General features: G+C 44.6%; 3 protein-coding genes across 3 annotated transcripts in view; all 3 read right to left on the bottom strand.

Annotated features, from left to right (window-relative positions):
- The window catches only part of S100A16 (S100 calcium binding protein A16), a 12,058-nt gene extending 2,771 nt beyond the window's left edge, over positions 1 to 9,287 (bottom strand). The window contains exon 1 of the mRNA XM_042440186.1: positions 8,752 to 9,287. The gene's annotated coding sequence lies outside the window, so the exon portion shown is untranslated. The remainder of the gene's footprint in view (positions 1 to 8,751) is intronic.
- Positions 9,288 to 33,471: 24,184 nt separating this feature from the next.
- LOC121915819 (protein S100-A14-like) lies at positions 33,472 to 52,618 on the bottom strand. Its single transcript, XM_042440357.1, has 4 exons — positions 52,565 to 52,618; positions 44,518 to 44,681; positions 36,472 to 36,618; positions 33,472 to 35,628 (listed from the first exon to the last, which is right to left on the bottom strand). Exons 1-4 carry the CDS (start codon positions 52,590 to 52,592, stop codon positions 35,497 to 35,499), a joined length of 471 nt encoding a protein of 156 aa, XP_042296291.1. The 5' UTR covers positions 52,593 to 52,618; the 3' UTR covers positions 33,472 to 35,496.
- Positions 52,619 to 53,836: 1,218 nt separating this feature from the next.
- S100A13 (S100 calcium binding protein A13) lies at positions 53,837 to 60,583 on the bottom strand. Its single transcript, XM_042438911.1, has 3 exons — positions 60,289 to 60,583; positions 58,343 to 58,639; positions 53,837 to 54,149 (listed from the first exon to the last, which is right to left on the bottom strand). The coding sequence occupies exons 2-3, from the start codon at positions 58,493 to 58,495 to the stop codon at positions 54,012 to 54,014; spliced, it is 291 nt and encodes a 96-aa protein (XP_042294845.1). The 5' UTR covers positions 58,496 to 58,639; positions 60,289 to 60,583; the 3' UTR covers positions 53,837 to 54,011.
- Between the last annotated feature and the right edge of the window lie 365 nt (positions 60,584 to 60,948).

Genomic DNA, 60,948 nt, shown 5'->3' on the forward strand with positions numbered 1-60,948 from the left:
TTAATATAGGTTCAATATGACATCCCTTCAAATATTTAAACAGGGCTATCATATCACCTCTTAACCTTCTTTTCTCCAGGCTAAACATCCCCAGCTCCCTAAGTCTCTCCTCATAGGGCTTTATGGTTTTCAGACCCTTCACCATTTCCATGACCCTTCTCTGGACATGCTCCAGCTTCTCAACATCCTTTTTGAATTGTGGTGTCCAGAACTGCACATAATATTCCAGGTGAGGCCTGACCAAAGCAGAATACAGTGGCACTATTACTTCCCTTTATCTATATATAGATTTTATGATGCCTTTAAGACTAACTGAAAGAAAGTAAGAAGTTGTCAGCACTCCCTTGGTCTAGACACTATACTTCTGTTGATGCAGCATGGAATCGTATGGAATAATTCTAGGAAATGTAATCTGGGGAAAAATGAAACTTCCAGACCCTGGTTTCCATTGAATTGTTCTTTTTTTGTTCAGTGCCTCGACCTTCCTCCAATGCGGTTGGTGCAGGAGGAACGTACCCCAGCGTCTTTGCGGGGTGTTTCTTTCGGCGCTCTTCTGCAATCCGTCCCTCCTTCCTTCTTTACTGGATCAGCCGAACGCCCCCGCAAGCGCAGAAAATGAACATTAATTATGCCATCGGAAGGTGCTCCGCCTAGACTCAGCTAAACAGGTACTGGGAAGAAACCGTCCAACCTGTCGCGGGACGTTCCTCGTCGGAAAGGAATGTGCCGCCCTCCTGGCAAAGGTGTGGCACCAAGCCAATGCCAAGGCCGTAATTATACACCGTCTCATTCCTCTTGCCACACAATGTGTTGGATCATTTGTAAAAGAAATGCTAGCATATCAAAAGCCTCCCCTTCCTAGCCCACGTTCCTCTTTGTCCTGGTGAACCGAGACTTGGGTGCGGAAAGTGGTGGGAGGCCTGGGAAAAGCGAGGAGCCACATGGCGGACTGGAAACAAAGCGGCAGCATGCTTCTGAAGCTGCCCAGATGGGCAATGTCATTACTATTACTATTACTATTACTATTACTATTATTTATTTATTTATATCCCGCCCTTTCCCCAAAACAGGGACTCAGGGTGGCTCACAACATTAAAAAAACAACAGTACCATTAAAAGCGTACAAAAATAGTACATTAAAATAGAATTGAATTATTACAATGGTCCGTTCCATTACATGGGGGATCCGTTCTGGACCCCCCTTGCTTAAGAGAAATTCCACATATGCTTGAGTCCCATTAAAAGACAATGGGGCTCAGGCTCATACCTGAGGCAGTGCGCAGTGGCGTGCGGCGCTGCTTCTTCCGGTGCAGCTTTCAGCATATGCTAAAAGTAGTGGATATTGTGTCTGCATATATTGTGCCTGCATATGTCGCGGGCGCACTGTACAATATTAAAACATTTCCTGGACATGCCTTCTTGGGAAGACGTGAACTATCACTCTAAATTCAGAAATGGCTCTTTATTTTTGTTTGTTTGTTACATACTGTAGATACTGTACAATAGCTATTGCTATCAGTGGTTCCCAACCATTGGTCTTCCAGATGTTTTGGACTCCAGCGCCCATCATTCTCGACTGTCGGCTAACTTGGCTGGGATGTGAAGTCCAAAAGAATGGGAAGACCAAAGCAACAGCGATAGCATTTGCATTTCTATACCATTTAATAGCAAACTCAGCACTCTCAAAGCGGTTTACAATCCATAAGCCAAAGGTTGGAAACCACTGTTGTAGATCAGTGGTTCCCAAACTTTGCTCCTCCAGTTGTTCTGGACTTCAGCTCCCAGAATTCCCAACTGTTGGTCAAGCTGGCTAGGGCTTCTGGGAAATGAAGTCCAAAACTCTTGGAGGATCAAATTTGGGGATCACTGCTGTGAATGGTCAGCTTCATGTGCAAAATTTTGTTAGAAACCAACCCAAATCCAGAAATAGTGGTCCAGGGATATATTTTAACCAGGCCTGAGTGAAATCACTTTTACAACATCCAGGACTTTCGGAAAGTTACTTTTTTTCAGTTACTGGGGGTGCACTTGACAAAATGAAGGCATTACCCCCTTCTAGGCATTTTCCCTTCAATCCCCAGATATCGAACATTGCAGTAATTTAAAATTTCAGCGGAGGTATCCAATAATAAAGGGCAGTTGTTTAATGGGTTTTGACATTTTATATTTATATCTTTTAATATTGTTGTACTGTTTTTAAATTGTGTTGTTTTATACTTGTTGTTTGCCGCCTTGAGTCCCTATATTGGGAGAAAGGCGGGATATAAGAAAATAATAATAATAATAATAATAATAATAATAATAATAATAATGTGGCCTCAGGGAATGCAAACATGGGAGATTATCACCCCTGGCCAATTCATCACAAGTGCGCTTTTGGATGGTAGCGCAACAGTAGCGTTATAGCAATAGTATTTTCACATGGTGGTGGAGTTGCGCAAACAACACAGAACCTAATTAATTGCATGATTGCATTTCGCACACATACATGAATGAATCGCTTTTTACATCTGGGTGATCATTTTGGGAATGCGCTGTTTCATGCTATGACGCCGTCTGACATTATGTTTCCATCAAGCACGAATAAATTAAGAAACATTAAAAAAAAAAAACTTGCCACATTAATTCTATCCGGTGCAAACAAAACCATGCCCAATGTCACAACAAGACCGAAATTCCCACTCTCAAAAGGATTGTAGCAATTCCCCTTCCATATCCAAATTCCTAGCATTGCGGAAAAAGCAATATTGAAAATTCACACTCTTCTATTGTTTGTGGAGGTTTTCAGATGACGGGAAAAACAGCGAGTAAAAGGGATTATCCTAGGAAAATCACGCCAAGTCTTTTCGGATGATGTTGCATGCATCCCGGACTGCTCCCATGAAGAACCCGACATGCGCCGGCAACAACTAATTCATGAGTAACTGGCATGAATGAATTTCCAATAGCACAACTGAAGCATGGTTACGCAAGTCATTTATCAATGACTTGGATGACAGAATTGGGGGTATACTTATCAAATCTGCAGATGTCACCAAACTAGGAGGAGTATCTTACACCCCAGAGGACAGGATCAAAATTCAAAATGACCTTAATAGATTAGAAAGCTGGGCCAAAGCTAACAAAATGAAATTCAACATGGAGAACTGTAAGGTACTGCACTTAGGGCGGAAAAATGAAATGCACAGGATGGGGGACACCTGACTGAATGAAGCTACAGTATGCGTGAAAGGGATCTAGGAGTCCAAATAGACCACAAATTGAACATGAGCCAACAGTGTGATGCGGCAGCTTAAAATGCCAATGCAATTTTAGGCTGCATCAATAGAAGTATAGTGTCTAGATCAAGGGAAGTAATAGTGCCACTATATTCTGCTCTGGTCAGGCCCCACCTGGAATATTGTATCCAGTTCTGGGCACCACAATGTAAAAAGGACTTTGAGAAACTGGAGCGTGTCCAAAGGAGGGCGACTAAAATGGTGAAGGGTATGGAAACCATGCCCTACAAGGAACGACTGAGGGAGCTGGGGATGTTTAGCTTGGAGAAGGTTAAGAGGTGATATGATAGCCCTGTTTAAATATTTGAAGGGGTGTCATACTGAGGTGGGAGCAAGCTCGTTTTCTGCTGCTGCAGAGACTAGAACACAGAACAATGGATGTAAGCTCCAGAAAAAGAGATTCCACCTGAACATGGATTCGAACCCTGATCTTCAGTCCTAGTCATATGGTTGAGCCACTATATAGTGATTTCCAAACTCTGGCCTTCCAGACGTTTTGGATTTTGGCTCCCAGAACCCCAGACTGTTAGTCAAGATGGCTGTGGCTTCTGGGATCTGAAGTCCAAAAATACATGGAAAACCAGTGTTTGGGAATCACTGCACTATACCATGATGGCTCTCATCTTTTAAACGGTTTTAAGTTTGCGTGATTGTTTAATTGCCTTCCAGTTTTTGTGCTCTCCATTGTCTAAACTGTATCTGATTTATTTTACATTGGCTTAAATTCTATTGTTTTTTGTGGGTATTTTGGGCTCTGTGGCCCTGTTCTAGAAGAGTTGATTCCTGATGTTTCTCCAGCATCTGTGGCTTTGGCATCTTCAGGGAATGCTGGCATGGAAGCGTATATATACCCCACTCTCTTCCATGCCAGCATCCTCTGAAGATGCCAGTCACAGATGCTGGCAAAACGTCAGGAATAAACTCTTCTAGAACATGGCCACAGAGCCTGAAAACCCCACAAAGTACTATGGATGCCAGCCATGAAAGCCTTCAACTTCATATAAAAAGGAGAGTTTGGAAATATACCCAGTTTGACAATAACCCCCAGAATCCCTCCCCAGAAAAAGGACTTCTTCTCTGCAGCAAGGCTGCAGTTACAAACTGGCAGTCTTTCTGTGCAACCAGGTCTGGACACAAAGGGATCCCACTTTCTTGGGATCTCAGTTTTCGTTTTCAAAACTGGACATTTCTGGTCCTTAAAAGGCTGTGACAGAGCTAGGCTTTCACAGGCATGGAAAAGTCTGGAAGCTGGAAGGAAAGGGGGAGGTTGGCTGGATTCCCGGCGCTCAGGGTGTGGAGCCTTGAGCACAGCGCCTGGCTGATGGGTTGCCCTTGTCAACCGTAGAAGTGAATGAACAAATAAACAAGTGTGTGTGTGTGTGTGTGTGTGTGTGTGTTCCATGCAGAATAAGCAAAGGTGCACATGCTGTGTCTGTTTGTGCATTTTAAAATCCAGGGCACATAATGTAAGAACAGAAAAGGAAGAGCTTTTCTGGATGCAATGAAAGGAGCATCAGTTTCATATCTTGCCACAATGGAACTGTTGCTATGAAGCCAGTGCACAGGATGCAAGCAAAGCCCTTTCTACAGTGTTTTTGTGGGGTTTTCGGGCTCTATGGCCGTGTTCTGGAAGAGTTTATTCCTGATGTTTCGCCAGCATCTGTGGCTGGCATCTTCAGAGAATGCTGGCATGGAAGAGAGTGGGGTCGCACAATATATATACCCCACTCTCTTCCATGCCAGCCACAGAAGCTGGCAAAACATCAGGAATAAACTCTTCTAGAGCATGGCCACGTAGCCCACAAAACCCACAAAAAAACTATGGATGCTGGCCATGAAAGCCTTCAACTAGACAAAGCCCTTTCTCTTTTGCATGCCCACATTTTCAGAGGCATCTTGTCTTTGCGTGAGAGCCTTCCATACGCTCCAGCTTTTCCATCTGGGAAAGGACAGTCTCATTTAGTCCCACTTTCTCAACTGTCTTTGAAATGTCCTGGCTTCTCTGTCCTCCTCCTGCTTTCCCCCTTCATCCTCAAATGTACGTCAGTTACTGAAAGCTTGACTTCAAAATGGAAATGTAGCTTAAACGTATGGTCAGCGCGAGCATGTATGTGTAATCTGTGGCCTTTGGCCATACTGGTTAAGGGATTCTGTTGTAATACACACACACACACACAGTGGGTCCTTGTTATCTGCTGGGGTTTGGCCCCGGATCCCCCGTGGATAACAAAATCCGTGGATGCTCAAGTCCCATTAAATATAACAGCACAGCAAAATGGTGCCCCTTATATAAAATGAAAAATCAAGCTTTGCTATTTGGAATGTATACTTTTTTGGAATATTTTCAAGCCGTGGATACTTGAATCTGCGGACAAAAATCCATGGATAAGGAGGGCCAACTGTATATACACTCATCCCTCCATATTTGTGGCTTTGATATATGCAGGTTTGATTATTCATGGATTTGATTAATAAGTTCTCTCTAGGAATCTCTAGGTCCTCCTCCAGTGCAACTCTATGGTCAACTTTAACTAAAAGTTGCACTGAAAGATCTAGAGATTCCTGGAGAGAATACTGTTCTAGGCTTTTGTAGCTCCTCCAACACAGTTCTATGGTCAGTGTCTGTCGGATGTTGACCCAGAGAGTTGCCCTGGAGGACCTAGAGATTCCTAGAGAGGTGTCCTCTCAGGTAAAAACATGATGTTTTTGTTATTTGCAGTTTTTCCATATTCATGGAGGTCTTGTGCCCCTAACCCTAGCGAATATGGAGGGACAAGTGTGAGTGTGTGTGTGTATATATATATATTGAGAGAGGGAGGAATCTTGCCCTTTCCAGTGGGATCAGGCAAAAGCAAACTGCTGCAGCCTTCCTCATGAATAACTTTTACCATCTTAACCACTCTCTGATGCATCCCAGTTTACATCTGGAAATGTTGGACACTATGATCTTTTCCACTGGTCTCTCCCAACTAACAAGGACAGATCCTGTCGGATCCAAGACCGGCTCCAACATAAAGGCTATGAAGCAGTGGCCTCAGGCAGAAGATGTGGGGACATAGTGGCAACAAGGCATTGGGTGAGAGAGATATGCGCCTTGTGGCCCCAAAGCTAGCCTCCTGTTTTCAAGTCCCATGGAGCATGTTAAAGAAAATGGTGAAGACAGATTCATCCACCATTCTGGTCAACTATTATAGATCCAGAATGGAAGAAGAAAAAGGTGCCATCTTGGTGCTTGGATCAGGTTGCAAAGAGCCCATCTAGATCAGCATCAGTTTCCCCAAAGTAGGAAGCCATTTTACCTGCCGTTTGCCCCTAACACATCGGAGAAAATATTCCGCTAGTACACAAAATTGAACGATGTCTCAGCTTTTGTGATACTAATTGGCCATAAATCTTGCTTAAAATTAGAGAGCTCTTGTAGCACCTTTGAGACTAACTGAAAAAAAGAAGTTGGCAGCATGAGCTTTTGTAGACTCAAAGGTGCTCCAAGAGCTCTCTACATACTGACTCTACAGATTAACATGGCTATATCTTTGAATCTCGCCTACCATTGTTATTTCTGAAGTCTTCTAATCTGATGTTGTCGTCATATAAAAATGTTTTTCAAGGGGTATAGCTATGGGGTGGCAGTGGTGGCGGCATGGTCTCTACATATTAGAAATCTGTCCCCAATGAAATTCTCTTTCTGTCACCAGTTTCAACCAGTGCACTCATCATCATAAATACTTAAAATGCTTCTCTTTGCTTTCCCCCCGGGTCGCTTTGCCTGCTCCTTTTCCTTGGATGCCTAAATTGTACTTTTCTCAATGCTCAGTTGAAATTTTGAATTAAAGCAATGTTAAAATTGAGTGTAATTTATGGAGGAGGGGGAAATAATTCTTATTTGGGGGCAGTGCCCTTATTCTTACGTTTGTATTTGCACCCCCAGTATGCTCCATTTTTTATGAGACATCAATATCTTGATGTCTCATAAAAATGGAACATACTGGGGGTGCGAATACAAATGTAAGAATAAGGTCACATAACATTATATGTTTTATACACACACACACACACACAGTGCACCTGTGTTATACACAGGTGCACTTTATGCAGCTTCCAGCTTATGCTGGAAGCCCATGCCAGAAGAAGCTTCGGTGCGCCAGGAAGAAGTAATGGGGAGCGCACCTGTGGTGCACGCCCTGCGCCACACCATGGGCACCGAGCCCCATTACTTCTAATGGGACGCAAGCATATACATTTTTTCCCTTACGCAGGGGGGGGGTCTGGAACGGATTCCTTGCGTAAGGGAAAAGTGCACTATATATCTCAAATCCCAGAATCCTTTAGCCAGTATGGCTAATGGCCATAGATTATACACACACACACACACACACACACACACACACACAGACCATATGTTTGCCTGTTTTCAAAAGGATATTGAAAATACTGGAAAGTTCTGAGATTGTAGTCCAATAATATAAAAAATCCGTCTTTTCAAATTTGGCATGCCAAGTGGCTTCGTTTTTGTTTGTCTCACTGGCAAAAATCAGTCTATTGTGTCCAGAATCTGGGAAGCTGCTTTTCAGACTCATATGCGTTAATCCCACATAACACACAGTGTGACTTTTCCCGTAAAGGCTCCATTGTTTTTTTGTTGCTTGTTGTGTGCCTTGTTTGCTCTTTTAACCCCAAGGGGGGAAATCCGTCTACAAAAGGAAGGAAATGGTCGAAAATGGGGGAAATCCTCTCCAAAATGGCCCCAGAGATTTTTTTCAACCCCTTAAATAGTAAGATTCTTTGCAATGCATGATGTGCAAAAAATATTGTTGCAGCTTCTTTTGCAAAAGGGAGGTTGTTATTTCCCCCAAAGGTAAAATGTTACAGATCATGTTCTTACTCCTAATGCATTTGTTCCAAGCTCTAAATTTGGGTGTCTCCCTCTTTGGGCATTTTAAGTCTTCCTATTGTCCCTCGATTTAAAAACCTGTGATTTACAATCTTTTATAAACCAGTTTCATGTTCCCTTCCCTGTGGCATGGGTTTTCTTTCCTAAGATCTTCCCCACCGCTGTGCAAAAAAAAATGCTTTCAGCAACTCCGACTAACTTTTGGGCACCTAAAGCTTTCTCCTCCAGAAAAAACACAGCTGTTGCCTGAATTTCTCTCCTAAAAAGTCCGCCACATAAGATAATGTTCACCACCATCATGCCAAGACCATATAATAATCCATAGAGGAGCAATGCCACTGTCTGTCTATGTGGTCGGATTAGGTCTCTTGGAAACTCTTGGAACGGCTACGTGTCCCATCTCACCGATTTCTTTTCCTTCCACGGAAAGGAATTGAGGACTAGCAGATTAAGAAAACCCAATAACCCCTTGTTCCCTGCATTTACGACCAGCAAAGAAACCCACAACTCCAGCCACTTTCTGACATGCATTACTCCCAGGAGCTGAGACCTTTCTTGAAAATGAGAATGACAGCGATTTACCTGACGCTGGTTCTTCCCTGGTGGAGACCCTCTTTGCTGGAAAGAAGTTTAAAACAATGTTTAAAAAATAGTTCAAGAGACAGATCCAGCTGCACAGAGGAGTAAGGTTATCCCAAAATGGTGGTTCTGGAAAGCAACCTTCAGTCCTTTCGGGGCGGACTTAAAAATCACAGGATGCAACGCCATCCACAGGAAAAAAACACACGCCAGGAGAAGAGGTTGGGAGCTGGTTATATTGTTTTACTCAGCATTTTTGCAACCGACGGCCTTCCAGTTCTGGATCTGGAAAAAAAACAGCTCCACTCTTTCTCAATCCCTGTCTCTCTCTCTTTCTCTCTTTCTATCTCTCTTTCTCACTCAGTCTTTCTGGTCTCTTTTACATTCTGGGTGGACAACCAGACAATGATCCCACAGTGCCCTTAATTTGCCACAGTGCCGTGTGTGCAACAGGCGATGGCATCGTGCCACATGGACGGCCCATGAATGACCGGTTTCTTTGTGTTGGGTTGGCTCCTTTTCAGAGTTTCCTGACCCTATCCACAGACGGATGGACAGTTTTTAAAAAAGCATCCTGCAACACAATATACAATGCCCAACATACATGGATTTCGTTTTTTGCAGCTGCCCAGAAGGCATCACTTTTCCCCCCACTGAGCTATCCACTATAATTCCTCAGATTGAACCTGTCACCAGTAATATCTCTTGGCTCTCGTTCCAATGTGGCTGGAAGGCAATATGTATCTGTTATGGGTAGCAGCAACCAGTTGCTACTGTCTTTCACATTGATGCAACACAGAGTGCTAAACATACAGGGAACAAATGCAAGCGCCATTCTGGAAAGTCAGAGTTGACGTCCTCCTTGTAGGAGTTGACATTCCAACTCCTTGTCGGAGCCGACAGAGTTGACATTCTCCTTGTAGGAGAAGCCTCAAGCTAGTAGTACTATGGGCTTGCCTTCATGATTCAAACACTCCTTGTTCCATTTGAATGAAATGCAATCCTGCCACCTGCGATTCGGAGCAGCTTGGGAGTTTTGCTAGAGGTGTGCAAAAAACTCCACAAACTCTGTATTCACTTTGCAATTTTTCAAACCAGAGGATCCGCGTTATCGAGCGTGCGGCCGTCCACCTGCTTTCCGTGGATTTGAACGCCTGGGCATTTTTGGCAGAAGGAGGGCCAATAGATGTGAATATGCACAAGAAAGCGGAGACAATGAACCATCGATGAAAATGTACGAACATTTTCAGACTAGGTGTAGACTAGCCCAGAATATTTCTTTTTGCATTTGCTCCTTGTGGCAACCCAGGATGACCCCAATATTGTGTCCAGTTCTGGGCACCACATTTTAAAAAGGATGTGGAGAAACTGGAGCGTGTCCAAAGGAGACTAAAATGGTGAAGGGTCTGGAAACCATGCCCTATAAGAAACGCCTTAGGGAGCTAGGGATGTTTAGCTTGGAGAAGAGAAGGTTAAGGGGTGATATGATAGCTCTGTTTAAGTATTTAAAGGAATGTCATATTGAGGAGGGAGCAAGCTTGTTTTCTGCTGCTCCAGAGACTAGAACATGGAACAATGGATGCAAGCTCCAGGAAAAGGGATTCCACCTCAACATTAGAAGGAACCTCCTGACAGTAAGAGCTGTTCGACAGTGGAATAGACTCCTTCCTCGGAGTGTAGTGGAGTCCCCTTCCTTAGGGGTTTTTAAACAGAGGCTGGATGGCCATCTGTCGGGGATGCTTTGATTGAGAGTTTCTGCATGGCAGAATGGGTTGGACTGGATGGCCCTTGAGGTCTTTTCCAACTCTACTATTCTATGGAAGGAAGATAGATAACCACACTGTTTATCCTTTCTTGCATTAGTTGCATAGATCAGAGGCACCACATTTACTGACTCCATTGATGGCCTAGCTTCCAACGTTTCATAGATGAAAAGAAGGATGTGTGTGGCCCAACAACATCAGACCAAGGTCAAAATGGCAAAGGAAGGAAGAAAGGACAAGAAAAGGGAGGCTGTAGTATTTTCCTTTTGCCAGAAGGGCAAGAATCCCCTCTTTCCTCTTCCTGACAGTAAGAGCTGTTTGATAGTCGAACACACTCTCTTAGAATTTGGTGGAGTCTGCTTCCTTGGAGGTCTTTAAACAGAGGCTGGATGGCCATCTGTCAGGGATGCTTTGATTGAGAGTTCCTGCATGGCAGAATGGGGTTGGACTGGATGGCCCTTGGAGTCTCTTCCAATTCTACAAGTCTATTATTCTATGAAACCTATATCTGCTGTCATATCATTGTCTGTCAAGAGCCTCAGTCAATATGAAATTGACAGATGCTCCAAAGCTCAGTGTTGTTCCAGAAGAACCTGGGGAGGTTACCTTTTTGGATTATGGCATCTAGAACCCTCCAGCTACTATGGCCCCAGGAGGATGCTAGGAGTTGCTATTGCCATCCTAACAGCCAGCTCCACCCTGAGTAGGAATGCCTGCCCTTGCTTCAGTAGAGGGCTGACCTTAGATGCCCCTCTGGCAGGTAGGTGGGGGTTTGTGTGATGTGTCACAGGCATTGCATCCTTAACAGGTGACCAGCAGGAAAGCAGAGGTGGCTCCGATGCACCCGTCCTGATAGGGAACAGGGGTAGGTGCTGAAATGCTTGCCCAACCCTGGAAAATCTGGTCACACCAGACCGTTCTAACTTGACAGAGGAACATCTGCAAACCTCAGTACGCTGGAACATCCTGTGGCTTAGCAATGAGAGAGACAGCAAAAACACAGAAAGCTGGAACGCTCCTCTTAGAAGGGAATGAGAAATGAAGTTGAGGTGAAGTGGTAAGGGTCCAAAACTACGTAAGGAACCATAAGTTGAGAACTGAGTTTGGCCACAGCTTCTATTGGCTAGCCTTGGCACAGTACATACCGCCCCGAAATGGTGGGCTGGAGGCATCCAGTTTTCCTCTGGAGGAACGCCACAGCAGCCAAACTGCGCTGCATCCCTCCGTCCCCAAAAGTACCTGGAAAAAAACGAGGTTTTTTTTTACGACACCCGGTACACGTCATGAGTGTGCCATTGGTGCACTGATGATGTAAGCGATGCGCAGCGAAGTCTGTACAGTGCACATCACTTACGTCACCATGGCGGCTCCCGTGTGGACGGGACGCCACAATGCCACTGCTGTTACACGCTAGGGTTTGGGAGCATGCGGTTACTATGTGCTCCTGAACTCTAGTATTGGCAGCGCATCCTTTATTGTACTCAGTGTTCCCTACCCACAACATGGGTACATGTTGCATACTGTTGTGATGAACTCAAGATGAAGAAAGTTTTTTGTGGGTTTTCTGGACTATGTGGCCATGTTCTACAAGAGTTTATTCCTAACGTTTTGCCTGCATCCATGGCTGGCATCTTCAGAGAATGCTGGCATGGAAGAGAGTAGGGTGTGTGTGTGTGTGTGTGTGTGTGTACACACACACACACACACACACACACACACAGCAAATAAAACTGCAAATAAAAAACCAATATTCTTTTTACCTGTCTAGGGATCTCCAGATCCACCAGTTCAACTCTGTGGTCAACATCTGCCAGAATTTGACCACAGAATCATGCTGGAGGACCGACAAATGCCTAGATGAGTGTTATCTCTAAATCCTCCAGTGCAACTCTATGGTCAACTTCTAGCACAATTGCACTGGAAGACTTAGCGATTCCTAGAGAGAGGACATATTAATCAAAACTGCAAATAATCAAATCCGCAAAAGTCAAAGCCTCTCTGAGGCTGAGAGAGTGTGGCTTGCCCAGGGTCATCCAGTGGGTTGACATAACCAAGGTGGGATTTGAACCCTGGTCTCCAGAGTCATAGTCCGAGACTCAAACCATTGCACCACACTGGGTCTCCTAATATACACTTCTAATATATATATATATATATATATATATATATATATATATATATATAGTATATATATATATATATTCCTACAAAGGGAATGTCAACATCGGCCCAAAGGAAGAAACCTCTCCCAAATGGAGTCAAACCTGGTGGTCTCCCATCCAAATATGAACCATGGTCCCTTCCACACTATATTTATAGCACTATGATTCCACATTAACTGCCATGGTTGCATCCTGGGAATTACAGTTAAGGGAAGGGTATATATGATCAAGTTACAGCAGTTAAAGCAGTGTCATATTGCATTAATTCTGCAGTGCGGCAGCAACCATGGCGGTGCCAAGATGGAACGCAACTCCCAGGGGCTGCTGGGAGTCGCAGTCCAAGCAACAATTGTGGGGTATGTTTGTTTATTATGTTAATTTGCATCCCACTTTTCTCCCCGAATTGGGTATACATGATTTTTAAGGCAGGATTTACCGTAGTCCTACCTTGATTTCAGTCAATGGAAAGAGGGACCAAGGAATCATCCAAATGGACAAATAAGGTGAATTTGCAAAACTCAGGTGTGTGACTTTTGCAAGCGTCGGTAGACTGAACAGATCAGATTGAACAAGTGTGAGCTTGCTTGCCCCTTGTGGGATTTTTGTGGTATGGATTTCCCTCCCTTGCACCCGGCCTCCGGCACACACCTCAAACATGAATTTAATATGTTGGCTGCCTATGCTGTTCTTGTTCCCTATGAGAAATTACAATTTTATTTGGAGACAGCTTCGTTTCGACTCCAAGATCAGTGATAGAGGGTCTCAGCTTAGAGATATTGTGACATGTTGTGGGTTGTGACTCCCGGAATCCACCAGCCAGCACGGCCAACAGTGAGGGATGATGGTGACTGTAATCTAACGGCATCCACATACTCAGGCTTTGCAACTACAGCAACACAATATAAAGAAGGGTGGTTGGGAGAAGAATAAACTTAATGGGGGGTAGCATTGGTGGTAACAACAAAACAGAACCTCCATGTTCTAATATAGTCCACCCCAGAGCTTGGAGGTGTCAGTTTTTGGATTGCAATTCCCAGAACCCTCCAGCCAAAAATGTCTAGAAATGAATCATCTTCAAAGTTCGGGATGCTGTCCATGAAACGGTTTAGTGTTTAAGGTCAGAGCTGGGTAAAGGAATCCCTTCCCCATAGAACCATAGATTTATAAAGGGACCCATGGGTCATCTAGTTTAACCTCAGTGTAGCAACTCCAGCTACAACATCCTCACCAGGAAGATGTCCAGAGAAGGAGACCCCGCCACCTCTCTAGGACATTGGATCCGTTGTCAAATGCAGATGCATGAGCTTAAACCTCTGGGACTCATGGCCACAAGGGCTGGGGATGACCCCTCTCTTAGGTGGCTTCCTTTTGTCATTGCAAATTTTAGATTCATGGCCGACTTCAGAGAAACTACCTTTCCTTTGTTTCCAGTTTCGTAAAGGGCTGTGCTTATTTGTTGATAGGGACTTCCATGTTCGCTGACGTTGTACTGCTGTTCCCATCCTCCCCAGACAGCATGGCCAGTGATGCGGACAATGGGGATTATAGTGGAGATCCAAGCCACCATTACTATGTAGGGAAGGAAGATACATAATTTCATTGGGGAGAAAGGCCCAAGACAGATGGGTGGGAAGCGGCATGCCGGTGCCAATTCTAGGGATCGGGAGCGCACACCAGCCACATACTCCCAAACCCTAGCACATAACAGCAGCGCCATTATGGCGGCCTCCTGTCCACATGGGGTTGCCATCATGATGTAAGCGACATACAGTGTACAGGCATCACTGCACGTCGCTTACGTCACTGATGTGCCACAGTGCACCAATGGTGCACTCGTGACATCCGCCGCATAGACTTAAAAGAACCTGTTTTTTCTGGGTTCTTTTTGGTGTGGAGGGACGCCTCACAGTTTGGCTGCTGTGGTGTCCCTCGGGAACAAAAACGGGCAGCTCCAGCCCCAAACTGATCATTGGCCACGAAAAGGAGAAGGAACTTCCATGTTGCAACATGAATGAAATAAATAAATTAAATAAATACTACTTATGAAATGCGGAGGGGTCTCTGAATGCAAGGGACTAGACTAGCGATCCCCAAACTTTGATCCTCCAGATGTTATGGACTTCAACTCCCAGAAGCCCCAGACAGCTTGGCCAGCAGTCAGGAATTCTAGGAGCTGAAGTCCAAAACATCTGGAAAACCAAAGTTTGGGAACTATTGGACTAGATTAATCAAGTGAGGCTTCTCTTACATTGGGCTCAAAGGTGTATTATCTCTAGCCTGAAAGCTTCCCACTATCACTCTCAGAGATTACAGATGTGCTTTATTTTGGACTACAACTCCCAGAATATCCCAGAATACCACATGGCCATACTGACTGGAAGACTGTGGACTTGTAGTCCCCCAAAATAACATTTCCAAGATCTGGTAGATACCACCGTGACCACTCCAATCTTGGCCATAAGAAAATCCTTTTCTTGGAAAGGAAGCAATTACGGCACTCTGAACATACTTTAATGCACTTTTTATTTTCTCTTATGAACCTACATATCCCAAACCTGAGCTCCACTGTTGCAAAAAATACTCCCGATGAATCCTTGAGATGCTAGGCATCCTGCCTTATGTCTTTGCCCTCCTGTGAATCCACTGCCTTCCTCCATTTTGGTATTTAGGGCTTGCCAGTCCCTTTTCATTTTTAGCCAAGTGCATTGTGACCGACATTCCTTTGCGGCTTGCAATCCTTCAATTAGTGCTTCCAATTTGGTCTTTGCAATGCAGCCCCAGCTGGAAGCAAACCAGCTGCAGACTCCAAACATACACCTGATAATAGAATGAGACTTTGAAGGCAAAAAATGTATATTGTATTGTATTGTATTGTATTGTAACCTGTCTCAATCCGTAGGAAGAGGCGGGCTAGAAATAAATATTATTACTATTATTATTATAATTATTATATACTCTTAACTGCAAATCGTAGCTGTAAGGATTATTTGGAGGCTGAGTCAACACATTTCTATTTATACTACATTAAAAATATTATGAACTAAATATTATTATATTATTATAATATTATAATATTTAGTAGATTAATATTGTTATACTATATGATATTATTCAAAGATATAGCCGCATTAGTCTGTAGAGTCAGTATGTAGAGAGATCTTGTAGCACCTTTGAGACTAACTGCAAGAAAGAAGTTGGCAGCGTGAGCTTTCATAGACTTGAGTCTATTTCCTTAGATGTATTATATTATATTATAATCTTATAATAATAATCTTATCAGCGTTACGAATGCTATCTTAAACTACAGTTTTATGGATGGTGTCCATCTCATGGCCTGCGTTGTTGAAGCACAGAGGTGCAAACTTCATTTAAAGTTTCTCCTGCAATTTTGCAACACTTCTCTGATATTGTCATCTTTAATTTTTCATGTGCATATGACTTTGTGACATAAATTCTATTTTTAAGGAAACCCCCACACGAAGAAGCTGTTAAGGGTGCATATATGATTCCTTGGAAAAGAGAAGGCTGGGGTGTGTGTGTGTGTGTGTGTGTATTTGGGAAGCCCTGAATACATATGTGTCTGTGTGTGAGTATTAATCATTGGTGCTCACAACCACTTGTAAAATCCCAAACATGATGCAAACAGCAGGGCGTCAATGAATTAATGAGTCCAAAGCAGAAACCTTTTTCAAAAAGCACTTTAAAATCTATATATAGAGAACTGTAAAAGAAGGAAGGTGGTCATACTGGAACATGTTCCACTTGATCAACCAGATATAAACAGCATTAAAACAGAAAGCCCGAGCTAATAAAATTGTAGCCAATAGCCAGCACGGTGTGGTGGACTATGACTCTGGAGAGCGGGGTTTGAATCATGGAAACCCAATGGGTGGCCATGGGCAAGTCACACTCTCTCAGCCTCAGAGGATGGCAATGGCAAACCCCCTCAGAAGAAACTTGCCAAGAAAACCCTGCGAAAGGGTGCCATAAGTCAGAAATGACTTGAAGGCACACAACAACAACAACCCAATGGCACTAACACCTCTGAAGACAGGGTTAAAAAGACACAATGGTGGGATACAGACCGGCAAAATGTAGCGTGGCGGCAGCAGCAGTAGGATTAGGGAGCATGCACCATTCAGACACTCCCTAACCCTAGTACATACTAGGGTTATCCTAGTATGTACTGGCGGTGGCAAAATGCTGTTGCCCTGTCTACATGGGCGCCGCCATTTTGACGCGATGGCCGCTTAGCGTCCGCATGTCCCGGCATCATAAGGACGTCATGAACGTTTCAAAACTCAGGCCCAAATAGACACTAACATCTGTCTTCTTTCATTTACAGGGATTTGAAACCCACATTCTCAAAGTGGAACTGCATTGAGACTGGATTAATGCTCCTATTTTACAATGAGGGGCACCAAAGCTAATGGATAATAATAATAATAATAATAATAATAATAATAATTTATATCTCGCCTCTCCCTTTTTGAGGATCGAGGCTGGTAGCAACAAAGTGCAAGTACAATATATAATCAAGTAACAAACACAATAAGAGATTGGCACAAAGTCATCCATGTCAAAGTTTTATTATTTCAATTTTCCCATTTCGCTTGCTATTGTTAAACTAATGAGAGTCAGAAACACTTATACTGATCATTCTTACATTCAATCGCAATCAAACATCTGCTTGTTTGCAAACTTGTGTGAATTCAATTTTGTGATATAATTTTTGTCACCGACCGGAGACTAAAGGAGACTAAAGAAGCCTAAAGGAAGACGGATCCTTAGAATTAAAGAAGTTCAGTCCTGGGAACTGGGTAGAATGCACCGAAACCACTTCTAGTCATCCATCATTTTCTTAATTTGGGCATTACACAAACTTAGCGCAAGATAGGCGACATTGTGTAATGTCAGAACACCTTGCCAATTTCTTGCAAGTTTGCCCGACTGGGAGAACCAGATTGGTGTCCTGCCTGCCATTAGTACGGCAAACCAAGTTTTACACTCCGAAGATCCCAGTTTCAACCACTGGCATTCCATGCTAAATGATGCTCAGGAAGCAGATCTATGCGTCTCTTTTCTCTGCCCTTAGACCAGAGGTGGACATTTGTGGCCGGTCTGGGGTCCACTTTCATCCTCAGAAGAAGGCACAGTTTTTTGGGAGTGCTTTGGATCAGAAAAATATCCTTGTGGGGCCAAATCTGGTTCTAGATCTGGAGCTGGACCACCTCTGCCTTAGAGGCATTGGAAGGCAAGCCAGTGTCAGACCAGCAGTTAGACCAGCGGTTCCCAACTTGTGGGTTGCGACCCCTTTGGGAGTTGAATGACCCTTTTAATAGGGGTTGCCGAAGATCATTGGGAAACACATATTTCTGATGGTTGCAAGAACCGAAACCATCGGTTGGGGGTCACCACAACATGAGGAACTGTATTAAAGGGTTGCGGCATTAGGAAGGTTGAGAACCACTGGGTTAGACAATACAGAGCTAGAAGGACCTATCACCCTTTCCGAGGCTGATTTGTATGCCAGCTTGCCCAGAAAAGCCTTTGTGGTGGGTTGTGTTATCGTTGTGTGCCTTCACGTCATTTCCAACTTATGATGACCCTAAGGCGAAACCTATCATGGGGTTTTCTTGGCAAATTTGTTCAGAGGGGGTTTGCCTTTGCCTTCTACTGAGAAGGCATGACTTGCTGAAGGTTTCCATGGCCAAACTGGGATTTGAACCCAGGTCTCCGGAGCCGTAGTCCAATATTCAAACTACTACTCTACACTGGCTCAACATCCTTTATGCCCCCAATCCCTTTCTCTCTAGCTTCTTGGCATCTCAGATAGAGTTAATTTCATTTAATATAATTTAGCATTATTTTAATTTGTTGCCTGGAGGATACTAGGAGTTATAATCCACAAACAAACACTTCCCCCTCAATCTCTCTGAAGGTTTTCTATCCAGAATCTACAATAACCGAGCCAAATGGATTCACTAAGATCCCGAAGTAGCCCCAGCTTTTCAAGATCTTAGCCGACTTTGATGGGAAGGAAGAAACCCAGAGAAGATATTCCTCAGCAGCCTCCAGATGTCTTGGATTATAGCCTCCATCAACCCCAGCTGATCTCTATTTCCCATTCATTCTTGCCATCTCATCCCCAGTTCCTGGGAGTCAATGCCACTGTGCAAAGTAAGACTTAACCTCTGAGGAGATACTCTGAGGAGTACTGCAGAGTGTACTCGGTTGTGCCGCTGAGATATCCTTCTTTCACTTCGATGTGTGTTTATATCTCAACATATCCAATGGTCAGAACACAACAATTATAAAGGTTGCCTGTACTCTACCAGTTGGACCATTGTTGGCTTTCTCCTAGTTGGACTATTAGCCTACTTCTGACTGACCACTTGGACAAAGTATGCCTTTACATTATACAATTGCTGCATCCTATGCAATCCTGGGATGTGCAGTTCGAAGAAGCACTAGGGTGCAGCGGCTGAGCATTCTCAATCGTGAAACTACAGATCCCAGGATTCCCTAGCAGTTGAGGTGGAATCACACCACTACAGCTGAGCAGCATGAAAGGGCCTTGGGTGTGGTAGATCCTGACTTGATCTGGTACCCTGGGAAACTTCTTTTATTCTTATGCAAAAGTTGCACGCCTAGGAACCAACAGTAGGCCTTCGCCTTTAAGGCAGACAAATATGAGCCTCTTCTTGTGTGAGGATATTGCAACGGACGTTGATGGACCTTGAGAAGTCCATTTTGCCATTAGATAAATCACAGAAGGCTAGAATCAGTTCGCCTCTGGGATGGAAGAGAGTCAAGAGCCGGAATCGAGTGAAGGTCGTGGCATTTCATTCCTCAAATACCTTCTATTTTAACCTTACTTTTCTATTCTCTCCCCCATCATGCGCTTCTCTTGCACCCAGATTAGTTCTCTAGCGTGTCAGCTTTGCAAAATCCTTTTGCCCAAACTTGCAGGTACATGCCTTACATCTCAGAGGCTTCTACACGCCATCCAAACTCTCCCATGAAACAACTCCTGCTTCCCATCAAAGGGTCTGCTTAAGATTACCTTCTCCCACCCAGTTGGTAGTTCAACATTTATGCAGATGACATTATCATATACCTCCTCTCTCCCCTTACCGTGCATGGTTGTTGTTATTGTAGGGTGGGGTGTGGGTGACCTGTCCCGCCAAAGACTTTTGTTCCCGTCTGCCGGCTTCTTTCCTGCTTCTGCCTTTACAGGAATGGGGCTATATGAGAGTAGACACCTCCCACTTCTTGCATTTAGCCAGCACCTGTGTCACGAGGCTGGGTTTGACTTCCATTTAAAGAGAAATATTTTTCCCCCCCCTCTTTTAATGCTGGGGCGTTCCTTTGGGTAGGGCTTTGCAACTCACTGGCATCCTGGAGAAAGAGAGCGCGCATGAGCGCCATTGCAAAATCGGAGCATCCCGCCCAGTGTCTTTCTCAGTCTTCTGCTGGTGATACAGAATGAGACAAGAGTATCGCCCACGTGTTGCTCTGGTGCGTAAGGCCCAAAGTATGGACAGACAGAGCAGACAACATGGATTCGTCTTATGCTCTGGCTTAACCCAGTATCCTATCTCTGAGAGTGGGCAGTGGTACCCAACGAGACAGAGGAAGTACTCAATGGGACAAGATCTCAGTGGCTAACTACCGTATATACTTGACTATAAGTTGACCCCATGTATAAGTCGAGGGTTATTTTGGGGCCAAAATGATGGATTTTGATATGATCCATGGATAAGTCGAGGGTAAAGTTTAGGGGCATGTAACAAAGGATGTAACAAACGAAGTAAAGGAAAACAATGCAAAATATCAAAATTCCAACAGGCATAACAGTTTGTGCTCATACTAAAGGCTGGAGGGATGAGAGACTAGAGCAGGATCAGTGCTTCCAAGCCAGGTTACTCTGGCCTGAGACAGACAGGAGCTTTGTGGCATGGCAGAGGCGATTCTAGGGTTAGGGATGGCGCACCAACCACACGGCCCCTAACCCTAGAATGCCAGGGTGATGGTTTCATGGAGGCATCCCATCCACATGGGTGCCACCATGATGACGTCGCCGCCGCACAGCGTCCACACATCGCTGCACGTCAGTTACATCACAAGTGCGCCAATGGCCTTATGCCATTGCATACTTCCTTTGTCTCATTGGGTACTGCTGTCCACTCTCAGTGATGTAAGGTGGATGCTGCAAAAAGAACCCAGAAGAACCGGGTCCTTTTTACCGCGGAGGGATGCCACACTGTTTGGTGGTTGCTGTGTCCTTCCACAGGTAAAATGGGTGAGTGCAGGCCGCTGTTTCAGGGTGGTCTGTACTGCCCCACTCTTGCCTTTCACCAGGGGATAGTTCCTTTTTTAAAATTTGGTGTCATTTTCAAATTTGATAAGCATGCCCTCTGTTCCTTCATCCAAGCCATTGATAAAGATGTTGAATAGCACTGGGCCCAGGACAGAACCCTGTGGCACCTCAATGGTCACTTCTCTCCAGGATGAAGAAGAGGAGCCATTGGCTATGCTAGGATCCTAGACTTATGCACTCATGGCTGTTTCATTTCTACAATCTCTTGTTGTTGTTGTTGTATGCTATGAAATGGTTTCCCATTTATGGCAGCCCCAAGAAAAACTTTGAAAACTGCACAGGTTTTAAAGCTGATTCACAATTTGGGACTTATTCTGAGTAAAACTGGCACATGGTTGCTTTGCACAGAAAGAGAATCTGTGCAGCCAACAGGTTTTTTTATGTACAGAAAGTAGTATTTCCCCCCCCCCGGGTCCAAATCTACCATGTATGAATTGATTCAGAATAAATTCTGAATTACAGCATTTCTTGGTCAAGAAGTAGCACAGAAAATACTATTTTCTATACAAAACCAACACATGTGAATTTTGCACAAAATAATCCCCAAAGTCTGCAGATCCAGTCGATGCATAATATCTTCTGCACTAAAAGCAGCTCTCTCTGCAAGGAAAATGCTGGTTTGCGCAACATAATAACCGCATGTGAATTTTGCACAGAATAAGTCCCGAACTGTGAAAATTTGAGGGCATATTGGTCTGCATCCGTACGCAAAGGGATCTTGTAGCACCTTTGAGACTAAGGCTAGAAATAAAATGTTGTAGATGCTGTGGGGAACTGACAGAAAGTATCGACACTGAAAAATCGAGTGGATAAAGAGGGCCCTGCTGAGGTTTGGTTACAGGATACCCAAATTGATAAATGCTCAAGTCCCATTAAATACAATGGCGTAGTAAAATGGTGCCCCTTGTGCAAAATAGCCAAATGAAGGTTTGCTTTTTTGGAACTTATATATATATTTAAATATATATTTCAAGCCATGGATGCTCGACTCCATGGATAAAGAATCCGAAGTTACAAAGCCCTGACTGTGTTTTTAAAAACCGGAGAACTACAGCAACAGATACCGCAACTGTCTGAAAGCTTTGCGCCATCTGGCAGGGCTCTTCCTACTCTGAGGACAGTAATTGTGACAAATTGGTTTTTAAAATTAAATTTATCAGCTCTGTTCAATGTATCTTTGTAAGCAGCGCCTCAGTGAAACTCACAGTCACCGCACCAATTTGTCAATTGAACATGGCAGCGTTCTGTCACTCCAAGGAAAAGCACAGCCCCAGAATCATGATGGAGATGTGTGTCTCATCGCTCATTCCCTTCTGCTTAGTGTCATCACACTGAACTTTTGTGCCTTTGTGTGTGTTGCATTTTTACAAGGTGTGTCATATGGCAACCGGTCACCAGTGCAACAACTCTCTTTTGTAACCAAGATCCCCAGGCTTAATTAGATTTATGTTTGGGTGGCATGCGCACTGCAGAACTAATCCAGGTTGACACCACTTTAACCACTGTGGCTCAGTGCTATGGAACTCTGGAAATTGTGGTTTGTTGTGGCACCAGAGCTCTCTGACAGTGAAGGCTAATTGTCTCACAAAACTACAGTTCCCAGAATTCCATAGCCTTGAGCCATGGCAGTTAAAGTGGTGTCAACCTGGATTATTTTGCCTAAGACCATCAGAACCAAGAGGAAAATTATTTTATGGTTGGGGTCACCACAACATGAGGAACTGTATTAAAGGGTCATGGCATTAGGATTGTTGAGAACCACTGCCCCAGAACTTTCTTGAAAAACTGTTGGTTTTAAAAGCCTGTCTGAATAAAATGATTTTAGCTTGCCAACAGAAGGTCAACAAGGAGAGAGCCATTCTGGCCTCCCTGGGAAGGCAGTGATATAGAGTCTAGGGACAGCCACCAAGAAGCCTATCTCTTGCATCCCCACCAACAAGTGCTTGCAATGGTGGTGGGACTCTGGCCTTCTCTACATGGGTGTTGTAACCTGAATGTATTCCCCCTGAACTCACTGAGTCCTGTTTACACGATGCAGGGCCAAACCCCCAAATCAGGTCTAGACTTAGTTTTTTGTGGGTTTTTCGGTCTCTGTGGCCATGTTCTAGAAGAGTTTATTCCTGATGTTTCACCAGCATCTGTGGCTGGCATCTTCAGAGAATGCTGGCATGGAAGAGAGTGGGGTGTATGTGTATATATATATATGTGCGCACACACACACACACACACACACACACACTGTGTGACCCAGCTTATATATCCAGCTCTCTTCTAGGCCAGCATTCTCTAAAGATGCCAGCCACAGATGCTGGTGGAACGTCAGGATTAAACTCTTCTAGAATATAACTACAGAGTCCGAAAAACCCACAGAAAACTATGGATGCAGGCCATGAAAGCCTTCGACATCATAGGTCCAGACTGTCTTTACTGATGTGGTACCCAATACTCAATACCTGCACCTGATTCAGGGCTTCCTTTGCCTTGTCAGGAGTCCTGATGGCGCAGTGGATACATGCCATTACTGCAGCCAGTATTGCAGCCACAAGGTTGTGAGTTCAGTCCCTGCAGGGCTCCAGGGTGGACTCAGCCTTTCATCCTTTTGTACTAAAATGAGTACCCAACTTGCTAGGAGGAATTGTCTTACAGATTGTAAACCACTTAGAGACTACTGAGTTCTGTATGAAGCAGTATAGAAATGTAAATGCTATTGCTATAATGCTGTTACTGTGTATTTTAAAAACTCACCATTTGCTTTGAGTTTTCAGGGGTTTTCGGCAACAACGAGTGGCTGAGCATACAGAAATTTTGGTATCCATTGTGGGCACCAGTCACTCTGAGTTCAGAACGAAGTGCCCAGCATTGATAGCATGGCTAGGTGCTTTGTTCGGACCTCAGTAGTGGTGCTGGGTGATATATAGGGACCGCGCATGAGAAGGGAGCTGCCTGTCATCACTGGGAGAAGAGACCAAGGTAAGAGACGAATTCAAGGCCAGAATATTCTGGGGGCAGCCTGGAGTATGCTGGCAAGTGTAGACAAGCCCTAAGGGGCTTTCTGCACAGGCACAAAGACCCCTGTTGCCCTCAGCCAAGTGTCACCTAATTCAGACGATGCAGGCCAAATCCCTGGGTGCAAGATTGGACCTGATCCTACCCAACTGGGTGTGGATCTGGTGGATTTGACCTGTTACTCCGGGATAATTTGACCTTTGGGTTGCTGCGGAGTTTCCTGGAAACTCTGCAGCAAACTCCGGCTGTTCAAACAGTCCCTTGCATTCTTTACTTTGCCGCATCAGTGGTGGCACAGTGACTAAACACCAGCCCTGAAGCTACAAGGTTGTGAGTTCGATCCCCGCAGGGCTCCAAGGTTGACTCGGCCTTCCATCCTTTCATAGGTCGGTAAAATGAATACCCAGCTTGTTGGGGGCAGTTGGCTTACACATTGTAAACCGCTTGGAGAGTGCTGAGTTCACAAATAAGAGGTATAGAAATTGCTATTGCTAGTCTTACTCAGAAGCCCCCCGTTGTCCCATCTGATGTGGAAACGGGTGCCTGGCCAATGTGGGCGCAGCCAGGTGCCCTGTTTCCACATCTGATTTAGGGATGGGGGCCTTCTGTGTAAGAGCAATGACACGGCAAGGTAAGGAGCACATGGTAGTAGTGGGTCCCAGGTTGTCACAGGGACGGGTCTGTAAATACCCGTCTGTCCCCTTACAGATCTGGGAACCAACCTGAGTGAGTGCCAGGGCCAGAATACCATGCCCATGCCATCCTGGACCATCTGTTCAGCCCCTGAGAGAAGGGCCTTTCTTTGTGTACTGTACTGTGCTGTTTTGTTTGCCTTATCCATATCTTTATTAGGCTTCATACAAGTTAAAATAACCAACAACACATAGATATACAACATTGTACATTACAATACAATACAATTAACCAAAAAATTCTAATGGTTTTAACTTTGCAAATTGCCTGCCTTTTCAATAACTTTTGTATATATACTTTTTATTGACGTTTCCAGATAGCTGTTCATCGATATTGCTTTTGATAAGGTGTAAACCTTGCTCTGATAGTCTTTAGGGCTGAAGGGCGGGGTATAAATACCATAATAAAATTAAAAGATTTAGGAAAAGGCCAGGATATATAGGAGTCATAGCAAGAACACGAACAGGAGTAATAGTTTGCAATGACTGTGAATGGCCGACACCCAGCTAAAATCAAAGGAAATAAAATAGTAATAATAAAAAAATCTCTAACTCTCGTGAGGCGGAGATTAGCTGGAGGGCAGTATGGTGCAGTGGTTAGAGCACTAGCATTTGTTATTTGTTGTGTGGGTGAGGCATGTCACCTCTGAAGCACACAGTGGGTGGCCTTGGGTGGATCTCTGCTCTCTGCCAGCCTCATTTCACTGGATCCCAGCACAGATAAAGAGGCTTAGCATCATAAGAAAGATAAACAGCAACGAGTCTGTGTCTCGGACCCAGGATGCCTAGCATGCCACCTTGGAAAACATTCCTGGCCTGAGATATTTTTATTGCCCTTGTCACCGCTGACCTGTCAGACTGGCACTTATCCATTGGAAGGCTTGCCAATATTGGGCCCAACCTACATCCTGTGGCAGAGAGTTCCTCCGGATAATTGCCGCATTGTCCAGCTTAAAAAGCATGTGCTTTTCATCAGTCTGGAATGTTTCACTTCTGATCTTCTCATGCCATCTCGCCGTTCTTGGAAGACAATAGATAGCGTTGAGCCAACCAAGATGGAAATGTGGATTTGATTTTTAATTACGATGACGATGATAATGATGATGATGATGTTGAACCAGCTGGAATCCTACTAGCTAGAAAGTTAAAAAACAAAATGAGGATGGAGCCAGGCTTAGTTGCATGGTTACAGGGATCACACAAGTCATAGAATCCTATAGTTGGAAGAGACCCCAAGGGCCATCCAGTCCAATACCATTCTGTCATGCAGGAACTCTCAATCAAAGCATCCCGGACAGATGGCCATCCAGCCTCTGCTTAAAGACCTTAAGGGAGTGTGTTCCACTGTCGAACAGCCCTTACTGTCAGGAAGTTCTTCCTAATGTTGAGCTGGAGTCTCTTTTCCTGCAGCTTGCATCCATTGCTCCATTGGGTCCTGTTCTCTGGAGCAGCAGAAAACAAGCTTGCTCCCTCCTCAATATGACATCCCTTTAAATATTTAAACAAGGCTATCATATCATCTCTTACCTTTCTCTTTTCCAGGCTAAACACCCCCAGCTCCCTAAGTCGTTCCTCATAGGACATAGCTTCTAGACCCTTCACCATTTTGGTCACCCTCCTAGACCCTCCACCATTTTTGTTCCTCAAGTTTGTGCTGGAAATATCAGAAGAAGGAACTTGTGGTAGACTTGTGAAAGACAAACAAATGGGTCTTAGAATGGGCCAGGCCTGAGGTTTCCCTGGAAGCCAATATGACGAGGCAGCCATACTTTGGCCACATCATGAGAAGACATGACTCATTGGAAAAGACTATACAGTAATTCTAGGGAAGGTGGAGGGAAGGAAAATGAGAAGAAGATCAGATGTTAGCTGGATGGACTCCATTAAGGAGGTCATGAGTATGAATCTGAAAGAACTAAGAAAAGTAGTGGAGGATAGGGAGTCTTGGAGAAGTCGAGATTGACTCGAGGGTGTCTAACAAACAAACAAACAAACAAACAAGCAACCCCAGCTCTAGAACTCTCTTCCCAAGGAGACCACAATGCCCACCTTCTCACCATCCTATTGGCGTACAAACATTTTTATTCTGACAGTCTTTTCGAACTTAAAGAAAGGCTCTTAAGAGAGTGTTGTTGGCGTTGTGCGCCTTCAAGTCATTTCTGACTTATGGTGACCATAAGGCAAACCTATTCTAGCGTTTTCTTGGCAAGTTTTTTCAGAGGGAGTTTGCCATGGTCATCCTCTGTGGCTGAGAGTGTGTGACTTGCCCCAGTTCACCCAGTGGGTTTCCATGGATGAACTGGGATTCCAGCTGGTCTCCAAACTCTTAGTCCAATGCTCAAACCACTATGTCACACTGGCTCTCCAAGAGGATGCTATACTGTTTTTTAAACAGTTAAGTAATATTTATTACTTAGTTGTTTGTGGGTTTTTTGGGTTATGTGGCCATGTTCTAGAAGAGTTTATTCCTGATGTTTCGCCAGCATCTGTGGCTGGCATCTTCAGAGAATGCTGGCATGAGAGTGAGTGGGGTGTGTATTGTTACTTCCATGCCAGCATCCTCTGAAGATGCCAGCCAGAGATGCAGGCAAAACGTCAGGAATAAACTCTTCTAGAACATGGATGCATAGTCCAAAAATCCCACAAAACCATGGATGCCGGCCATGAAAGCCTTCGACTTCACAATATTTATTACATTTTCCCATACGCAGATTTGCAATCTTCGTATTCCAACATACTTAACATTTTTCACATTATTCCCCGGTCTTTACGCCGTCTTTAAGCTTAATTTCAGTATCCATTTGCGAATTTCTTTTAGCCTACCAAGGCCATACTGTTTGTTTGTTCATTCGTTTGAAAATTCACATTTTATCCCCCCCCCATATTTTTATTGAAAATCACACAGATAAAAACATAAAATTAATTCAAGAAACAACAGACATAACAAAACAAATGACCTTAGATACAGTTATACATATAATACTTCATCTCCTCTCTGTTAGTTCTTGAATGTGTGCGTATTGACTCTTATATAAACCTATCCTCCAAAGGAGTTCTTAAATAGTCTGTATATATGTGGCTTAATCAAATATTTTCTGTACATCCAAGTGCGTGTTTCCAAATTGTTGTTGTCCCTTTGTATATTCTTAGCTATGTTGTGCTTGTTCCAGTTTGGAAGCCAGCTTGAATCCCAGTTTTGGGGGAAAGGTAGGAATATAGATAAAGACAGTAACAACAACAGGAAGAAGAAGAAGGAAAAAGAGAAAGAGGAGGAAGTAGTAGCAGCATCATTGCGTAAATCATGGAAATGGGTTGAAGTTGTGACTAACGTAAGACCTGTTGATTTGAGTGGATCTCCCTAAGCATGACTAAATTTGAATCCATTTTTGTTGTTGCCCTAGTAAGTCAGACGTCATCCCCTTTCCATCCATCCTTACATCATGTCCCTCTTATGCAACGGGATGAGACACACGTTTGCCTTTTGCTTCTTAGAAATAATCTAGTCCCTGTGATATGCAACCAGAAACCAGGAGGAACCTTGCAACCTCTGGCACAATAAAGGAACCTCTGATTTATTATTACGCTTATTACGACATTGCACACGATTTCCCAACGCATCCCAAACTGGTTTCCCCCATCCGCGCACAGCCTCATTTTTTGTCGTTGGGTAAAAGAGAGGAAGAAATATTTTGGGAATGTTTAGAGAAGAGTCTTCCTGGACTGTGCGGAAGGACGGCCGATACAAATAAGGCAGGATGGTAATGAATCAATTTGTGTTTTCATTATGCACATACCAGAGGTTCGGGGGTGTCTCCTGACTGCTGTTGTCCTCCCACTTGATTATATTTGGATATTGGGGTGATCTCATCCCGGTGTTTTTGGAGAACGCCCGGAGGAAAAGCAGAGGTGATCCACAATGGATGCCTTTGGCCCTGCCTCCTCCCTCCTGTTGCCTCTTTCCTTGCTCTGAACATGGCGTTTGTCTTCCTTGATTAATCAATCAATCTTTATTTATGGTCAATAGACCCGTCAAGGGTCAATCAATCAGTCAATCAATCAATCAATCATTCTTTATTTACAGTCAATAGACCCGTCAAGGCATAAAATAACGTAGCTCACGTGAATGGAAAGCTTGCGTAACATATAAACCAATACAGTGTGCCCGTGTTATATGCAGCTTTGAGCTTATGCGCAAAGCTGTGTAGAGCCGCGTGGGGTGCAAGGGGCAGCGCATCCCATTCGAATGAATGGGGCGTGCACCACTGCGCTGCCGCATGCACGAGCCCCATTCATTTGAATGGAGCTCGAGCATACGCGGTATTTGGCTTACACAGGGGGGTCTGGAACAGATCCTCTGCATAAGCCAAGGGCGCATTGTACTAATTAGAGAGATTACGTTAAAATACATTAAAATACAAAAGGCTAACAATAAAATCAAGTGGGTCAGATTAGATTACAACAGTGGAGATCGTTTTGATTCTGAAATTATAGATCTAGGACAGTGATGGCAAACCTTTTAGGGATCGAGTGCCCAAACTGGAACCCAAAAACCACTTATTTATCGCAAAGTGTTGTGTCCCTCTGGCTTTCTAGTAACAAACTCTGGCAAATTCTGCCGCACGTGTTCACAGACAGGGCTCTGAGTGCCACCTTTGGCAAGCGTGCCATAGGTTCACCACCACTGATCTAAGGGATGTCGTGTTGAGGATGGAGCAAGCTTGTTTTCTGCTGCTCCAGAGAATGGGACCTGGAACAATGGATGCAAGGTCCAAGAACAGAGATTCCACCTCAGTCTTAGAAAGAGCCTCCCAAATGTAAGAGGTGTTTGACAGAGGAAAATGCTACCTCAGAGAGTGGTGGAGTCTCCTCCTTTGGAGGTCTTTAAACAGAGGCTGGATGGCCATCTGTCAGGGGTGCTTTGATTGTGTTATTCCTGTATGGCTGAAATGTTGGAGTGGATGGCCCTTGGGGTCTCTTCCAACTCTTCCAATTCTGTGGTCTCCTCTTTACTAGTAAATTGCAGCAGCAGCAAATCCTTCAAAGGGATTAACAGGTGGAGGGGGAGATGTGGAATAACAAAACCCAAGTGTAGATCTTGGTCAGTGTGTAAACCCTTCTGCAGACATGGGGGCCAGTGGCTGCCATTGGCCTAGGTCATTATAGACCAGTGGTTCTCAACCTTTCCAATGCCGCAACCTTTTAATGCAGTTTCTCATGTTGTGATGACCCCCAACCATATAATTATTTTCATTGCTGCATGCAAATAGATGTTTTCCGATGATCTTAGGTGACCCCTGTGAAAGGGTCATTCGACCCCCAAAGGGGTCCCAAACGACAGATTGGGGACCACTGTTATAGAGAGTGTGAAATGGTTGGCCAGAACAAACTTTCTACAGGCAAGAAGGAAGCTTGTCCACCATCTCTCTTAAAGACAAATCTCCACCCGTAAAACACAGATGGGACATTTCTCCTGCACTGGACTTTTTTGATGGTGTCCTCACTCACTCCATATCCTTGCCCCTACATAGGATGGAGAGTTTCAAGAAGCTCTTTGCCCACAACTGTAGAATAAAAACACCCAATATTCAGTAATGCATGTCTTCCTGAAACGTCCCATTTTTTTTTGTCCTACACAGATAGCCCCCCCCCCACCAATGACCTTGTCCTGAAAAATTTAGGGAAGACGAGAATCTGTTCCAAGTCCTAAACCGAATGTTAGCAAAACTATTCAAATGTCGGAGCCAGTTTTGGAACGATTTCAGCACCTTGGGCAGATGTTTTAAATTCTGGACTAAAATCCAGAGCCAGTTTGCTACAGCTCATTATGGAAGCTGCCAGCTGCCAGGACAAACAGAGGCTGGCACCGGGGCATCAACCCTGGGTATACTCATCTCCTCTCCTCTCATGGCATGTTCCTCGTCTGTCTAATTAAATCACACCACACCTTTGGATTGCGATATCTATTTACCTGTTTCCATAGTGGCTAAGGGGAGAAGGGAACCCCATTATGAAATCATTCCTCAAGGCAAGGGAAGGATCCAACCTAGCAGCCAAACTTGGGCCGTCCTGAATGGCTCTGTAGTTTCCCAACTTCTGGTGCCCTTTCGCTGCATGTTGGGGGAGCTATTTGATCAAGTCTCGTTCCTCTGAGATCGTATTGATTCCTGAATTCCTGCAAAGGTCCAAGGGACCAGTCCTCCCTCCCATCAGGCAGGATGAGTTGGCCGCTTCAGGCCACCAATTTTGAATGTCACGGCAGCATCTGAACTGGTTCTTTAATTTCTTTTAATTACCTTTTTCCTCCCAGAAAGAGAGGAAGGAGGAGAGAAAGAGACGGAGAGAATGGTACTGGTTGCATTTTTAATTCACTTTTTATGATTTGGATTTAGCTACCGAAATAAGTTGGCCTCCCGCGGGTATCGAAATTGGAGAATCTGCGGAGGAAGGCAGTGTTTGGGCCTGCAAGATATTGGTTAATCTCAACTAGAGTAGATGCATTGAATCAATTGTTGAAAGGTGAATCAACACGCAGAGAGTGGCAGAGAGGGATGCTTCCCATCACCTTGTTCTTATTTGTAATTGGAGATGTGGGGACTCGAACCTGAGACCTTCTGCGTGCAAAGAACACCTATGTGTGGCTCTTCCCTAGGAGAAATGTTGGAGGGAAGAGTGAAGTGCTCAGGCCACACACACTGTTGGAAAGAGGATACTGGGCCATGCAAACCTTCCTCTGGTCAGATCAGGCAATTATGATGCTCTTCAGTCTCTGAGAAAGTGCAGAGTGCCTTTCCCAATAGAAGAAGTTAGCTTTCGTTCTCAGAATGGCTCCACAAACATCCAGCCTTGAAGATGGATGTCTGACCACAGTTGACAGCAGAGCTGCCCAGGATATTTTTTCCACCTGAGGCAACAGACAAGCTCTCCCATTCTTTGCACACACAAAAAAACCCAAGCAGCATGGCAGTTGAGGCATGTGTCAACACTAATGAGGATGAGTACCTTTCACCACACCTAAAAGTAGCCAGCTAGCTATGTGCTACACAACTCTCTCTGGTTCTTGGCATCTGCCCATCCCTCACTAGTAATTGGTACCTGTAGTGACATCCCAGAAGTACATGCGTGTCTCCATTAACAAAGGCCCTGTCTGCATGGGCCAAATAAAATGGCCTCCCCCTATCCTCTTGGTGGGGGTTCTGGATGATGCATGGCCAAATGCCTGAGTCTTCTGCAAACATTCTGGATGCTGTCCAGCACCAAATCTGGTGTATAAAACTCTTAGCATGGATTTAAATACAACGTCCCTTGCTCTGGATCTTCCCAGATGATCTAGAACCATGGTGGCAAACCTATGGCACGCGTGCCCTCTCTGGCATGAGAAGCCATTTCTGGGGGCACATGGAGAGATGGGAGGGCAAAGGAAGAGTAGGGTCTTCAGCTATCTCCAAGGAAGTCCTGCTCCCAGAAGTCCCACCCTCAGAAGGTGAAAGTCCCACTCTTGGAAGTCCCCCCCCCAGCACCGGGTAACACCTGGCGCAGGAATGCCTTTGAGTTTGGGCACTTGGTCTCTAAAAGGTTCACCATCACTGATCTAGAGTCTTCTGATCCAGTGCTAGGCAGCTGTTTGCATACAATAGCAAGTATTTTTCTATACTACATATCAGTGAACCAGCACTCCCTAACAGTTTACAATGTGTAAGTCGCTTGCCCCCAGCAAGGTTGGTACTCATTTTGCCAACCTATGAAATGATGAAAGGCTGTGCGCACCTTGAAGCTCTCCTCTAGAATTGAACTTACAATGTTGTGGCTACAGTACAAATATTTAACCTGCTGTGCCATTTGGCATGGCTGCCGCTGCGGCAACTCATTCATTTGGAGGTCGGAACGAAGCACCCAGCAATGTGATCAAGGCTGGGTGTCTTGTTCTGACATCAGAAGCATGCAACTCTTACCAGTGATGGCTGCACCAGGCGGTGCATTGGAATGCATATGTGAACAATGCCTGGCATCAGAATGGAGAGCCAAGGTAATGGTGGGAGGTCAGGACAGCTCCAGGGCCAGAATATTTCAGGCTGCTCTAGAGTATTCTGGCCAGTGCAGATAGCACCCAAGCCTCTGACAAAGGAACCCTTTTTTACAAAGTGTTTTTACATCATCCCCCCTTTCCCCATGTCTTCTGTCTAGCTGGAAGTTTGTTCGGTTTTTAGCCACATCAGAATTGGGAGGATGGTGAAGGAAGGGTGGCAAAGCACAGATGTTCATTCAACACTGGATTGTAGCAATGTGTATTGAGAATACAGTGCAATAAAGCTTGAGCTGGGAAAGAAATTGCAAGAAAAGTGGAAGCTGGTAAATAAAAATATAATCCCTGGGTGCATTTTAGAAGACGATTTGAAGGTGTCTTTAGAAGGTTCAAAATATTTTTTGTTTACTGATGCGTGGCTCACCTCTCCAGGCTCTTTCATTTAACATGAGCCTATTGCTAGACGTTTGCAATAATTTGTTGAACTGCTCTTGTTTTTGGCGACATAGGAACCTCTCCCTACTGTTGCCATGTTATTTTTGGCTCTGGCGTCAAATTTTCCATTTAAGGAGCCATGCTCGGGCAAACATCGACTTAGTCAACTGAGCCATACCCGTAGATTGAACCTGTCCCCTATATCTTTTGCTTTAAACATAGAGCGAACAAGGGAAAAGACAATTTGATAATGAAACACAGATTTTTTCCTTGTTTTTCTTTCTTTTTTTATTCCATCAATTTTTACAACAACAAAAAATATAGGATGAAACATGAGAGGTCATAATGAAGGGTGCCACTCATCGGAGGACCGCTTGCTGAGTGGCTTCATGGAGACAGCAATGAACTTGAAAAAGTCACTTTTGCAACTACATAACTCCCAGAATCTCCCCAGCTTGGGAGGATCCTGGGACTTTGGGTCCTAAATGTCACTTTTCAAAGGGCATCATGTGGATCTATTTCAGAAAACATTAGGGTCTTTTCTCAAATGATGTGGCAGTTTGTTCAGAGCGAAGCCAATGTCAAAACTAAAGGCTCATTTGCTGCTCCTTCTCAGCCAAGGCATAGGCCAAAAGCGCCGTGCTCCCGCTGATATTAGGGTTCTGGAACACGCAGCAACCACACACTCCAGAACCCTACGACGTGTGGGCAGTGGCCTAATGGCGGCCTCCCGTCCACATGGGGGCTGCCATCTTGGCGTAAGCGACACGCAGCATATACATATCACTGAGCATTGCTTACATCACGAGTGCACCAATGGCACACTTGTAACGTGTGCGAACCGACCTAAAAAGAACCTGGTTTTTTTAGTTCTTTTGGGGGTGGAGGGACGCCGGGCACTTTGGCTCCTGCGGCGTCCCTCCATGGGAAAACCGGCCGCCACCAGCTGCCCTTTCCCGAAGGTATGTACTGGGCCTTAATACCTAGCCTCTGGTTCTTATCACTGGATGATGCTTCCCTCCCCAGGAGTGGAATGGAAACAGAAGTCCTGCTCTATGCAGCTACTGATGCCATTTCTTATATGTCTCTATTAAGGTCCCCAGTGAATCTTGCATAGACGAACTAGGGAGTTTCCACAGATTAGGATATCTTGCAGATCCACTACGCAAGGTCCCTTTGAGGGAATGGAGAAGTTTTCTCTTTGCCCTTCACATGCATCAGATTGTTGCATTTCGTGAATGAAAGAAAGAAAGGAAGACTCCATTCAACCATTGCTGAAGGTTGGCACAGAAAAGGCTTTGGGTAGCCTTCTAATTGTCATTGTCTGATGCATCTTTTTATTGTGGTAGTCCTATGAGTTTGGTGTGCTTACAACTTCTCTTATGGCCCTAGTCCTGATTCATGTGGTCAAATCTAATCTGATTTCGGAACGCTGTGGGTGACTAACTTTGCATTCCCTTTGATCCAAGAGACAAAATTCAGGATGGAGTCCTGATTTCTGTTGTTTAAACCCATAGCCCACAAACAAACTTGATGGAGGAAAGCATCATCAATGCTATGGAAAATGGGCAAATGGAGGGGGGGGGAATATCAATATCTCATTCAGGGCAACAAAACAAAACAAAAAAGTTGATGTGAGGAATCTTTTAAAAAAAGTAAATCAAAACTGAGGAAATAAAAAGTTTTGATGAATTTTATCATTCCCATTAAATATACATCAATATTATTTAACATTTTCAGAGCCTGCAGCATCCAGGTTCCAGAAGTAGAAAAAAGGAGAGAGACATCACATTGGAAAGCTCCTAGATCCAGAAGTCTCTAAGGTCTAATGGGTCTAGAACCAAACGTTTTAAACTTTTTAAGGTAAAGGTCGGAAGGGCTGAAGAGACAAAAGAAACTAATGTGCATTCTACAACCATTGGCCAAAATGATGCCTTATGGTTCCTGAGCCCATCCTACAAAACCCCACAGTTGAAAGGTTCTAGAGTTGAGCGGTCAGGAACCCAGAATGTCAAGATTCTGGCAGGCTAGCAACAGTGTTGTTCTGGAGCAACCCTATGACCAAGAAAAAACTGGGATAGGAATTGAAAGCTTCTTGACTGGAAGAAAGGAGATCAGCTCTAGAATTCGATATTCCAGAAGCAGAGAAAACCAGAGGGGAGAGGGAGCTGCTGCCCCAATTTCTTAACACTGAATTGAAAACCGATTGACGTCATGGTGGAGAGTCTCTTGTTCTTTCTGTGTAAATGGTCCAAGGCCTTGTGGTTCTGATCTTCCCCGGTGTGTGTTACTTCTTGCTTCCTGGAACTCGACAACCCTTAGCTGCATCCCCCATGATATCCCAGTATTCACCAAACTGGAGTCTGGCCTCTTCGTTGTCTCCAAGGCACTCGATCTTCTCCTCCAGCGCGCAAGCCCCCTGTTTTGAGAAAAGGGAGCGATTAACAAAACACACACAAATCATAAGCAGAGAGCAGAGGGTTCGTTCTGTGGCCTTTGGTATCACCACACAAGGGTGATACAGCCTATCATAACAGGGAATACAAGAGGTAGGGCTTGTTGGTGTTGGCTCCAAAATATACTCCTCCCAACCCAGGGCCACACAGTGTGTGTGTGTGTGTGTGTTTGTGTGTGTGTGTGTGTGTGTGTGTGGGTGTGTGTGTGGGTGTGGGTGTGTATCCCACTCACTTCTATGCCAGCATTCTTTGAAGATGCCAGCCATTTTAAAGGATTGGCTCCATCCACTTGCATTGACCAGGATGGGGTGGCCACCCAAAACAAAACAAAAATGGAGAGTGGGGAAGGACACGGTTGCCCTTTAATTTCCACCACAGTTGAGAGTCTTATATCAAGACGAAGGGTGGGGAATGGTCAAACCTCCAGATTTGTAATACTATGAATACCACAGTCCTTTCACATTCATCATTCTGGGTGGAGCTGATGGGCCTTGTAAGCCAAAACATTGGGCAAAGGAGTTTACACCTGGATAGGTAGAGCTTCTGCTGTCCTCCAGATGTTCTGGACCATAGCTCCCATCTACTCAGCCAGCAGGGCCAAGGATTTTGGGAGTTATGGTCCGAAATATCTGGAGGATACCAGACCAAATGACCTACATCTGTGTATAGATGAAGTGAGAACTTGGACCTCTGCTTGGGAGATCTTACAAGGTAGTTGTGAGCCAGCTCTGTCTGCCCAGTTGGAAACCTTGCATGGTCTTCTTTGGTTTGGGCCCTCTGCTCCCCAAATTGGCATCTCTCCTCACCTTTGCTAAATGTGGCAGCCTCTGTCCCACCAGTTCTTTCAGCTCATTGGGGGTGATGCACTCTTTGCGGCCCTTGACAGCATGACAGTGGAAGTTGTTGATGACGATTTCGATGGCCCTCTCAACGTCCGTGAGTTCTTGGCTGTCCTGAAGTAGCCAGAAGAGTCGGAGAAAGATTGAGAAGGAGACACAGGAGGAGAAAGGTGGAGATGGAATTATTGTGAGTTGCCAGACATCAGCAAAAGTCGGATCTCTTGACAAAGCCGTTGAACCAGCCCGTCTCCCTCCCACACAACTACACACTCCCTGAAACTCCAGCTACCAGCCTTTGAGACTCTCAAGATTGCATACCGGCTCCAATGAGCAATCTCCAGATGATATCCGTTCTACTTTCTACTCAATATCCATTCTCACCACCCCAAAAAGGGCGAGGCTCAAAGAGTCCAACCTCATTCCAGGGGCCCTTTTACGCCATACAATAATAGCATCAGGGATCTACTTGAACGGCTGTGGCAATATCCTGTGGAACTGTGGCACTTGCAGCTTACAGACGAGTTACAGTTGGACCACTGTACCTATGAATTCTGCATCCACAGATTCAATGTGGAAATATATTTTTGAATCTTTCCCCAAAAGCAAACCTTAATTTTGAGAAGTCGAAGGCTTTCCTGACCAGCATCCATAGTTTGTTGCGGGTTTTTTTGGGCTATGTGTCCATGTTCTAGAAGAGTGGCTAGCATCTTGAGAGAATGCTAGCATGGAAGAGGGTTGGATATATATATATATATATATATATATATATATATATATAGACACACACACACCAATATTCAGATTAAAACACCAATACTCAGATTAAACATGGAAATCACTCCTCCCTACCCAGGGTCACACAGTGTGTGTGTATATATCCAACTCTCTTCCATGCCAGCATTCTCTCAAGATGCCATCCACAGATGCTGGTGAAACGTCAGGAATAAACTCTTCTAGAACATGACCACATAGTCCAAAAAACCCACAACACACCTTCATTTTGCCATTTTATATACCGTAGTTACAGCCCAGTACCTATTAACCCTTGTTTGAGGCATCTCCAAGCTGTATTCCATTGTTTTGTATCTGTAGTGTATTGCTTGCATTGTTTTTTCTATTGATCACTGTATAATATTGTACCGCATTGTATTGTTTTGTGCTGGTCATTGACCATAATAAATTTCATTTCATTTTATGTACAATACACCATTTTGCTATCCCGCTGTATATAGTAAAATTCAAACATCTACAGACTTTGGTATCCACGAACCAAACCCCAGCAGATAACCAAGGGCTCACTGTATTTAGGATTCTGAGTCAAGGAACTATAGAATCTCCCCAGACTACAAAACCCAGGATTCCTCAGAATGCAGCCGTGGCAGTTAAAGTCAAACCATTGCGCTGTAACTATGTGGCATGAAAAAGGCTCAGATCAGGTGAGTAGATTATGAAGATGCACCTTCTCTTCCTCTCCATCTTTAGACCAGATATGAATATGGCCCCTCCATCTTTCCTCATTTCCACATCAAAACAGATCCATCTGTAACAAGGCTGTAGCTACCATTGGATGGGAGAGTGATTGTTCCTAGGCTTAATATTAATACATATTAAATGTTATTATTCAGATACCATCCACTTCATTCCCAACACTTGTCCTAACAAGACCTCAAAGAAACCAGACGTCTTGCCTATAGACCCATGGGCATGAAGCTATACTATATCTATACTATTCACTCTTCTATAGAGCAGAATTTGCCAAAACGTGGCTCCCGTTTTAATTTGCTTTAGTAAAAAATGATGGTGAACCCATTCCAGCTGGGGATGGATTGATGCAGATTGATGGACTGACTCCTTAAGGTTGGGAGAATCTTTCCTGTTTATCCAGGATCTTTCCCACATCCGCGATCCAGAATCCTGACTCCTCAAAAAGTCTTGTTCACAGCCCCAGATAAAAGGACATGGTGCTTCTTTTTAAGGTAACCAAGCATCCCTGTGGCTGGCATCTTCAGAGAATATTGGCATGGGAATGAGTGGGGCATATATATATTGTGTGACCTTACTCTCTTCCATGCCAGCATTCTCTGAAGATGCCAAAGCGACAGATGCCGGTGAAATGTCAGGAATAAACTCTTCTAGAACATGGCCACGTCACCCGACAAACCCACAAAAAACTATGGATGCTGGCCATGAAAGCCTTCAGCCTTTGATTAGTTTATCCTAACCAAGGATCAAAAAGACTTGGTGATGTCTCATCCAATTAACCCAAAGGAGAGTAGCATTTTTTCCAACCCGGTGCCCAGCTTGTCTGGTAATGATTGGGCACGAATGGCGTTTCAAAACATTGGGAAGGTTTTATGATCATCCAAGCCATTGCATTCTCCAGTATCTCCTGGAGGGTTAATCACAATGTACAGACGTGAGAGCCAGACTGTGTAGAAAGCTGATAGAAAGAAGAACAACTCAGCTGAGATGTGGCGCTGGAGAAGAGTGCTAAGAGTACCATGGAGAGCCAAATGAATTGGTCTGAGAGCAGATCAAACTGAATTCTCCCTGGAAACCAAGATGGATCAAGGCCGTATTACTTTGGCCACATCACGAGAAGGAAGGACTCATTAGAAAAGTGAATGATGCTAGGAAAAATAGAAGGCAGTAGAAAGAGAAGACTGCATGCCAGATGGTTAGACTCAGTCAAGGAGGCCATGGGCCTGAGCTTGAAGGACCGAGCAAAGCAGCTCAAGACATGGGGTCTTGGAGAAATCCCATAAACAATATAAGTCAGAGGTGACTCGAGGTCAGTGAACAACAACCAAGGCTGAAGAAGGCCTGAGAGTTTGTTCCAATAACCCGGGGTGGGAGGAAAGCTATGGTCCCTTAGCATGGCTGCAGTGTCCAGGTACGTTAGGTGCTGTGGCCCTGTAATGCCTGGTTTCCCATCGCTGTTGGAAGAGAAGCAGAACAAGGCAAAGGGACAAGAGGCATACTAGGTCTTTATGGCATCGATGGGCAATGTGTGGTCTCCAGAGCTCCTAGAAATGTTTTGTCCCCAATGCCCTCGGGAAGGAGTAGACATTTTTGCAACATTTTTGATGCCCAAGGCCATTGCAAGCCCAGGAGTGGAAGTGGACAGGAAAAGATCGTAGAATCATAGAATCCTAGAGTTGGAAGAGACCCCAAGGGCCATCCAGTCCAACCCCCTGCCATGCAGGAACTCACAATCAAAGCATTGTGATGGCTGGTCACTAGCTTTTGTTGCTATAGGAGGATCCTTCTGCGCATAAAATGCCATGTCAACATGGTGAACTTATCTCTCCAAGGTTCCTAAAAGATATTTAGGGGTATTTGGGTTTTTTTGTGGAGGTAGCGGAAAAGATGGGGGGGTGGCCCTGCAATACCTTCTGGGGGGTTAATGCAACCGCTTGCTCTAAGAGATGTTTGGGACCTAAGGTTAAGTTTCAGTGCATCATGCACAACATTATTGCTGTGGGAACCTTGTACTACTCGAGAAGAAAAATCCATCATCCTCCCCCTGAGGCAACTGTAGGACTGTGAGAGCATATTATGTTTTAATTTAGCAGCTACCCAATTTCAGACTGCCCATATATATATATATATATATATATATATATATATATATGCGCAATGCACCACTATTCCCTACAGGTACCATATACCAATCCGCTTTGATCCCGAACACTGCAGATCAGATTCATAGTCAAGCTGGCAAGGCCTGAACCCTTTTTGCACAACCCAATGTACCACCGCATCTGCTTTTTCTAGGAATGTGCCCCTCAAAAATGTGTTTGTAGGAATCCTAATTCCATACCGGGACCACGAGATGTCAATCCACAGGCCTGCTTTGCCATCTTTAAATGCAACACCTTGCCCTTTTATCTAGAACCTTAAGCTAAAGGTTTGCAAAATCCTCTGTCCTAAACTGAGAAATTGGGGTTACTTTCACCAGATTTCTCCAGAAGCGGAAACATTTCCCAATGATTTTCTAAGGCAAGGTGGAAATCCTTCACAAGACCCCAAACCTTTGTAGATACGGGGGAACGGAGCTTGGAAAAGTTACATTGCTGACCGGAGGAACTGTAAGGAACGGGGTCAAAAAAGGTAGCATTTCTCAGTAGGAGGATTTTTTTCCCCATGGGAAAAAGATAGTATGAGAGAAAATTCAGCAAATTAGGAAAGGTGGAGGATGAAAGGAACTCTCTGAAATCTTCTCTGTTATTCCAAACTAGGATGGCTTCCCACGGAATATGATTCATTTCGTTCTCTAGGATATGTCTAGGCTCCTAGGTTTTCTACATGCGAATAGAATCGCCATCCCTTTAATATAACAATGTGAAATTTTCAATCGCAATTCCATTTTATCCCTCCTCCAAAACAAAGACAACAACAGTAGGGTCTCCTGGTTTGCATTCATGAATCTTGTTTGTGAGCCCCAACTAGGATAGACTATCACACAAGGAAAGAAAACAGAAATCCAGTTGGATAGTAGCACTTTTCTATGGAGTTTATCACACTAGCGAGCTCCTGTGGGATTTAAACGAGAGTTAAATTAGAGGAAAACCCGGAAACGCACGAAGTTTATCGCACGGCGTCGCCATTAATGCAAAATGACGCAAAGTTAAACCGAAATTAAACCGGAGGAAAACGGCAGCTTTTTGCTTTCAGGAAATTCCGAAAGTCAAAAGGTGGCATTTTTCTCTGCTTTAATTTTGGTTTAACTTTGTGTCGTTTCACTTTAGCAGTAATTCGGTGTGATAAACTTCCCGAATTTCTGGGTTCTGTTTAAATATGGATTTAATTTAACTCTCGTTTAAATCCCGTTTTCCTATGGGATTTTGCTAGTGTGATAAACTCCTATGTACCTATGGTTTAGTCTTCAGTTCTCTTCCCTTGGTCGATGGTCATAAAAGCAAATCTTTTGACGAAGTGATTTTTATGGCGAGCGAAAAGGACTCGCTTTTACGACTGTCTCCTAAAGAAAGAAAATTGAAGAAATAGAATTCCAGGCACTAAAGGCATGGAGAAAGCCAACTGAACTTCCACTTTCTTTCCTCGTGCAATACGTTCCTAATTGAATCACTTACTGGAGTTGAAGTACGTAGATAACTCCTATTGTTTCAATGGGTCTACTCTTATTGGGACCAACAAATAGGAATGAGGTTTATATTTTAAAGAATTCCAGACTGTGGATGCTGTTGGAGACAGGGATGATCAGAGAAAGATAAAAGAAAAGCTTAAAAGCCTTAAGCATGATAAAGTGATCATGGATCATGTGCCTCCCTTCAAAGGAATCCAGCAAGAGTGAAGCGTTCCATCCTTTGGTATGGAGTCCATCCAGTTCCATAGGATTTAGTCATGAGTCAGCATGCTGAGAACAGCAGTCTAAAAAGGCAGCGTTGGAGTCTTCCCAGTGTCATTGGACTGCAACTCCCAGCACTCTTCTCCATTAGCTGGGGCTGCTGGGGCTGCTGGGAATTATTATTATTATTATTATTATTAACCTTTATTTATAAAGCGCTGTAAGTTTACACAGCGCTGTACATCAATTTTTTTTAGTCAGACGGTTCCCTGCCCTCAGGCTTACAATCTAAAAGACACGACACAAAAGGAAAAGGGAGTGGTGGTGGGGGAATAGGATCAGGTCCAGCAGATCTTTTCCACCTCCGAGGCCTGGAGTCTTGTAGTCCAACAACATCTGGAGGGCCTGCTGATTCCCACTCCTGTTCTAGGGCTTCCATACTGGGTCCAGTGATGTAGGTCTGCTGGATCCTGAATCTTTTACCACTCTTTTCACCTTCTAATCAGAGGCCAGAAAGAGGCGGCCGGGAGCCCACCTCTCTTTCTCCTGTAGCTGTGCCGCAACAACCATATTGCGCGGCGCAGCTACGCTAAAGAAAAAGGAGCGCTAAAACGCAGCTCCTTTTTGTGCCGCCGCAAATAGGTAGTGAAGACGTTAGCATGTTGCTGCTGCGCGGCTCCATCTGGATGCCGCGCAGGAATGACATCATTGCTACGTGCACCATGTATACGTCGACATGCAGCGATGACGTCCTGGTAACATGCTAGGGTTGTGGTGCGTCTGGAAATGGCACCCTGAGGCAACCCTAGCATGTTGCCAGGACATGTTAAAGAGTCCATCTGGACCGGGCCAATGACTCCTTTCCTTTCTGCAACCTCCATCCTCAAAACCTGTTCTGGGGAAACACTGTGACACATCTGGGGCAGGTTTTCGACGTCATTGAGAGTATTAGGGATGATTATTCCAGTCTCGATACCACATTTGGATCTTGGCTTATTTATATATATTTTTTTCAAATAAAAAGAAATCTTAATCACAAATGCTGACCTTGGAGGTCTTTAAACAGAGGCTGGATGGCCATCTGTTGGGTATACTTTGATTGAGAGTTCCTGCATGGCAGAATGGAGTTGGACTGGATGGCCCTTGGGGCCTCTTCCAACTCTATGATTCTATGATTCTATCAATATTCCATATTGGAATCATAAGTTTGCTTTGCTATTATTCTGGGGTTGCATGTTGATGTTTTTCTAAATAAAGACTAAGGAGAAAAAGGAATGATCCGGAAGAACCTGTCCAAAAGCTGAGAGAAGCAAGAACCAGTGGGGCGTTTCCCCGGCTGAACGTAATTCCTCCGGAAGCCAGGACGTTAATCCTGAGATGTCTAAAATCCACTTAGGGCCACTCAGCAGCATCCATGATAGGCACCATTTGCGTTATTTTGAGATCCGGTGTGCTATCAGTGCTCACGCCCATCAGGATCAGATGTGATCCGTAGTCACACAAGAGTCTCTTGATCCCTTGGCACATTAGACCCACCAAATGGGCATCCATGGGGCTGCATGCGACCCTGAAATTTGTTCTTCTGACCCCAGATTCCTCAGACCACCCCTTTTAGGAAGGCAGTCCACCTTTCAAATAGGTCTTAGTCCTTCCTGTTTTGTTTCTTGACCGCTTTCTGTTTGGGCTTTTGCCAGTCTGTGTAGCCCTTGGAGGGTTGAGAGGAAGGAAAATTGACCCTAGACCTGCTGCAGGTGACCAATCCTGACCTAAATGTTTGCAAACACCTTGCGCCAACTTCCCCTAATCTGGAGCCCAGGGATTATGGGAACGCATCACCCAAGTCCATCACATTCACTGGACGCTAGTTCGGGAAAGCGAGATTAAGAACAACCACCTTGTTTGGCTTCCCTTCTCTCCTATTTATTGGCCTCATCATCCCCAGTCATTCCAATTGGCGACGGCAACCTCTGACTCAACACACAATTGGCACCATTCTCGGCTTCTTCTGACAATATTGCCCAAATCTATCCCACCCCACCCCACCCCTGGCACAAGCCTCTCCCATTGGGAGCTTACTAGTTGAAACATTTCAATCTGTCTCAGGAGGCAAGTTCCCTCTGAAAGAGAGGAGAACTTTGCCAAAGTGTTAGCCAAGTCTTGCTAGGCCCCAACACCGGATTGCTACCGAACTGGAAAGAACAGGTTTGGTTGGAAAGACAGAGCCTGGCATTTCACGATAGGCAACTGGTTACATAAAGGGAGCTGTTTCTCGGTCCTACTGTCTCAAGGGATACCGATATTCCAAAAGGATATATGGACTTGATGCCTTTTGCTAATAAAGTTTGTGAATGCCTTAATGAAAGTGATGAACATGGGTTTGGAAGGGATGAAGATGGCCAACCGTCCATCTCTGATCAACCATCTGAGTTCGCTGTACCACAAAATGATCCTTCATCTTTGGTCAACATCATCCAACTCTTTAGGCCAACATCATCAACCTCTCAAGGGCATGAAATGATCTGGATCTCTCAGAGACCACCATTGAGTTCATTTAAGAAGATGATTCTACAGGTAACCCCAAACTTGAATCCTCTACATCTCTCCCCTTCAAAACACAAACCCGTACACCTGTACGCCATCCTTCCATTTCAGAAAGACTTCCCTTCCGCGGAAAACTAGATCTAATGACATATTCAACTGACCTTTCTCCTCTTGCAGCATCTGCAACCCATCCTTCCTGGAGTGAGTCGATTTGGCGCACCGGCAAATGTTTCCCCTTTGGCTCTCCGAAATACGGGAGTCGGTTCCTCAAGATCCACCGGGTAGTTTCCTACTGACAGGCTTTGAATCCGACACCAGGATTTGTCTGACGAAGGCAAAAGAGAGAGAAAGGAAACTTTAAAGATTCTCAAGATGCTTGTACCTCCTTTCCTTCTCCCACACTCATCGCCACCTCAATTCAATCTTTCCCAAGCTGAAACAAAATGTGCAGGAAAGCGAATGTTTGGAAGCTGCCCGAACTTGTCCGAAAGGATGAGGCAAAGCAAAGGAAGAAAGGGGTGTGGTTGAGGAATGGATGGAAGGCAAAATAGAGGAGTAAATTTTCTCCACCGAGACCACCACAGACAACCACACACACGCAAACACACACCCTTCTCTTTGGGGACCAGAGCCAACCCAAAGTGTCCCGATGGAGGATGGCTGACTTACCTGCTCTGAGGAATTTAGTCTGCTGTTGAGGGCCTCCTCCCCGGCCACTGTTTTATATGCCGAGAAGGCGTGTGTGGGAGACACCTCACAAAGATACCAGGAGGTTGCAAGTGTGGCGCAAGGTGCAAGGTGTCTCGTTGCATCGCTTGGCACCCGGCCAGCGTGGAACACTCCGGAACTGCCTCTTTCCCAGTCTTTTAGTCACAGCCGAACAATAAGGAATGACAGGACTCCAGTTTGCAGGTGGCTCTCTCTGTCTTCCCTGTCACCAGCTGCTAGGTTCATGCACTCCCAAATCTCCCTCATTGAAATTCCTGTATCCCCATGAGCAACGGAGCAGATCTTGGGCAAGGGGGTGAAATGAGGCCGTTGCTTGCCTAAATAAGAATTCTGCCCTCCAAAAAAAAAAGCCTCAACTGGAGGACTGTGTCCAGTTCAGGGCACCACAATTCAAAAAGGATGTTGAGAAACTGGAGCATGTCCAAAGGAAGGCGACTAAAATAGTGAAGGGCCTGGAAACCATGCCCTATGAGGAACGACTGAGGGAGCTGGGGATGTTTAGCCTGGAGAAGAGAAGGTTAAGAGATGATATGAGAGCCCTGTTTAAATTCTTGAAGGGATGCCATACTGAGGAGGGAGCAAGCTTGTTTTCTGCTGCTCCAGAGACTAGGACCTAGAGCAATGGATGCAAGCTCCAGGAAAAGAGATTCCAGCTCAACATTAGGAGCAACATCCTGACAGTAAGGGCTGTTGCACAGTGGAAGACATTCCCTTGGAGAGTAGTGGAGTCTCCTTCCCTAGAGGTCTTTAAACAGAGGCTGGATGGCCATCTGTTGGGGATGCTTTGATTGAGAGTTCCTGCATGGCAAAATGGGGTTGGACTAGATGTCACTTGGGATCTCTTCCACTTCCAAAACCTTTCAGTGCTGAGGGGCGTTAAATGTTCGGGTCAGAAGTCTTCTGACCGAGCAAAATGGTGCCCTTCAGCACTGAATAGGATCGGCTTGGAGCCAAGGAATGGAATGGGACCATTTTGAGGACACTTTGGTGTGCGGTAAAATCTGTTTTTTCTCGGTGATGCGCGACCCCGAGTGTCCCCTTCCCGTTCCCACAACAGGGGGAAAATGGGTGCTCCCTGCCCTCCTCACCCCACATCTCTCTTTGGCTTTCCCAAGTATACAGAGCCCTGTTGCAGTGAAATGTGTGTGGACTGCTCCTCTTCAAGGTGCCAGCCGTGTCCTCTTCCATGCTCCTTCAACACACACTCACCCACGTTTCCTACTGGGAAGACAGTGGCTGGCACCCCGTTCAGTATTTACGGTGTTGTAAACAGCACCCACAACATTGTGAATTTTGCTATTCATTATTTACAGTCTTGGCACCTTTGCCACATCTGCAAACGCATGCCCAACCCTCCTTGAAAGCCAGGCAGCTGTACCAACCAAAGTCTGTCTGTGGCACTGGTAAAGGGGCAGGGATCCTTCCCACTCCTGGAAGTATTGCAGGTCATTGGAGGGAGGGAGCTGGATACATTATTCTTCAGCCTCCTGCCCCAATCCTTCAGTGCTTTTTCACAGAGGAAGCAAGGTGGAATTTGGAAAACCAAATCATCACACTAGCGAGATTCTGCAGGAAAACGGGAGTTAAACTAGGTTTAAACCAAAGAAAACCTGGAAATGCCCAAAGTTTATCACACGACGTCGTAGTTAATGGGAAATAGCGCGAAATTAATCCGAACGCAAAGCAGAGAAAACTGGCAGCTTTTTACTTTCAGAACGATCCGAAAGTTTAAAAGCTGCTGTTTTCCTCTGCTTTGCGTTCAGATTAACTTCGCGTTATTTCACTTGGGCACTCGCTTAGTGTGATAAACTAACTGAATTTGCAAATTTGGTTTAAATTTGAATGTACTTTAAATGGTGTTTCATTCCCATTTTCCCGCGGGATCTCCCCTAGTGTGATAAAGACGCTTGTTCTTGGGTTATTCAGATGGGGAAAATAATCCAGAGTGAATCTGGGTTGAATCTCCGTTGTTCACATGCACCAGATTAAGTTTAGGGGGGCTGCAAAAAACCTCACTAGTCTGGGATAATCGATATTGGTTCCCCTCCCAAAGTTTTAAAAAAGGTTTTCCTCGGTCAGCAGTGTGAATAACCAATGTGAATAGATCCAGGATAAAATTCTGCATGCCTTGAGCATGTGTCTGAATGCATTCCCATTGTCCATCTTTATTTGAGTACTTGCGCATGTGAGCAGCCGAACCTGCAGAGATGTGCATCGATGCAATTCCAAAGTGTGAACAACAAACCTGGGATGCATGAGTGAGATTATCTGCATCATCATGCTTAAAAAGTGACTTCTGAATGACCCCTCTGTCTCCCATACAAGATCTCAGTCAGTGTGTTTTCATGTGGGAAATCCATGTTTTTCATTCAGAAAAAAAATCTATTTCTGCATAAAGCTTTCCCAAATGTGAATACTGGGAGAATGCTTCATCAGACACTATAATCTTGCAGCCAGGAGACGACAATAGGAACACTTTGTTCATGGATGTGAGAATAAATAATACAAAGGTTTAGATCTCTTCCACATTGCACAATTATAGCATAGCGATACCACTTCAATTACCATAAAATCCTGGGATTTGTAGTTCCGTGAAGTATTTTAGATTCTCAGCCACAGAGCTCTAGTGCCTCCCCAAACTGTGTATCTTGGGATTGTGTAGGATGCAGCCCTGGCGGTTGGAGTGGTACCGAAGTATAATGATCTTACAAGGTGATATAGGGCATTACATCTCATGTGCAGTGAGAAAGGTGGGAAGATGTTTTCGAGATTGCTGCTCTCTAGACACATGTGGAGTAGTCTACAGTGTCTAAGTGCTCATGCCCATAGGACCCAACTAGTTTGAAAAATCATATCGCCTCATAGGAACGTCCAAGAGCACTAAGATCTTCATGGCAAGGCTTTCTCTCTGTCCTGCCCCCAATGTAGGCTCTCCTGGCGAGGACACAAGAGAGGACCTTCTCAGGGGCTACTCCTACCTTCTGGAGGTCCCTTGCACAGGAGTCTAGGTTGGCACCCTCCTTGCTTTCATTTGGATAAGCAAGCTTTTAATGGGTAAGCAGGGAAGCTTCTGGCTGGGATGTGCGTTTTTGATGTTTGAAAATAATTTTGTATTGTCAACACATGTGTTTATAATTGCTTTTAAAATTTTATTGGGTTTTTCAAATCAACTCTCTTGAGATCTTTAGTTTTTTGTGGGTTTTTCGGGCAATGTGGCCATGTTCTAGAAGAGTTTATTCCTGATGTTTCGCCAGCATCCATGGCTGGTATCTTCAGAGAATGGTGGCATGGAAGTGAGTGGGGTATATAGATTGTGTGATCCCATTCTCTTCCATGCCAGCATTCTCTGAAGATGCCAGCCACAGATGCTGGTGAAACATCAGGAATAAACTCTTCTCGAACATGGCCATATAGCCTGAAAAAAACACAAAAAAGCTATAGATGCCAGCCATGAAAGCCTCCGACTTTTCTTGAGATCTTCCTACAAATAAAACAAAAGAGTCTCTCTGGCCAAACACCACCTTTCTCTACCTCTCATCGTAGAAACAGAGCTTGGGACTGGAGGCCAGGAGGTTTTTCAGGAGCGAAGCCTGTGTTGTCGCGGCCGCTGTGACAATGCGAACGCTCCCCTGGGCTAAATTCCAGAGCTCATTCTTTCCACCCCGCCAAACTTCAGTCTCCTTATACAGCCTGCGCCTTGGATATTAGGATGCTTCATTTCCGGCTCCAAAGCAATTGACAGCTGTCATGCCTGGGTCCTCGGCAAGCCCTGACCTAAAGCCACCTCGGTTCATCCATACCTGTTAAGCTGGTCCTTGAGTTAGTAGCTGCTCCACCTTTCTTCAGATGTAGCCACAGTCAATGGGTTACAGGCCGTCACTCATCGCCAGAATGGTAAATATATACACATATATATGTGCTTTTCCACTGTTGAGGAACACAATGAGACGCAGGGACGTAGCCAAGGGGGGGGGGGACTTGGGGGCCGGGCCCCCCCACTTCCATTAGAAAAATGAATGGTGTGTGCTGCTGTGCCACCGCACCCAAGCCCCATTATAATGGTGGCACTTAGTCTGGATCCCCCCCTTCCTAAAATCCTGGCTACATCCCTGTGAGACGAATTCAGGACTGACAAGAACCTTTGCACCTGAGGCCTTGTTCTATGCAGAAGCTGCACATGGATGTATGCACAGAAAACATCCATATACAGCTTTGTTTTTGTTTGTGCAAAGAAAAATACTTCCTGTGCCGAAAATGCTGTTTTCGACACGAAACATCCATGTGCAGCTTTTGCAGAGGACAAATCCTTAGTTGCCAAGGTTCTTGCCAGTCCTGAATTCTTCTCATCGTGTTTCTCAGCGGTGGGTACTTCTTCCACAAAAAATGTGCACACGGTCGGTTTGTGCATGCACAGGAAACATCTCAAAAATATTATTTTCTGTGTAGAAAAGGCTGTATCCTCTCAGGAGAAATGCTGTTTTCTACAACAAAATATCGCATGCAAATTTGGTGCAGAATAGGTCTCGAGGTTTGAACTGATAGTACTCAAATGCAAAGACTTTCATGCAGTGGGACGAAAATCATTAAAATCAACTGAAGCTCTTTTCAAAAAGAAAGTTAGTAAAGAATTATGTTGCCGGAGGTAGAAGCGCTTCCTTCCCAGGTTGCAAAACCTCTCTGGTTTTGTTCTCAAAGGCCAATGGGAGTTGTAATGGTGGGGAATACGATGAACAGACACTGAAGTACTTTTATGCAGATAACTAGGTACTGAATGCAATTTTCATTCTGCATGCACAGAGATATGTTCCTGGCTGCCTCTCAAACACATGCATTCAAGTACCAGCAATTAAATACAGCTTCCATTCAGGAAACAAGGACGTGTTGTTAGCTGCCGATCAAACACATAATTGCAAATATCAGCAACTCAATGCAACTTTTGCACGGCGCGTGTAGATAGGTTATTGCCTGCCACTCAGATACCTGCATGAGAATAGTAGCAATTGAATGCAGCTTCCGTTCTGCAAATGTGGATATGTTCCTAGCTGCCATTCAAACACATGCGTGCAAATACTTGCAACTGAATGTGGCTGTCATTCAGCCAGTGTTGGTATTGGGTCCTGGAACCAAATCCCAGCGGATAAAAAGGACCCACTGTATGTTTATGACATCTTTATTTGAGACTCCACTGAAAGCAGGAGGGAAGGAACAATGTTTGTTTCGTGGTGTTAGACAAGGTTTAATGCTCTCTTTTATAGATAAGTAGCGACACTATGTTCTTGTGTTTGTTTGTGACTGTTTCATGTTTTGATAATAAAAATTAATATATATATTAAAAATTGAGTTACACTTCTAACCCGTTGTCCATCCAATTCATGCCAAACTGTGCACATGTTTCTCCTATTCTCTATTCAGATGGGAAGAGAGAGAGTGAGACTGGCCCAAGGTGCCTCAATGAGTTTCCTTACTCAATGAGAACTGAATGTGGATCTCCAAAGTCATAGCGTAATGCTCTAACCACTGAGCCTCTGTGGTTCTCTTGGTTAACCGCAGCTGAGTTCAAAAACTGGGTATCAAGGGAAATCACATTGGTCTGTGCAAAGTCTCGTGAATGTGTGCATAGTGAAACCAGAGGAGAGGGAAACAAAGGACTTTATCACATGTGGCAGCCAACGTGGAATTACACCAGGATAGTAGTGTCTATAGTAGGCCATACCTTATTGCACGATGCCATGTCTGTCCTATAGCTGCTTTGTCTTCCATCTGTTCCTGGGGCGCTCCTTTCCATTGATGGGCAAAACCTGATAGATCAATGCCTCCCAATCGCATTGCTTTTCCACTATTGATTCCTGTGCAATAGGTTCCTCCCAAAGCCATTCCGATGCGCAGGCAGTTATATGGTGCAAATGGGCATGATTATGCTCCTCTCCCTTTTGCTAACTACAAACAGGCTGCTTTTCTCTTTTTACCCAATTTCTTTTCTTTTTACTAAATCAATCGGTGTAACTGTATAATATTCCAAAATAAATGAAACAAAAAATTCAGAAACTAAAAGCACTTCTGGTCCCAAGCTTTGCAGATAAGGGATACTCAACTTGTATTGCGGAAGTACTTTAGCAGTTTGGGTTTTTCCATGTCAGCTTTCTGTCGGCAGTGGAAGTATCTTTGCAGTTTGTTGTGGAAGTAGCACTTTATATCGATTATGGAAGTTTGTATCTGTCACGGAAGTACCTTAGCAATTTGCTGTAGCAGTTTGACTCAGCTGCGAAAGTACCTGTGAAATTTTTGTGTTTCTTTTGGAGGTGCCTAAACAATTTGTATCTGTTGTAGTAAGCAAGGCCTGTTACAGACTGCCAAAATAAAGCTGCTTTGGGTCTCTTTGGAGGTATGCTGTTTAAATGATGCATGCACCCTAAGAATCCAGAAGCTGCACCAAAGCTGCCCTCCAGTGCTTAGGAATGGAGTGTGGCTTTGGCGCAACCTCTGGACTCTTAGGACCCATGCATCAGTTAAAGAGCATACCTCCAAAGAGACCCCAAGCAGCTTTATTTTGGCAGTCTGTTAACCAGTTTGTCTCTGTTGTGGATTAAGAACTCGAACAGTTTGTTGCAGAGGTGACTTGCTGTTGTCCTGTGCCTTCAGTCAAACAAATTGGTTACTGTGCTTGCCAAAGGCCATTACAAAAAGCTTGTCAAAATACACAAAATACACAAGATATAAGATAAAAACCTTTCCCCTGAATATTGGCAAACTTGTACATTGCAGTCATAAAAATCTAATTAACATTTTGGTTCTCTATGGTAATTTATGGCAATTTTATTTAACTTCTCTCTTCCTAATCTTTTTTGCAGCCACATGTTGCATAGTCATTGCAAAAAGAAATTGAACCGAATCTACAAGAGAGCTCCCTTCAAGTCATTCCAACTCAGCCGACTTTCGCAGGGTTTTCTGGGGCTGAGAGTGTGTGTCTTCTCCAACGTCAACCCATAGGTTTCCATGGCTGAGCAGGGATTCGAACCATGATCTCCAGAGTTCATAGAATCATAGAGGCCCAGGACAGACAGGCCCAAAGCAGCATGCCTCCGCCGATACTAGGGTTCCAGAGCGTGCTGCAACCGCATGCTCTGGAACCCTAGTCCATATAGGTGACATCATGGCAGTGTCCCATCCACATGGGCATCGCCATCATGATATAAGGGATGCACAGCATACAGATGTTGCTGTGTGCTGCTTACGTCACCGGTGCGCCAATGGCGCACTTGTGACATCAGCCAGGTGCCATAAAAAGAACCTGGTTTTCGCAGGTTATTCTTGCTCCGGAGGGACACTGCGTGGTTTGGATACTGTGGTGTCCCTCTGGAGTTAAAACGGGCGCTTCCAGCCCACCATTTTGGGGCGGTTTGTTTTGCCCCAGAATCATAGAGTTGGAAGAGACCCCAAGGGCCATCCAGTCCAACCCCATTCTGCCATGCAGTAACTCACCATCTAAGCACTCCTGACAGATGGTCATCCAATCTCTGCTTAAAGACCCCCAAAGAGTTGTAGTCCAACGCTCAACGCTCAAACCACTACTCCATGCTGGGTTTAACTATGAGTTGTGGGAGTGCCTTTGTGCAGGGCTGGTCCGAGAAATTTTGCTGCCTGAGGCAGGGAAGCACATAACTACCCCCTTCCAAAAGAGAGGCGCATAATATCCCAGGATAATCAAGCGAGTTTAGAACTGGAGGCAAAAAAAATCTCGCCAGCTCCTCTGCGCTTTCTTGACTATAAAAAGCGCAGCAATAATAAATTAAGGAAAGGAAACTATTTGCTGTCCTTTCATTACATCCCAGATTTGCTGCCTGAGTAGGCCACTCCGCTCTGCCTAATGACAGGGTGCTATTCCTGCCTATGAGTAAGTGAGTCAAGATGCCTGGGGTGTCTTTATGTTAGTGTTACACCATCAAGAATCATAGGATCATAGAGTTGGAAGAGACCCCAAGGGCCATCCAGTCCAACCCCATTCTGCCATGCAGGAACTCTCTGTCAAAGCACTCCCAGCAGATGGCCATCCAGCCTCTGCTTAAAGACCTCCAAGGAAGGAGGCTCCGCCACAATCTCCATTGAGGGAGTGTCTTTCATTGTTGAACAGCTCTCCCTGTCAGGAAGGTCCTCCTAATGTTGAGCTGGAATCTCTTTTCCTGTAGTTTGCATCCATTGCTCCAGGTTCTATTCTCTGGAGCAGCAGAAAACAAGCTTGCTCCATCCTCAATATGGAATCCCTTCAAAGACTTAAACAGGGCTATCATATCACATCGTAACCATCTCCAGTGATCTCCCAAAACATTAGGAATAGGGGGAATTTTACTTGTGAGTTTGGCTTTCTCCTTTCATCCCACTTTGTTTCCTTTTTTAAAAAAATACAAGTGCTTTCCGTCTCAGATATAAAGGAATTTGTGCATTTGGGTGTATTGAAAAAATGTACTCCAGACTGAAATGAAAGTGCCCACTGTAGCTTTCGCACAGAAAAAAATCCCCTCACTTTCCATCTGTTGGAGGTGCTTTGATTGTGATTTCCTGCATGGCAGGAGGTTGGACTGGATGGCCCTTGCGGTCTCTTCCAGCTGCATGAGTCTATGCTTCTATGATTCCCAACACTTGTTTTTGACTATTTTTTGGGGGGAATATTTTCATATCCTCTTTCCATCCTTACACTGGCGCACTGAGCCTATAAGACGAAAAGTGAAACGTCGGTCAAATAATGCAACCACACTATTTCAGAGCAAAGTATATATATATATATATTTATTTCAAAACTGCAACCTCCAGTCAGATTGATTTATATTTTCCAGTAACTTTCTTATCCCACAGACATTCAGTTTTAAGATTTTCTGTTCCCTCCTTTCTATTTCATACCCCTCTGCATTCATCCGCCTCCCATCTATCTCCTTCACTTCTTTTTCCCTACTTTCTCCCTCTTGATTTCTTTGGCCAGCTCCCCGATAAGCCTCCAGTATTCTCCAAACTTCAGCTCCTGGTCTTGGTTGACATCCAGGGTCCGCATCTTCTCATCGAGGTCCCCAACGTCCTTCGGAGGAAGGAAAAGTAAAGTCAGAGAGAACAGAAGGAGAACGCTCTAATGAACCAATAGTCAACCTATAATGAATGTTATAATGAACCTCCTTGGAAAGAAACAGTCTATCTCTAAATGTGGTGCAAGAGAAGAGAAGAGAAGGGAAGAGAAGAATATGGGTTGCTCAAAAGACAAATAAATTGGCCTGGGAACAATCAAACTTGAATTATCACTTGAAAAGAAACTGAGGTTGAATTATCATAAGATACTGGAAAAGTCATTAATGCTTGGTAAAATGGAAGGCAATGAAAAAAGAGCAAAACCTGCACTGTAGGTGGGTTGAGTCAGTCCCCATTTAATGTAGCCGTTAAACAACTAATTCTATTATTAATAATAATAATAATAATAATAATAATAATAATAATAATAATAATAATGTCCCACCTTCCTCATGGTATAGAAACTCAAGGCAACTCATTTCTATCCAGACTATCCTTCAGATGGCAATGAAATTCCCCATCGCGGGATATATAGGGAACCCCATGTCTGGGATGCACCCTGCCCTTGCAAATGGTGGACTTGCAAAGCTTACGGAGTGTAGGAGCAAACACAGAGGAGCAAAGTGCACAAGTGTGACCCACAATCTCCCACCCCAACAGCTATGAGAACACTGCAAGCAGCAAAAAATAAAATACTGTACAATAAAAAATCCCTCCTTCAAGCCATTCTTGACCTGAAAAGCTAATGCAAAAAGTATCCAACAAGGTCACTAATATAGGTCAGCTCTTTCATGCCACTAGAGAGCTGTTAACGTTTGGCCGTGGGGCCAGCAAGGACTCCAAAAACCCATCTGCAGGTCCAGCTCACTACAGGGTCTCTCAACAGTTGTGCAATGGAAAAAAACGAATAGTCGTGCAATGGAAATACAGATTTGCACAATGCATTATGCATGTTCAGTCGTGCAATAATGGGCCCAAACAGACAGGCCAAAATAAAGCTGCTTCTGGTCACTTTGGAGATATGCTGTTTAAATGACACATGCATCTGAAGAGGCCAGAAGCTGCGCCAAAGCTGCACTCCCATCCTTAGGACTGGAGCATGGCTTTGGCGCGGCTTCTGGCCTCTTAGGATGCATGCATCATTTAAACAGCATACCTCCAAAGTGACCCGAAGCAGCTTTATTTTGGCCTGTCTGTTCAGGCCCAATGTTTATTATTTTAAATTGAAATCCCACCTTTCCCCCAATAGTTGTCGTTGTGTGCCTTCAAGACATTTCTGACTTATGGCGGCTCAATAAGCTGCATCTATCATGGGGTTTTCTTGGCAAGATTTGTTCAGAGGAGGGTCGTCCTTGCCTTCCCCTGAAGCTGGGAGCAAGTGACTTGCCAAGATCACCTTGTAGGTTTCGTGATCGAACCCTGGTCTCCAGAGCCAATGCTCAAACCACTGCAACATGCTGGCTTTCCATCTACAGTTAGACCTCTGTATCCACAGGGAATCCATTCCAGATACAAAAAAGCAGGACCCCAAGTCCCATTCTCCCTAATGACATTGCGGCTATACGCACATGCAGCTACTGAGGACAATGGGACTTGCTGTCTGTGGATGCTCAGATCCATGGATGGCAGATACGAAGGTTCGACTATATTATTATTTCTCCAATAATAATAATAATAATAATAATAATAATAATAATAATAATAATAATAATATAAAAATAATAAACCAATAAAAACCATTCCCCAAACCATAAAACAATTGCAATCAGTTCCTAAAATGCTTGTGGAATAGGGAAGTTTTCACCTGGTGGCAGAAAAGCAATGAGGGACCCAACCTAACCCACTTAGGGATCCAGTTCTGAAATCATTTGTTTGTTTGTTTGTTTATTGCATTTATACCCCACTTTTCAGCCAGAAAGGCTTTCATCATTTGGGGGCAACCACCGAGAAGGCCCTTTCCCTCATGCCCACACAACGACAAATGTAGTGTAACCCAATGGGCTTCTTAGTCGTGCTCAAAATGGAGGACATTTTGGAATTCCTCCTGGACAGAAGGTTGAAATGTAAGACAAGTCCTGGAAAAGGAGGACATCCGGTCACCCTGAGTCCTCCACATCAGACACATCATAGTTTTTTGTGGGGTTTTCAGGCTATCTTCAGAGACTGCTGGCATGGAAGAGAGTAGGGTCACATAATATATATATATGTACTCTATTTATTTCCATGCCAGCATTCTCTGAAGATGCCAACCACGGATGCAGATGAAACATCAGGAATAAACTCTTCAAGAACATAGCCAGATAGCCTGAAAAACCCACAAGAAACTATGGATGCTGGCCATGAAAGCCTCCGACTTCACATCAGATCAGACACATCAGTTGCTCATTTGTAATCATACAGCTGGGCATTTCTCGACAAAACTGTTTGGCACAGCAGGGCATCCAGAGGGATCTACGTCTCGATACTATGCTTAATATGCTCCTGGAATTTGCTGTTGCAAGATGTGCGCGATCATCATCATTATTGTGTCACTTTGGGCTAAGATGGCATGAGTCAGCCTGGTCTGGGTTTTTTATTTTGATTTTCTTGCAAGGAACGGAAAAGGTTGGGAAAATAACTCATCCAGACACTCTGCCAAGGGAATTGGTGAAGGAGGCAGGGAGAATGGATATGACAGGCAAAATAAAAAGAGAGGGGGAAGAAAAAGAGAAAAAGAGAGGGAGGAGAAAGAACTGAGGAAGGAAGGAAGGAAGGAAGGAAGGAAGGAAGGAAGGAAGGCGGTTCCATCCACATAGCAAAAGGGACGGCTGGAATAAATTTTCCTCTCATTCTTTTCCCGAGAGGCTAGTTTTCTAAATGCAGAGCGCTAATGGGATTTTCTTTTCCCGAGAGGCGGATGTTCTCAATGCAGAGCATTAGCATGGTTTTCCTTTCCTGAGAGGTTAGCTTTGTAAATCCAGAACACTTTCTCAGTGCAGAGCATTAATGTGCTTTTCCATTTTGGATTGCACATCGACTTTGTTGCTGTGGTCTGGAGAGCTTTTAGCCCCAAGGGAAAGAAGCGGCAGCAGTTGCGCAGCCTACAACATTTCCAAGATGAATTGGCCAAGTAACATTAGAGGCTGGTCAGGATGGCAAACATTATCAATGAGGAAAAACACACAAGGAAGGAGAGGCGGCAGCGGTTTGCTTTTGTCTGAGCCTCCTGGGAAGGACAAGAGTCTGAGTGAACTGAGTGCAAACGACTTTTGCATTTCACTCTCTCTCTCTTGAGTGAACTGAGTGCAAACGACTTTTGCATTTCGATCTCACTTATATCACTTTGCAGCAAGTGAAGTAAGCTAAAGACAAAGGAGGAAAGTGGGAAGAGGAGAGACAAACTGGGACATGTTCAAAACAGCTGAAAACATGGCACCGCTGAAGATTAAATGGGACTATCCCTGCCAAATCGGACCGTTGGAGGATATGCAAAGCTGGGGAATCCTTCCCTTAAAATTACTTTTCCATCTTTCTTTTGAATTTACATGGCTAAAGGGACTTCTCTCTGCAGCGATCATCTCCCTATGCTATGATACAGCATGACATGGCATTGTTTCCAAGAGGATTTCTGCTCTGTATGTGGAAGAGAATGGATTTTCCCTGGCACTGAAAAGTATATGGCATTGGCTCTAAGCATATCACTTGCAAGAAGGTGGGCACTGCTTGAGAGAAGGGAGTTACCAATAGACAAAATGCGACAGGGAAAAAACAAAGAAGAAAGCACAGTACTCTACTACTAGGAAAAATAAAGCATCTGCCTTGGGCAGCAGATGCTGCAAGGTGGCATATGCCAGCCACAGATGCTGGTGAAACATCAGGAATAAACTCTTCTGGAACATGGCCACATAGCCCGAAAAACCCATAAAAAACCTATTATTAATGCTGTTTGACACTGCTTGAACTGTTATGGCTCAATGATATGGGATCCTCAGATTTATAGTTTACTGTGGCATCAGAGCACTCTGGTGGGGAAGGCTAGGTGTCTCACAAAACTACCAGTCCTCAAATCTCATTGCATGGATCCAGGGCAGTTCAAGCCATGTCAGACGGCATTATTTCTCCAACTTCGATTAGACCATTGACGCCACCAGATTGGTACGGAAAAGAAAACAGGCTTTGGTCCTTAGGGGTATTTTGTTTATATATGGGTCTTCTCAGCTTCTTGCTCACCTTCATGAGGTTGGGGAGCTGGGAGTGCACAAGCTCCTTGAACTCGCCGGCGGTCAGGGTCCCCTTCTTGCCTTCACGGGCTGCGTAGGTAAAGAAGATGTAGACGATTTTCTCGATGGCCGTCTCCAGCTCAGTCAGTTCTCCGCTCGCCATGTTGCCGTTGTTGCTGCTGCTGCTGCTGTGGGTCTGTAGGAGAGGTGAAGTCAGGAGGGTTTGTCGTCTTCACTTGGTCAGAGTGTGAGCTAGGGATGTGCGTATGGGAGATGGAGGAATACTGGGAGATTCCTTGGATGGATGCTGTGAACAGAAGAGAGAGGGGCGATGAGGGTTGAGGCGAAACTAACAGAGGAAGAAAGAGAGACTTCAAGTCCCAGAATCCCCCTCCAGCCAGCCAGGCCTGAATAAATCTGGCCAAGAAAACCCCATAAGTAGGAAACAACTAGAAAGCACAGAACAATCACTTATACAGATGTATTTCTTTAATCACCTTACATTGCTCTTGTGCTGCTGTTTCGCCCCAAAGTATGGAGATATGAGGGATGCTAGAATGAAAACCGGAGAGAACTCCTGGTTGTGTAGAAGAGAAAACTGAATTTGTGTTGACAAAAATCAACACCTCTTGAAATGCCCTCTTCTGTGTTGTTGTTGTTACATGCCTTCAACCCTAATGCGAACCTATCCTAGAGTAGAGAACATGTTGAGACCACACATGATATTAAATAGATCTTCTATATTCAGACGCAGTGTACCTCTAAGGACCAGAGTTTGGGAATAATAGGACAAATTACAATTGAGAAAATGGGTATTTACTTAGCTCTTCGCTTGGTAGGCTTCCAGAATTAAATGGCTGGGTAATGCCAAGAAAGACCAGATAGATTTTTGAGACATTGCGGAAGGGAGGCAGAATGTAATGCAACACTACAAGCAATGCAGCTTTTCATTTCTTGGTGCCACAAATGTCTATGATGCTCCCTCCAAGCTATCATGGCTACAGTGACAATGCTTTTCTCCAGATATCCTCAACTCATGGTTTTCAAAACCTTCTCTTCACAAAACCCCTGTGAGATAGGCCAGGCTGATATAAAGAGAAAGAGACTGGTTTAAGGTTAGTTGGTGGGTTTCACGGCTTAATGGGGTTTGGGAACATGGATTTAGAGGGTTGCCAAGGGAAATCAGGGACAGCGCTCCTGCGGCTGTAACCGTTGTGTAGCCGAGGAAATTTCAGGAGGTGTCACTTGTCATGCAACCTCCATCTATTGAAATTTTCTCTTCCGCAGCACCGCTAAAGGCACAGGAGCCCTGTCTCTTCTTTCATGTGGCAACATTATAATCCCAAATTACAGCTCAATACTTTCATCAATAAACTGCAACAAATAGATTCATGGCAAATTTTCATTCTGACACAGGGGTTAGATTTGCCAGATAAAGGCTACCTGTTTTGGACTATAGCTCCCAGGTTCTGCTAGGGAGCTCAGTTGTGGATTAAGGGTGGTTATTGTCCATATATATATATATATATATATATATATCCAAACTTGAAGATTTACAGCATATTGCTAGAGCCTCTGAGGCAAAAGATCCCTCTGGGATTTACTCCTGAGCAAGCAATAAGACTGGGATCACTGCTTCATTTTTTAAAAGATGGATGCTATTACCATCCTTTTTCTTCTAGCAACATCTGCTTCGGTTCCACCTCCACATTGGGTGCATCCAACCCACCAAACTGCAGCACATTTTTAAATGTTGAAAGCAAAGCACAGAGTGATCAACTGAGTATATTCTGAGTATACAGTGGCTGCTGGCAGCCTTTGCATGCATGCAGACAAAAGCAAACACTTCCTGGATTATTCACATGAAAAGTAAAAAAAAAAAGGATCCAGCCTTTGCAAAAGAGAAAGGCGGAAAAAAAAGAGGAGAAGCATAGTTTGGCCCAGAGCCACACTTACCCCACAGTGGTCTCTTGCAAGGAGCAATGGGCAAGAAGAGAGGGTGGATGGGGCTTTTTATACTGGTGCAAAGCGTCCACAATGGGCGGAGGGGGTAAGCAAAGGGGGGATCACATCAATGCTCCATTAGCTAAATGCTCCTGGCGGTGTTTGGTTTCTTTTTCCAGACACCGCCCAGGCTTGGGTTCTCCCCCCTTCTTCTGCCTTGCAGTCAGCAGCTGTGACTGCTTCCTTTCTGGCTGCCAGCTGTGGCCAAGTGAGCACAAGCTCCAGGCCTTGACTCAGCCATCCACAAACATCCTTTCCTTTATCTGTTTGTCCAGACCTGGGAATCCTCCTGGACACGAATATGCAAACAAACAGGGTACATACATGGGCACTGTGGCCGTAAGAATCAGACAAGAGGAGCATTGATGTTCCCTAGGATGCGGGGTGAATGAAAGGATTGGAGGTGGAGGCCCTGCAGGCAAATAAAATTCCATCCGCAGGGTCAAGCGCCAGGGCTGGTCATGGCTAACGCCCATTAATTCGTTAATTTTTTTATCCTTTGCACAGGCAAGTAAACAAGATGCTCTCTCGAGATGCCGATGAAGTCCGGTCCCAAAGTTTTTTGTGGGTTTTTCGGGCTCTGCAACCATGTTCTAGAAGAGTTTATGCCTG

The sequence above is a fragment of the Sceloporus undulatus genome, chromosome 9, assembly GCF_019175285.1.
Source record: "Sceloporus undulatus isolate JIND9_A2432 ecotype Alabama chromosome 9, SceUnd_v1.1, whole genome shotgun sequence".
In the NCBI taxonomy this organism is placed as follows: Eukaryota; Metazoa; Chordata; class Lepidosauria; order Squamata; family Phrynosomatidae; genus Sceloporus; species Sceloporus undulatus.

What these genes read in the sequence shown, in the direction of transcription:
- LOC121915819 (XM_042440357.1), bottom strand. Translation starts at nt 52,592, where the DNA reads ATGACCATCTGTCAGGAGTGCTTAGATG. An exon ending in CTGTCAGGAGTGCTTAGATG is followed by an intron (nt 44,682 to 52,564) that starts GTGAGTTACTGC and finishes TGCCTTCGTCAG; the next exon opens with ACAAATCCTGGTGTCGGATT. An exon ending in GGCTGCCACATTTAGCAAAG is followed by an intron (nt 35,629 to 36,471) that starts GTGAGGAGAGAT and finishes TTCTCAAAACAG; the next exon opens with GGGGCTTGCGCGCTGGAGGA.
- S100A13 (XM_042438911.1), bottom strand. Translation starts at nt 58,495, where the DNA reads ATGGCGAGCGGAGAACTGACTGAGCTGGAGACGGCCATCGAGAAAATC. An exon ending in AGCTCCCCAACCTCATGAAG is followed by an intron (nt 54,150 to 58,342) that starts GTGAGCAAGAAG and finishes CTTCCTCCGAAG; the next exon opens with GACGTTGGGGACCTCGATGA.